This window comes from Phaseolus vulgaris, chromosome 3, assembly GCF_000499845.2.
Source record: "Phaseolus vulgaris cultivar G19833 chromosome 3, P. vulgaris v2.0, whole genome shotgun sequence".
Taxonomy (NCBI): Eukaryota; Viridiplantae; Streptophyta; class Magnoliopsida; order Fabales; family Fabaceae; genus Phaseolus; species Phaseolus vulgaris.
This window is the reverse complement of record NC_023757.2, coordinates 43,225,538-43,296,747: the sequence shown is the minus strand read 5'-3', so window position 1 is coordinate 43,296,747 and position 71,210 is coordinate 43,225,538. Positions and strand designations below refer to the sequence as shown.

Here is a 71,210-nt window from a genome sequence, read left to right as displayed (position 1 = left end):
TATTAATTAATATTAAAATAAATAAATTATTTGATTTAGTTTAGATGAATTATTTATGAAACACGTAGACCCCATGGATTTTAATATCTTATTTTTAAGACACTTAGAATAAAATTTATTGAAAGCGATAAGATTAGAAACGAGATTTATATATTTTGTACTATTATTCCTAACATTTCTCCTGGAGCTAAATATAAAGTTAAACATATTTTAATAGTAATTTATGACAAATTTACATATACAACTTCAAACAATAATAGCGAAAAATATAGATCCACGCGGAATTACTATAAATATGATAGACATCCACTCAATGATAAGGAAATTAAGACCATAAATATGACATTGGTATTCATTTTCATACTGGTTCACATCTGAAATACACCATTATTAACATTTATTATCTTTAATTTACTTTTTAAATATATTTACTAAACATTAATAGATAACAACACAATCATCGACTAAAACAGACACATAAAGTATTACATTCATAAATGGTAATATATCATACATATGTCACTTACCTATACCTATTATAAGATTATAATACATTGTTATCACATTAATTGCATACATCATCATTTCAAACACAATATTATCTCATACATCAATCAATCATGTACAACCATACATATAAAAATTAACATATTATGAAAAATATTAACATTATTATCATCATCATCCTATTATTATTGTTTAAACAACTTTACTTCTTATTATTGAAAAAAAAATTATCTTTAAAAAGTATCATATTGTTTAAATAGGACAACTTTAAAGAATAAATATATTTTTATATTTTTTTCGCTTGAACATTCATATTATATTTGAATGCATATCGCTTGAACTTCCTCTTAGTGTTTCACTAATGTATTTGTAGTGTCATCTATTACATGTTTCAAAAATTATTATTTTTCATATATACTTAGATTCCCTCTAAAGATCCCACATAGATATGACTAAAATATAATTTACAAGTGGGACACAAACCTCACCTTACCAATAATGTTTTTGTTAGATTGAGTTAAAATTTACAATTCACTCTCATAGATGATATCAAAACTTATGAATATATATTAGTAAAATTTGTTATTAGGTTAACTGTGTCACCCATAATTAGTTTCGCTTTATTTTCACACTTAATGTTTTCGATGTGAGAGTGTTTCTTTGAGATCCTCCACTATTTATACATATAACCAAATTATAACATATAAATAAAATACAAATACCACATTACCACATTACCAAGTTGATTTCGTGAAGTTAAGTTAGATTTAAAGTCAATTTTCTAATAATTTTCAAATAACAAAGTATATCTCTATATATCTAAATTTTTAATAAAATACAATCATAGTTGACTATCCGAATATCAAACTATACACCAACAATATCTCCCATGTCTAAATACCCAAAGAAAATAATAAAAAAAAAGAAATGAAACCCCTTACAAAAAATAGCCAATTACATAATTACATGATTAAAAATATAATTAGTTAAATTTAATCATCATTGTGCTAACTCTTCAAATAACTTATAATTACAAGATTATCTTAATTATTCTTCAAACATAAAAGAGAATTTAAGGAAACTTGAGTTTTAAAAAATAATTTTTTTATCAAAATAAAAATCAACATATATGTATAATTTATTTATATTTTATTTTTTATTCATTAAAATTTATTTAAGAAAACTTGGCTGATAAATACAAAAATAATTGAAATTATTTAATAAATTATAAATAAAATGAAAATGTTTTCGAAAATGGTTTGATTCATTGTACTACTCTCCACTCACTTTTTCTTGAATACTCTTTTAACTTTTATTTTTTTATATTTTTATTCATATTTATTATTTCTATCTAGTGTATTTTTTTTATCCAACCCATTAGACACGACACTTAATTTTATCAACTCATTTATAAAAAAGGATTTTTTATTTATTTGGTATGCATGCAAGCAAGGAAAAAAATGTTATTGTTCTTGTATAGGATTAGAAATGTTTTTTTGTTTACGTCATTAATACTTTTTAGACTCTTCGATTTGTTATTTAATATGTTTCGATTTTCGACTTTTAGTTTTAATCGGGATACCTATTAAAGGTTTTTTACGCTCGAATCAGTACTTGATAGTTAAGAAAAACAAATGCTATTAAATTTTTATATTTGTTTTTTCCATAGAGTTAGATGAACTTTTATGTTAATGACTCTTAGTTAATATGAATTACCGAGTTAATTTAAGTATTAGATAAATATTGTGTAGATAATAATTATGACATTTAATTTCCTTATATGATAATCTACCTTTTCGAGACATGCTCGATTGGCTTGACCTTGCATGTCTCAACCATGCATTCTGTGACGACCATGTACAATACACACACACACACATATATATATATATATATATATATATATATATATATATATATATATATATAAAAAGTTAAATATCTGTCTTCGTATGAACTTTGAAAAGAAAAAAAGAACAGGATAAAAACTAAACAGGTGAAAAATATAAAAGGATTTTTATTCATCAAAATTTTAAACTTGATTTTAAGCTCTTAAAATCATGACAGTTTATAATATTAGATTTTACAAATGCTTTTGTCATTTTTTACATTTTTAACAATTTTATGGTTCGTTGTACAAATAAATAATTTTTAGAAAAAATATAAAATAAAAGCATGGATACAAATATATACAAAAATTAAAATATATTTAAGTATTTATCATATATTTTTAGAGGTGTATCTGTTTTTAAACAGTAAGAGAATTTAAAAAGAATCTTATTTGTTTTTCTTTCTTTCCTGTATGTTTACTTCCTTAACTAAAAGTGTTGTTTGGATTCTGTTTATCACAGTGATGAATTGATCATAATGGATGTTTTTGTTTTGGAAATATGAGCATAATAGAATAAGGTAAGAAACGAAACTTGGAAGGAGTGTGAGAGACAGATAGAGTAGAAGAAAGGTAACAAATGACAGCTTTATTTACTGGTGGGAACTGTAGGCGGTGGAAAAATAATGGCGCGTGTGAGAGAAATCAGAAACCAACGAGCCACGTCACTCTTGCCCACAAGATGTTTCCGCGTCAGCCCCTACCTAATCCCTCTCACTTTTCATCTATATATATACACACTTCACATTCATCCCCCCATCTCTGCTTCATTCTTTTCCCCAACTTCCCACATTCCTTTCTTCTCACATTCTTCTCTTCCTTTCCATGGCTCCCAAAACAACCGTATCCACCAACTACCAAACCACCCGGGTCTTACCCGAACCCGATGTCTTCATACACTGTTCCCAAGGAACACGCATTCCAGCCCACGCTGCCGTTCTGGTTTGTCTTCAATTTCTAATATTCCCCTCTTGTTGCAACTTTCTCTTCTCATTGCTCTGTTTTAATCACCTTTTTTTTTTATCCTGAACAGGCTTCGGTGTCGCCGGTTTTGGAGAACTTCATCGATCGGCCACGTAAGCATCGGAGTTCGGAGAAAATAATCCAAATCCAGGGCGTCCCTTGCGACGCCGTCATCGCCTTCGTCGGATTCCTCTACTCCTCCAGGTAACTACTATATACAAGCACAGATTAGTATCTTCTATATTGATTCGATTGGATTCTGTAAAATGACGGAGATGCCCCCCGCAGGTGCACGGAGGAGGCGATGGACAAGTACGGGATGCACCTGCTCGCATTGTCGCACGTCTACCTGGTGCCGCAGCTGAAACAGAGATGCATCAAGGGTTTGACCCAGCGCTTGACCACAGAGAACGTGGTGGACGTGCTGCAACTCGCGCGCCTCTGCGACGCACCGGATCTCCACCTCCGCTGCATGAAGCTCCTCACCTATAACTTCAAAGCGGTGGAGGCAACGGAGGGGTGGAAGTTCCTCGTCAAACACGATCCCTGGCTCGAACTCGACATTCTCAGCTTCATCGACGAACACGAAACGGTAATTGATTAATTAACAAATTCTGAAATCTCATGAATTAGTGAATTGGTTATTTATGGATTGGGAATGAAAAGTGGTGGTTGATGACAGAGGAAGAAGAAATCGAGGAGGTATAGGATGGAGCAGGGTCTGTACGGGGAACTGAGCGAGGCGATGGAGTGTCTGGAACACATATGCGCGGAGGGGTGCACGCACGTTGGACCCCATGATGCGGAGGTGAAGAAAGAGAGGAGGCCCTGTGGCAAATTCTCCACGTGTGAAGGGCTTCAGGTTCTGATCCGCCACTTTGCCACGTGCGAGAAGAAGATGGGCGGTGGCTGCGTCCGCTGCAAACGGATGTGGCAACTCTTTCGACTTCATTCCTACGTTTGTCACCAAACAGATCTCTCCTGCAAGGTTCCTTTCTGCAGGTACTTTCCAATTTGAAATTGAATTCTACACTCGTGTTTTCTTTGCGAATACAATATAGAAATTATTCAAGTCACGAGGTATATTATTTTACATATAATTAATATATATTTAATTATGGTCTTTTATGACTTTTCTTAATCATGGGATTTAAGGGAAGAAAAAGTATTGGTCCAGACTTTTCTTGTGGTCCTTTTTCTTACCAAAAGGTAGTTTTTCCCCCAAATAAATGGTTTTCTTTACTGGCGAAAAGAGACAGAAAAAGGAAGTTTATAACATTACTATTTTATAACGAAACACTTATATTTTTTGAAGACAATGTTTCCATCATGTTATATTTCTGTAAGAATTTTTTTTTTTTTTGTGTAAAAGATTTACTTTAATTTTTTTTTATATAATTTTCTATTCTCACTATCTCTAAACAAACGATGTCTTGATGAATAAGAGATTTGAACGTGGAATTGAGATAGGGTTTGAGAACCAGTTTTTATTTTTTTTCTTATTCAATTCATATTCTGATTGAGTTGTGCGCCTGCCGGTTTCACACGGTATAAATTTCTCCGCTTTTCATTTTGCTAACAATTAAAGGGGTGTTTGTTATTATCAGTAGTAGTGTTATTTATATATTTATTTATTTTTCATTTTTTTTAATATTTCTACATGTTTAAAAAATTATATTTATTAATTTCCTTACAAATCTTTTAAAACAAGACACAAATTGAAAAAAAAATGTTTGTTGAAGCAATTTTCCACTGAAGAACAGTTAGTTGGTATGGGAATTGTTTAAAATGAAATTGAAATTGTTGATGTAAGTTTTTGGATCAGGACAGAGGAAAATAATATCAATTACTTAAAATATGTATCGATTAAAAATAATAAAATATCTTTTTGGCACTTCTTATTTCACCTTCTTTTACTTAACAACTACTTTTTACAATAAATATTACATTATATTAAAATAAAATAAATAAATATTATAATAAAATTTGTATTACCCTTAAAAATAACGGGACAATAGATCCACATTATAAATTTTTAATGTATGTTAAGGAGTAATTTACTATTACTGGAGTTGTCCTAAACACTTTTGTTCCATGCACACTAAAGTAGTTTTACAGGACTAGTTTTATTATTTCATAATAGATCGGAGAATAGAGCTGAGACTAATTAGAGGAAGGTGGACTCAATCTACAAAGATTGAGAATTAGTTTTGTTGGTTTTTGAAGTTTGTGTGATGAATTCATGATTTGGGCTGCGCTGCAGAAGTTCCACATTATTATGATGATAAGTTTGAAAATTGATGTGTGGCTTGTAGGAAATAGACTGTTTAGCAAAGGGGAGCACAAATCGTTTTCGTTGAGAAATAATATAATGCGGTTGTGATTCCCTTGTCCAGTTTCTTAATTATTGGAGTTGCGATCCCATGGTGAATTGCTTTCTGTTCATCGATGATTGCTTTTGGTGTGTTTCTGGTCTGTTCTTGATGTTTTTCAGGGATATATGTATTTGGCTGGGTCGCGTCTTTATTCCATAGGTCCATCGTAGTTGTCATCTATTCATCCTTTATCAGCCTGCCAGTCTTCACCACCACCAGTTACTTCCCAGTGGTGTCCTACACACGGCTCTAATACATTTCATAAAATCAATATACCAACGTGGTGTGAAGTTATTAGATTTTCCTTCCATTTCCATACTCCCATTAAGGATCACAGGTCAAATCATCACAAACATACATCAAGGATGGGACCCCCTCCTATAAAAAATATCTGTGGTTGGTGATATGATATCGAATTATTAATTTTACACCCCCTTTCTTTATTATAAAAAAGAAAAACAGAGTACCAAGCCACTCACATTTATCATTCACTCATCCAATTAATTGTTGTTAGCTTTACAGATCAACCATCATTAATCACACCCTCAAATTGTCATGTTTATCTTATGAAATAGCATTGCTCTTATCAAGTTGAAGTTGTCTAATAAAACGGCTATTAAGTTAGTAGTGCACCCCAAGTCCATGTCATCTCCTTGAGTTTCTTCTAATCTTGTGATGATTGCATTGTCTTATCTATTATTTCTAAACAGCTCAGTGCCTTAGCGGTCTCACTCTCGGGTAACTCCTAACATTACTGTTTTGGGTGAATGTGACAGGCAATTTCAATTGAAAATGCAGCAAGAGAAAAGAAAGGACGATGCTAAATGGAAACTTCTAGCGAGGAAGGTGACCTCAGCCAAAGTCCTGTCTTCCCTGTCTCTTCCAAAGAGGAAGCGAGATGAGGAGATCGGAGGCACAATAAACAATCCCGGGATTAGAAGCTTTAAATTACTATGAATATTATAGTGATGTACTGTAGGACAGTGTTGTCCTGTTCATAGGGAAGTTTCTCTTCTGTGTAAAGCAGGGTTTTGGACTGTGTGAACTTCTTGTACCTGGCTCTTTACTAAAGGAAATGTTAGATTTAATAGTAACCTTTGTTTCTCTGAACGTTACATTTGGGATTTCTCATCAGATTTTGCTATCACGCTAAGCTAGTGTTGGATTTCAAACTATTTGAAAAGATGAATGGGCTACTTATTAATTTATAAATTGTTTTGATCACCATAAAAAATATTTAGTAACTATTTTAAAGTAATTTATTTTGAAAATTTTGAGCTTAGAAACTATAAATTATTTAATTTTTGATTGAACCCAAACGTAAAAAGTTGAAATAAGAAAGGACGTGACAAAGTTTAAACAACAAAAAATAAAATATTAAAAAACCTAAAAGGAAATAATTTTTATATTTTAAACTTTCTTCGCAATAGATTTATAAGAATCTTTGATACATAATATAATTAAGCATATTGCACATATTAATAAAAAACATATTACATATTATGCTTAAAACATAATTAATTATGCGTCAACTTTGAAAAAATAATTCTACTACATTACAATAGTCATTTGTTGATTTGTTAATTAAATAATCTCTATGATTATTAATAATTAAATATTTATTTTTAATTTTATTAATAATATTATTTTTATATACTTTTTCTTATTATAATTTATACTATTATTTATTATTATTATATAATATATTTTTTTTATTATAAACAGTTATATTTATTTTTATTAATATTATTAAGTATATTTATTATAGAAATATATTTAATATTTAATATTATTATTTTAATTTATTTTTAACATTATTTATATTATATTATAAATTAACTGATTATATGTTATGTATAGTCGATTATACTTAAGATATAATTAATTATAATTTCTTTCTTTTGCAGTCTTTTTTATCCACTAATTACCATTTCATAGTTTTGATGAACACTATAGTTAGTCATGAATGTGAAAATCAAAACACATTGAAAGCTATGTACACTCGGATTATTTTGGTCTTATTTTTTTCGCTCATGTAAGCGAAAATGTGAAAATCATAATTTCTCTCTTTTATATATTTTCATCTCCACGCACACAACCTATGTCTCCCACAAGTCCATTTATCTATAACCGTGGAAACAAATACAACTTAATAGATAAATTTCATCACATTATATATAACTAAATCTAATTAATATTTCAAATCTCGTTATAAAATTAAATATATAGCATTAATTAATTAAAGATGACATAAACTCTCAAAATTCACAAAAATTAGATTTCTTTTTTAACATTTAAAACAATAAAGAGATAAATAACTACATTTCTTTTTCACGTTTTGTTTTGTTTGCTCCTTTTCTTTCTTTTTTTTTATGAATTTTACTTTTGAATATGAAAGGGAGGCTAAAGATTAACATGATTGATTATTGGAAGGGTTGGAGGAAGTTAAACATATGTTGGGACAGCATGATTGGTGCAGAAGAAGAAACAGTAGGTAGAATAAAAGAGAGAGAACAGAAAAGTGTTAATGATGATTAGAGTCCTCAAAATGTGGAAGTAAAGAAAGACATTGGTAGCATGAAATAGGCACGTGTAAAGCAAAAGGAAGCTATTGAGGCGTTAGTGATGTCTTTCAGGAACCCATTGACCAAGCAACACTACATTTGCTTTAATCTGTGACCATTGTCCCAGACAAAGTTAAGTGCAGAAGTTCCAATGGAGAGGCATCGCCGAAAGAACAGTATTCACTACTTGGGTACTATGTTGGTGGCGATTTGGGTTTATGGAAAAAGAAGGGTAAGGTACACAGAGGGTCGTAAGATGTGGGGTAGTGGTGTACGTGATGAGAGTTAAAGTGAAAGCAGGGCTACAAAGGTGTCAATTTCAACCCAAGCAAACTATCATAAAATAACAATATGATTTGTGTTATACAAAAATTAATTTAATATTATAGTATATGAATAAAAAACAAATTTAATCATTATAATTTCAGTATTTAGCATGAGCATATATACTTTAAATTCAAATAGTTCAAACTCATGTGAGTATTTATTAAAATATAATTCATAAATAACTTATCAAAATTAAAATATTATTAAAATAATCTGTTATATAATAAAAAATTTATTAAAAATTTCAACACACTAAATTTATAATTGTGGAACAAAACAAAATAACAAAACATAAAAAATAATTGATGTTGCTGTCAATGGTCAAGATAATAACAAAATCAACAACATAGTAGGAAAATGGGACAAAGCGTCTTGAGGTGAGTTGATGTTTCATGTGCCTCAAACCTCAAATATTTATGCAGAATTATCCTAATTTATTTAGTACAGTTGAAACTATCCATCCAATTTAAAATGTATGATTTATTTTATTACTTTTTTTTATCTATTTTAAAACTATCTATTGTTTTTTCAACTAAATACATATACATTTTAATTTATATTATTTTATCTATTTTACTGTACTTATTTGAATTTTACCTATATTTATCTTCTTAATCAAACACATATATTCTTGCTTTTTCAAGTTCATTGACTCACTTTGAGTGACTATTTTAGATGTTCTCTAGCAGCTTTCTAAAGTAATTACTGAAATAACTTTTTATCAATTTTTTAAAATTGTGAGATATAGTATATTAACATAAAAATTGTTACTATATAAGATATATAATATGGTTAAATGAAACAATAATATAGTAAATACTAAAAGGATATCAATCACATTTAGTATTTTCAGACATTAGATTAAGTACGCATTAGAGTAATAATCGCACTATTAAACACTAATCAATTTAAGATTGATTACACATATAATTAAAACTTATATAAGTAAAAAATATTTATTATAAATAAGGGAAGATATACATTACTAATTAATTACATATTCATTGTATCACTTGAATATCAACTAATTTTACTTCATACAACAAAAGAAGAAATATTGTACTCAGAAGGACACGTTCCGGTTTTGTTAAGTTCGTCGATATTGTAATACGGAAAGAAAAAAAGATAAGAGAAGAAAAAACAAATAATACTATTAAGTTTAATTTGATTGAAAGGAAAAAGTTTATAAAAATAATAAAATTTATAGATTCTTTCATTTATTTATTCCCAGTTTAAATTAAATATATTTTTTTTTATCTTATTTTCTTTTGTTTCTGTCAAATTTAGAATGTATGTAGTCAATTTCGTTTTCTCCAATCGAGTTAATATATTCAAAATATAGCAAATAGTAAAGAAAGAAAAAGTCATATTTGACACTATTATTTAATAGATATATCTATTTTATAATTAATTTTTTTAATAAAATATTATATTATAATAAAATAATGGATGATGATATTTTGACACTCTTCTCCACATTACATTAAAAAAAATATTAATATTTGTAATAAAAAAATTATATAACATATTAAAATAATTTTTAAAATTTAAAAAATTATAAATAATTAAAATATTAATATGTATTGAGTTGTAGGTGTGAAAGAAATTATTTCGTTTCTCCTTATATCAAGGCATGCGGCACCTTTTGACTAAGAAAAATGTTTCTTCCATACTCTTTCAAAAAAATTATATTCCTTTAACAATTCCCTTTAATAATATAACAATATATATTAAAATTTTAAATTAAAAAATTAAAATAAATATTATTAAAGTATTATTCTTCAAGATGTCAAGTGTATCTTGGGTGAATATTAAAGTATTGTCACCCTTGACATAATATGATCAAAAGAATAATTTGAGGGATGCTAACAAGTAACACGTGTGGTATGAAGTTGGATAAGAAATTAAAAAAAAAACATGTTTTAATAGAAAAAAGGTATTAGTATAATTTTTTTGTGTATTTTGTATTTTCTTATAAATGTAACTTTTGTTAAAAAATATTGGTATTCTTTTATAACAGAATTCTGGTTGGAAGACTATAATTATCACACCATTAAACATTTAGGATGATTTTGATATCACAAAAGGTTTCAGTTTCTTAGGAATTTGAACGTGTATTAAGAAGAAGTTAATTTTAAGGTTAATTTAATTTTATACAATCAACTTATAAAATTAGGTTTGAATCTATTTATATAATGTAAGGTTTTATTTCGCAATCTGCATCTACATATTTTTAAATTTTCAAAAATAATAAATAATATATTATGGAAAAGCATATTCAGAAAACATTACTGTGTTTCATAAATAAAAATAATAAAATTTAAAAATAAAATTTCATTTTTTTGAATGTTCTAACGCATTGTATGTTTGGAGTTGGGTTTGACAAATTTTTCTAACTTCTCATTTCTCTAATAAGGATGATCTACTTTCTTTTATTAAGAGTGATGGTAGTCCTTTGGTTAAATTGATTAAGCTTGCGGTGATAACCTTTTCTATATGGATGATATGATGTATGAGGAATTATGCTAGATTTCAGGATAAGATTGAGGTTTCTAAGGCTATTTCGATAATTAAAGATTTAACTTGTCTAGTGTGAAATTCGTTTAAAGCTTCAATGAAGAATGATATGTTGGACTTCAACGTGATTAAGTTTTTCGGTATTAAGACTCGTAGTGGTAAAGTTGTTCGTCCTCTTCCTATTATATGGGAATTTCCTTCACCAGGTTGGGTTAAAATTAATACTAATGGGGCTGCTAGGGGGTATCCTGGTCTTGCTACTTGTGAAGGTATTTTTCGTGGGAGTATGGGAGAATTTATTGGTGCTTTTTTAGCGTTTCTTGAAGTTCAGTTTGCTTTGGTTGCTGAGTTTTATGGAGTTATAGATGCTATGGAGGAAGCTCAAAAAAATGGGACTTACTAATGTCTGACTTGAATGTGATTCTGTCTTAGTTTGTGTTGCGTTTACTGTTATGACTAATGTTCCGTGGATGCTTCAGAATCGATGGAATACTTGTCTTAATTTTTGTGGGACAATCAGGTTTAGGGTAACTCATATTTTTCGTGAAGGGAATGCGTGTGCTGATAAGTTGACTAATTTAGAATTTATTCATAGAGAAATATTTCATTGGTATAATAGACTCCCAACTAGTCTGTTCTTAGAATTATTTATGAATAGGTATAATCTACCTATGTATAGTTTTTGTTAACATATGGGTTTTGATCTAGTCCCCCATATTTTTGTATTTTCTTTCCTTTTTCTTTTTTTTAATATTTTTTTTCAAAAAAATAAAAAATAAAAATCCCATTTCGAAAAAGTAATTCTAGAACACAAAATATAAAGTTTTGAAAACATATTCCACAAAAGGGGATCCAATATGTATTTTTATCCGTATCCCATTTTATTTAAAGGCATTTTTGTCATTTTACTATGAAAGAGGGTGCTGGTTCAAATTTAATATGGTGCAATAACTAATTGTCTACTATGACTTATTATTAGTGGTACGATAGATAGCGAGTGACCTGATAAGCTTAACAAACTTTTCTTGCTATGATATACTCTAAATGACTTTGATACCATATTAAGGAATGAACTTTAAACCTAACTCAATCTTATAAAATTGACTTACAAATAAATTATGCACCCACTTATATACTATAAAATAATATTGTTGAAAAATGATTTTTTAGTAAAATATTTTAATCTTGGATATGAGAGTCTAAATTTTAAATCCAAATAATTTTTTTTTAATGAAAAACACCATGTTATTATTATTAAATCATTTTGCATGACCGTGACATAAAGATTTTAGAAAATTAACTTTATATTTTGATTTAAGAAAAGTTGTATAAATATGTTTAATAATAATAATAATACAGAGGTAAGAGGTTTGTTAATAATACTTATATAATAAAATAAATTTACTATGATAAAAAAATCTATAATAAATTTCTACACTAATATTGCTTTTAGTATGTAATTGGGTTAAATCAAATTCAGGGATTTTAAAATTTATGTAGTAGATACTCTTAGTAAATTTAGTTGGTTAAACCAAATTCAACCCAATAGCTTTTAGTTTTAAAGGGGCTTTTAATCTTACCAAATAACATATAGCTTCTGCTAATTTTTGTTCTTTAAATTGAAATCTTCTTTTAAATTAATCCCGCTTCAATTATATTGTTAATTTTATTGATAGAGTTTGATATTAATATGCTACCAATTAAAGTGTATTGGATTGTATTCAAGATTTATCTTAAACATATATTATGTGATCACCATTTTTATCATAGATGAAATGCAACAAATATTCCTTGTTTAAATATTAAAGTCAATATTCTGAAAATCAACATTATCATTGACACAATGAATACATTCGGTCAATAGTTAAATGTTTGGGTTAAAGTAATTTATAATAAAATAAATAAAAATTAAATTATATGTATCTCACATAATTATGCAAAAACAATAAGTAAACTTTAGCACAATGTAATTTGAGAGTTTAAATTTCAAAATATTATCATAATATGACTAATATTTAAAATATAAGTTTTAATAATATAAACTCTTTATATATATATATATATATATATATATATATATATATACTAGTAGGAAAAAAATACTCCGTGTCTCTATGTATATTTAAAAAAATATAAATAGTAATGGTTATATAAAAATTATTAAATAATTTCATAAAAATATGGATGATTTCTAATATTGTCACATTAAAGTAAGCGTATTTTTTTAGTATTTGAACAGTGTTTTTTTTTTAATTTTAAACTATAATTTAAAAAAATAAAAAAATAATATATATATATATATATATATATATATATATATAAAATCAAATTGGACGTCTATCGCCAGTTAAAATGTTATTTTTTTCGACCCAATTTGTATAATCCCATTGATTTAGGTTTCAGAACAATTAATAATTAAATATCATTTAATTTAGTGATTAAAACTAATTAGTTATTATATTTATTAAATTTGATATTATTTTTTAAACTAAAAATTATTTAAAATAATTTATATTATTAATAAATATTTATAAAATAATTTTAAAAATTGTATCTCATTTTGTTATAAAACAATTTTTAAATGATTAATCTCTTTGATTGCAAAAAAAAAAAAAAAAAAAATCTACCCAAGGGGAAAAACTAGTTGAAAGTGAATTTTCTTTTTCCGAACATGCTCAAAGTTGAGTACAGTGAAGAATATGTAATTAATGTTTTACATGATAGCCAATCATAACTTTAAATCTTATTATTTTTCCATATTTTATCAAGTGAATATTTATTAAGTTTTCTTAAATTAAGTGTTTAACAATTAATTATTTAATTAAATTAAATTTTAAATACCTAATAAATTTGGATATGTTAAATTAAGTTTTTATTAAAAATATTATTTGATGGAGTACTAAAAAATTTATTAAATTTCTATATTTTAATTTTCTCATTAATTGAATGACATAACTTATTTTTCTTCACTTGTTGTTTGATAAACTACAAAAATAATATAAAATAATATTGTGAATGTTAATAACAAATAATTTTTATTATTTTAATTTAATTAAAAATGTGTTGATAACAAATACTACTCTTATAACTTTCATGTCATTATTTATAATGACCAATTACTAATTCTATTATTAAGGTAGATAAGGTGAGAGTAACATTAAAAAATATGAAGTAAAAATCAATTTTAGAAATGAAAAATAATTAGTTGTTATAGAAATCATTTTAGATATAATTTTTTATTTATTTTTAAATTAGTTTTTATTATTTTTAAATGGTTGGTATCTAATTAGCAATCAAGATTTTTGCCAGCAAATTTAGAATATAAATAATTGATAGTTAAAACCTTAATTTTTAATTAGATATCAAGTTAGAAACTATTTAATAATAATAGAAACTGCTTTAGAAAAAAAAAATTTAATCTATAAAATAATTTATAATTTAGTTAATATAAAAATTAAATATTTTTTTTAAAATTAATTTTTATTTCATGATTTAATTATAATAGTGTAAGTTGTTATCTAACATATTCTTAATTAAAGCAATCCCACTTTATTTTCGAGATTGCAAATTGGAAAGTAATTAATATGAGAAAAGCTTACCACTTTTCAGCTACACTGTTACGCTTACGCGTTTCTTTTGGGTTTTTAAAACTTTTGAATTAGGGTATTTCTTCCTGCACCTCTACATTTTTCTTCCTGCACTCCTACATTCTTCAAAAATATCAAAATTATCTTTTACAGTTTTAGATAATAGTAATTCCATAAACAAAGAATATTTCTGGAATAGAAATTTGAGAAGACAAAAAATCATTTAGGAATATTTTTTCCAGAACACTTTTATTTTGATTCTGGATTTATAAATCCGAAATTCATAAAATATGATCCAGAAAAGACGTGAAATATTTTGAAAAGAACAATCCGAAAGTCATTTTTTAAAGGGAACAAAACAGTCTTTTCGGAAAGTTATAGGGTGCCGGAAGAAATTTGTAGAGGTGCAGGAAGAAGTTGCCTTTGAATTATTGAGAAAAACTTGAGAATACGAAAAGAGAAAAAAGACTATCTATTATTTTACATCGTGATCTAATAATAAATATTACTAATAATTTATATATTTCTATGTCACACAAACAACTTGGATGGATAATTAGGAATAGAAATATTACAAGTGTAGGAATAGAAACAACCTCACTTATATATGTATTAGCATTATCTTGATTCATTAAATTATTTTATTTTATTCTCCCTTAATAAAATTAAACAACAATCATGAAGAAATGATTTAAAGCTCGTCCTTAAGAAATGAAGATTCTTCCATTGATTTGGAGGACTTTTTGATTGGATAGGAAGCCTCCATTGCTATGCCACAGAGACCTTTGTGGTCAAATACGCTCCTTTGCATTCTAATGTAACCTTTTTCTCCCCATTCAGATCCCCATGAGTTCTTCACTGTCCAATATTTGGTTCCATCTTGAGTTGTTCCATACCCCACAATTGCTACACCATGATTCAGACCAGTGCCACACAAACCCGTAAATACTCCCTGTAGATAATTATGAAACCTTAAAAGTGAAGTTGTTTAAAAGAGAAACCTTAAAAAAATGATCAGACAGGTTTTTTGATAAACTGGTGATTAACAAAAAAATAAGTAAAAATGTTTTTAGAATTTAGAGTTCACCTCTGAGTAGAACTGGAAGCCAAATCCGCCAGCATCAATGGCTACTGATACAGGTTGATGGGCAACAGCTTTGAGCAATGCAGCTTCATTGTTCACGGGGACAGTATCATATCCATCAATTGACACTGCAGGTTTCTTCACCTGTAGTGTGATTTTTTTTCATCTTAAAATTCCTTATCAATAAAGTAAATCAGATTATAATAAGCACAAAAAATATGACTGTGCACCTTTGATGCATCACAAGTTCCATCTCTTGCTTCATAAGGGTAATTGGTTTCTGTAGTAATGCCATGTTGTTTGATAAAATCGAATGCACTTTCCATTAACCCACCTTGGCAACCTTCATTCTCTTTAGTGTCACAATCTACCAGTTCTTGCTCAGACAATGACACTAGCTTATGTGTCTTGATCTGGTTAAGACCTTCAACAGCTACAACAGTTGAAAAGGCCCAACAACTACCTATAACAAGACATTAAAAAACAACAGGACATTATTACAACTTGCTCAAAACAAAGAAAGTGTTTGGTGTACCTCAGGCAAAACAATTTTTATTCATTTGAACCTAATCTTAGCTAGCAAGAGATTTATGATAAAAGAAAGAAAAATTATGTATTGAACCTAAATTGGTTTATATCAGTACCCTAAAACAAACAAAGATAATGTCAACCTTCTATTTGTCACCTTAAAGAAACATGCAGAAAGTTAAGAAGATTTTGGCAAATAAAAGTGACCCTTCTAATCGTTGGTTTCTCATTTTAGTGAAGCTAAATAGAATCGAAGTGACTTTACCACATTTGCCTTGATCCTTTACATCAGTAACAGCACCTTTCTTCCTCCAATCCACCGAAGGAGGAACCCTGTCAACGTTCTCATACATGAAAGAACCATTCCCACGTGGCATGCCTCGAAACATTCTGTGGTGACTCACCTTGGAGTTAGCATAGATGCTCCTGAATTCATGGTTGGTCATGTCAGCAAACCTGTTCAACTTCAGCTTGTAAGGCTTATCCATTTTATTCGTATTGTGGATATTCATCACATTGGCTCTGAACACGTTGAAGCGCTTCTGCTTCTCATCGAAGCTTCGTGAAACCGTGTGGTGGCTCCTCCATCTCTCGTACAAATCCCACAACCCTTCCTCGGATTCTAGCTCCTTCTCGTTGAAATCAAAGCTCTCAACCATTCCAAGAACAAAAGCAAACAATAAAACACCCCAAAATATATTTTTCATTTCCATATTGCTTTGCTCAATGTTATCAATGCAAATGGAAGATGTGAAAAAGAGAGACCAAGGAGATGCTTTATATAGAGAAAGTAAAACCAATCAGGCAGAAAAAAAAGAGGTTACTTAAGGGCATCAACTATCAATAATGACGAACATGCAAGGCTGTTATAGTGACATTAATTTAATTATTATTTTTGTATATTTCTTAGATTTTATGTAATGGAAGCAAACTCAAGAGATATTTATCTTATTGGGGCAAAAATAATTTGGGAGATTAGTTCTAAATTTAAAGCTTTTTGTAAAACTGCTATATATTGTGTGTTTGAAGGATCATATTTCGGTTGCATACAGATCACGGTATTACCTTAATAATAGAGAATGATGGTGGAAAATGAGAGCATGGGTTGCTTCTGGTTTTGAGACACTGTCCTTGTAGCATCAAGGGGAGTGGAACGTAAGTAGCTTACGCGATCGCTTGTGAAAGTAGTGCAGTTCCACATGTACAAACTCAAACAAATTTGAAGTGCAATCAGTTATACTTTCCAACAGCATGATTCTTTGCATTGCATGTGGAGTAACATGGTAAAACTCCATACGTTAGGGAAGGATTTTGGTAACTTTTGAAACTAAAATCGGTATATATATAGTACTTAACCATTTTATTGATGACATGTATGATATTTAAATTGGAATGTTTCAAGAATTATAATTATTGTGTGTCATCATCATCAAAAAATTCGGTGTTGTTATTTGTTAAGTACCATTTGTAAAAAAATTAAATATAATTGTTGTTAAATATGTCGTTAGTTAGTAGAGGATAGCTAATTAGAAGAACTTTGATGTCCCATTCCCATGACGGTATGTGAGATTTTTTGTGATATTCAGTGATTATCATTTGACTACAATTGTACGCGCTTGCTAATTGCTTGATGCAAAGAAATACATTAGCGTAATTCTTTGGTCTCTAACAAATCACTTGAAAAATCACATAAAAAGAGAATGATATCCTGAAGATGCATTTTATTGTAGGCCATGTTCACCGAGCATGGTCAATTGGGTGATCATCGATTTTATGAAATGGCCAGAGACGAGTAGCGTGCGTGCCTTAGTTTATGATGTATTTAGTGAACAAAATTCAATGTTGTCTTTAGTTAACATCTGCAGACCCTGGATAATTGAAGGCCACTGTTAATAAATACAAAATCTTAGAACTAGTCGTGTTATAAAAATTGCATATACATTCCTCCTGAAACATAATTATATAAAATTGTGGCTTGTGTAGTGTGGTAAACATTACTGAGGAAAACAGTATTTTCTAAATAGGTAAATATCACCAAATAAATGTTACTTGTATATTGTAATCACATTTTATTGTAGGAACAAATTTGAATGGGTGTATAAACTTGGCTAACTATATATTATATATCCAATCAAGCTTATCTTTTACTAGATAAGTTTAGATGGATGAAACTCAACATTATGAGAATCACACCCACAAAAAACACACGCATGCACAATATGTTTGATATTTGAAGTTCATACGATCAGATTCTGTTTCCACAACATGTAAAGCTAATCTGTTTAGCACGTTACCAAACCATCATTTTGTTAGTATATGTTTTGTATTATAATAAAATGCAAAAATTTAAATAGGACACATGATAAATTCAATTTTTAACTAAAAAGTTATAATTACTTAAAGTTCTTGTTTGAAGATGTTTTATTCTCATTCTCTTCTTTCGTTTTGTAGCACAAATTTTACTATATAAGAGACCAAATAAATACTTAAAAATTTAAAAGAAAATATGAAAAGTATAAAAAATGTTAAATTATATCATGTATCTAAATAAATTAAATCGACTCCAAGAAGTAAATTAAAAACATTGATATTTTAAAAAATTGTGTTTACTTAAGTACAGAGACTATAGAGCAATCAAGCACCTTATAAAACTCAATGGAAGAAGGTGATTTTAGAAACTGAAGGTCTACTTCTACAATACCAGAGCATACATGTAAGCCTGTAGGTAACGTTATAAGTTATAAATGACAACTTGCAATCACCGGATATAGGACCAATTATCTATACATTAATGGTAGATGGATGGTAACTTCTGAACAAATTTTGCCAACTCAACATTTGTATCCAGCAGAAGGGCTTCATTCCTTCGTCACAAATTAGTCCACACAACCACTTGAGACCGAGAACCTTTTTGGACAAAATTCTTCATAACTACTTCTCAAATAAAAAAAATAAAGAAAAATGAAATTCACTTCTTGACAAACTAAATTTACTTATACACAAAGTTTCTACAAATTAACTTACGTATATAAGCTAATTTTAGCCAATAGAAAAATAAATTCTAAAGTTTATTTCTTATTTTTCTCTCCTAAAAGTTACTGTGGAGAAGTTCATCCAAATAATCCTTGAGACCAGTTTAAATGAAAGTTTGTTAAAAATAGTATATACATGGTTGATAAAATACCTTGTATGAACACAAAACAGTAACGAAGAATTGAGGCAGCCAATTGAGCAATGCCACAGCTCCTTCCTTGCATATATATATGGAAGCCTTTTTAATTTTAGTGGGGTCAAACCTGGGAGTATTCGAAGAAATGAAAGGCCATTATGTCCAGACACAAACTATCCCATTCTTGTCAGCTGAGGCCAGCGGTTTTCCAACCCCGCTCCACGTACAACCCAGAACAGAAGAAGTGTGTTCCTTGAGTGTACCGACTATATCACCTTTAGAAATTGACCAAATATAGACAGATCCATCGGCATACCCAGCAGCAACGTGATTGTCATCTGGACTAATACAGGAGCGGCTCCAGTTAGAAGCAACTCTGTTTCCCGTCGCTTTTAGTGTGCCACAAACTTCAAGAGATCGCACGTCAAACAAATTGTGCAAGTTGTCCCTTCCACTGGTCAGTACAATATTTCCATTTCGAGAAAGGGATATTGATGTGACCGCAAGTGAATGTGCAGCAACCTCGCTGAGTAGCTTTCCGCTTTGAATGTCCCATAACCGAAGATTACCATCAACATGTCCTGAAAATATGGTCTGACCATCCATGCTGAAGGAGAGAGCATTGCAGTTGCTGGGAAAAATGATTGTGTTAGTGCAGTAACCTTTCACTAGGTCCCAAACTTTTATGGTACGATCATAAGCAGCACTGACAACATGACGACTTGAAATCTTGCTCACATCAACAGCACAAACTTTATCTGTGTGGCCAGTAAGGGTATGACGGACACGGCCGGAGTTGACATCCCATACATACAAGTTGTTTGAGCTGCTTGCAGCAATGACAGATCGATTATCATGGGTGATCGTGAGATCTAATACTGAGCCAAGGCAGCCATGAAGAGTAGAAGATAAGGATCCTGTATTTGTATCCCACATTTTAACTAACCGATCCTGTCCCCCAGTGATCAGTTTACTGGAATTGTACTCAAACAACATGGAAGCACAACCACCTTCATGTGCACGAAGCCTGTATTTACATGTGGAAGGGATGCTTGACTCTAAAAAAAATTCAGCACCTTCTTCACTTTGGCGAACTATACCATCCACCTGCTGCCTTGCAAGTTGCTCTAAGCCACTGGCCTTTAGTTTCTCGACCATGTCTTCATACAGTGCGTTGGCCTAAAGTGGTAGGAACTAAATTATTAATTAAATAAGTAGCATATGCAACAGAAGTTAGCAAGTATAATCAAGGTTTTCTGAGGATTCAACCCACAAGAAACATAAACTACTAATGTAACTATCATAGTAATTCAACTCTATCATACACTGACATTTAAATAGAGAAAACACTAACAGACGAGGTTCAGATTTCAACTACCAAAAAGTTAGTTCAGAAGAACATGCAATATTGGCGTAACAACAATTAATCCGGCAATCAAACCAGCATCAGAAGAAGTTAAGGATAGGGAGAACTTGGTTCCCATAATCCAGAGAATTGTACCAATTCTATATATCTAATTCCAAAAGTTCAAACGGAAAATAAAGAAGATATTGTGTACCTCATTCAGGCGTTCAGCATCCTTCATCTTTTCCAACATCCAGCGGTCGATCAACATCTTATTTTCAGCTTCAGCTTTATTGGCTTTAGTAGTCATCTGCTGCAGTTGGGCTTTAAGTTCAGAATTCTCACTGACAATCATTTCTAGAGATTTAATCTTTTCTTCCAAGTCTTCCTTTAACTGAGAACACTCATCCCTGCAACGTTAACTTAAGTCATAATCATTTGCCACCAACTAAAAAGAAAAGAAAGAAAGGCCGTTAGAACGCATAAGAAACAAACCTCAATTCAGTCAATTCCTTTTGCAAATCAGCAACTGCATTTTCTTTCTCTTGAGCCAACGCTTTTGAAGTTCTGGACTCAGCTACTTCCACAACAAGCTGCTCAGACAGCCTAGATTGTGCTTTGTAGCATTGCTGAAGTTCCACTTGAAGATTCTCTGCTTTCTCTTTCCACTCAGAGCCCTTCAAGGACAACCATAGATACAACACTAACCTCAATAGAAGCATTCCAATTGCTAAACTGCTAGACACATACCATGATCCGGGCAACAATATAATACCAAGAGATGTAAAGGGAAGGGGGAACATTGTCAATTATCAAGACAGGTAAAATTGTACACATGAACTACTCTATTGGAACCGTTGATTGAACAAAGTTCTAAAACATGATTAGGGGAAATTGGAAACCTAAGCACCACCCCCAAATCAGGTAATTCCTAAGAAGCATGAATATTGTCAAAGCAATGATAGAGAGGGGACCTGAGAAGCGATGGGTCTAGAAAGAGCTAGAACAGCGGGACCATGAGCGGCTTCTTCAAGCAAATGGCGCTTCCGTAGTGCCTTCAAAGCATGTTTAATAGCTTCACACGCAATTTCTTCTTGCGACTTGCATGTTTTCGCCATTACTAGCACAAAAACAAAATTCAAGCACAAAACTTTTGTGTTCCTGGAAAGTTACAATGTAGAGAAAATATAAGCAGAGATTACAATTTAGGATCCGCCAAGAAAGTCCATGATTGAATGGAATAGGGACTTCGAAAAAAGTAACAATAAAATCTTTGAGGTGAATAGGAGAGACCTGGAAATAGGGTCCCACGACAAGGGGTATTTCCCCAAATCCCTACAATCAAAATTTTGGGTTGCACATGAACAGGGCCTGCCTTTTTACACACCCCTTTTTACTTATTCACTCTCCATCTTTTTTTCTATCTTTCCAAACTACCCTCCTAAACACACCCCATGAAATGTATAACTACATAATTTACAGTGACGAAGAGGATTACTATACATATGGGAGACAGACATTTGGCAAAGCACACAAACATCATTCAGCAAAAATATCCAAAATTGAGAAATCAATAACACTTGAAACCGTCTCATCAATTCAAACTCCGAACAAGGCAAAATCAAGAAATCAATCAACCGAAGATTAAGATTATCAATTAACCAAAACCGAAAACGAAATCTTAAAATTAGCATCAAAACGTAATAAAGTTGGGCCGCACCTCGTAAATTGCGTTTAGGAAATCCCCTCTTTCCTTTGAAGCAACCGACGAGTTCCTCCCTCCCCGTTCGCGGATTGAAGAGTAGGAATATGAAAAATGAAAAAGGGAGAGAATGGGCAAAGAAAAGGCATGGATTTTGGAAGAGAAGAAATAACACGCCGCAGTAGCCTCTCTCCCGGTGTGGAGGATTAGGTAGAAAGAAAAAATTCAATGAAAATTATTAGAAATTGTATTTTAAAACATAGTTTAATTATATTCCTAATTTTATTAAAATTTAATTATTTTTATATATTTTTTTAAATTATCCCTGGAAGGTTAAACGTTAGAGAACAGAAAATAAAGGGAATTAGTACAATGAAAATTATTAGAAAGTATATTTTAAAACAGAATTTGTTTATATTTTTAATTTTATAAAAAATTATTCATTTTTTATATATTCTTTAATTAATCCCCTAAAAGGTTAAATATGTGAGAAGGACCCACCTAATCTAATACTAAGTTTAAGTTTATAAAATTCATCATCTTAGTTGGGATTTATTCCTTAATTTTAATATAATGATTTAAGTTTAGGATGATAATAAGGATTGGTGATGATAGACAACTATGTTAGAAAAAAGAAAAGGTAAGATGAACTGAATATTTTAATTTATAATGTTCTTTAGGCTTAAGAATATGATGCCTTATTTAATATGAGATTATACTCAATCTTTTATGTTAAGATATTTGACATCTAATTAAAATAAATATTAAGTATTATATTTAATATCTGATAGGCAAATATATTGGGTTAAGATGTTAAGTGATGATTGAAGATCTTATCTAAAATTGTTTCAATATTATCGTTGTCTATCATAAAACAGAATTTACTTAACAAAATAAGAAAAACAAATTGTTTGAAATTTGGAAAACATCTTTAATTTTGGATAACTAAGTACCAATCTCTTAAAAATTTGTGGGTTGAGTGTGAAAAAACTGAGTCTTAGAAAGACACCCCTTCACTATAGGGTTTGCCCTCATAACCACATTAAGTGCGTGACCATCAGACTTGGAATGTTCAGTGGTAGGTTCTTTTGGAACTCTGTCTAAAAGGGAAATAACACACCTTTTGCCCTCAATATGTTTTCTTTTGAGAGGGACTTCAGAAGGAGTCCTCTCGGAACTGATTACTAGGTCGACTATGATTTTTGGAGTGTTGGTTCTAACTACAACGATCTTATTCTCCTTCATCTCTTTCACGAGTTGTGTTATTTCTTTTTTTGAAAGTGTCATTTTTTAACTTGCATAAAGATTAATGTCAAGGTACATAAATATTCACAATCTTTACTATAAATACTAATCTCTACATATGTATACTTTTATATCAACTCCTTGGTATTCAAGTGTTTTATAGTGTCTAGCCTCATCTTCATCCAAGTTAGTTAATGATCTCGAGTATTAGACTGTGGGTTTGGATGTCCAATACAAGGAAAATCCTTATAATAAAGATGGTAATGGGAGGAAAGGATGCACTTTAAATAAACGCCTTCTAATAAAAGCTTAAGAGTTCCTTAGTTTACCAAAGACTTTTGCTTACTTATATCCAGTGGTTTTGAAATATCAAGTCATATTTGACCCACAAATATAAGGATTGATAATCCATGCTTTATTAACCAAGGTAAATCCTTATAATAAAGATGGTAGCGCGAGGGAATGACACACTTTAAACAAACACCTTTTGAACTCCTTATAAGAAGAGAGAAACATAAATAATTAACCCTTATCCCAAGAGTCTTTTAACCGAGTCTAAGGAGGCCTTTTTAGACGGTCAAAACTAATAAAAGTAAAAGAACATGTTGGTAGTAGGATTAATATTTTGTACCAAGCGTAAAATTTGAAAATCCCGTACGAAGACCTAAATGTTGGGGTGTAATTTTGTGGAGATACATTTAGAATCAACAAGACTTCCTTTTCAAAAGAACTCAAGGGCAGATGGATAAAATAGACATAAAATAACCCCTAATTTATGATTTTATACCTTTTACATATTTTATGATTTTTATTTGAATAAGAACGATTTATTCCCAAATATGTCTTAATTTTAGGATTCTAGAGAAAAATGGAGATGATTGGGCAAAATGATAATATACAAAGCTAAAAATGAAAAATTAGAACGCACCAACACTCACCAAAGTTCGTTCAAACTCATAACTTGCATAGTCCTAATACAAAGAAGGCACATTGTATGTACATATTGCATTATCATGAAATGTTTATGCTCTATGTGTAAACAAACCCTTAAAATATAAGATTTTTTCTTTTCTCATTCTTCATTTCACAAAGTCCACATCACGATGATGCAAACAAGTGACAATGACCAAAATGAGCATGAAAATGATGTGTCGATGAAAAACATTAACAATATAAAGGTGGAACAAGACAACAGTTAGACGATAATAACATATATCTCAATTGAAACTTAGAAAGAAAACATTTATCCTTTTAGTTAGAAATATGACTTTTTTATGGTATGTTGAAGATCTCACATCGATTAGAGATTAGAACATTTCATAATTATAAGTGGGTGCAAACCTCATCTTATAAGTCTGTTTTATGGGGTTGAGTTAGACTTAAAATTCACTTCTAAATATGTATTAGAGTCCTTTCGAATTTATCATAGTGAGAGTTTGTTGGACTTATCATGCCACCCGCTAATCAGATAGTTATCAGACCACCCATAATATATAATCTCACACAAGTTAGTAGCCGTCCACTTCTTAATATGATAATTGAGTATTATATTAGTTTTTATTAATTGAGTATCTTTTTATTATATTAGTTTTATTATAAATTTATTCATTCTTATTATTCAAATATATACGTATGGATCATAAAGAAAATTATAATTATAAAAAAAACAAATAAAGTTATTAAAGTAAGAATACTTTATTTTCTAATTTCCTTATAAAAAATTTAAATTTAATATAATTATTTAGAATAAATGTTAATTTTATATTATTAAGAAGTGAACTTTATGTTTAACTCAACCTTTATAAAATCGGCTTATAAGGTAAGATTTACACTCACTTGTATACAATAAAAAAAAATTTATCTCTAGATGACGTGAGATCTCCAACACACTCCCCTCACGCCAAGATCCTCCAACTCGTGCGTGTGAATATATATTATAGATAGTCTGATAGATAATGGGTAGTTTGATAAGTCCAACAAACACTGATTAAGATATATCATGAATGACTCTAATATAATTTTTGAAGTGAGATCTCTATATATTTTTGTTGAATTTAATTTAATTTTATTATCAATATTATTTTTTATAGAAAAAAATGAAATATTATAACATCATTATTGCAACATTGTTCCGCAGTAAATCTGCATATGAACCAAGCTAGCAAAAGTAGGTCACACTTATTTTGCTAACTTGGCACCGGCTTAAGCTTGTTTTTTGGGATTAGATGAAGTTTGGTGAGGCAGTGTTGTCATCATTATTTAGATGAAACAAGTAAACCTAAACGTAACATTTAAAGTTAATAACAAACCTTCTTTATTCCTACAACTTAATAGCTCTACAAAAGTTACTTACCTATACAACCTCAACTCACCATTTCTGGTAAGCTCTCCAATGGTATAGTTAAAAAAAAATATTGTATAGCCTATAAGAAATAGTTGCAGAACCCTTAAGAGAATAATTTGAAGCCAGTTTAAATAAAGTAACTACATGCTATAATTATACCACTCATAGAAATTTCCATAGAAAATATATAATATTTTGTGTTAAAAAAACTCGAATAATATTTATAATGATAAAAACATTAATCATGAATATAATTCATATAATTTTATTAGAGATTCAAACTCCTTGACAAAGAAACTTCAATACTACTGCATAGTCTAAGATGTGGAGAATTTAGGTGGTTTATTGATAATTTCGTGACAATTATTTTAATATGAAAAGATTGTAAATAACGGTTTTGGAAAGAGAAATTCATAAATGGAAAACCACTAATAAGAGAAAATTAGAGAAAACTTGCAAAACAAACATCCTAATATAAACGAAGTTTTTTTTTATAAGAAAAAACGAATAAATTAAAGACATGAATGTCTTTAAAAAAAAAAAAATTAATATTATCTACGGATTTTTACCCACAAATCTGAGTCTGTAGGTAAATTCAACATTACCTACGAACAACATTACCTACGGACATTAATCACAGATTCTGAATCTGTAAGTAAATTCAACATTACTTACCAACTATTACCCACAGATCTTATTACCTACGGATCTATATTACCTACCAACTATTACCACGAATCTCTATTACCTACGAACTATCACCCACAAATATCTACTACCTACCAACTATTATCATAATAATTATATACATAATATTAAAAATATTAATATAATATGAAGAATTATAAAATCATAATTAATATTCATAAATAATAATAACCACAACTAATTTATACATATTATTAATATTATAAAATTAATAATATTAATATAATAATTTAAATAATATGATTACTATTATATTAATAATAATAATAATAGTATTAATGATATTAGTAATATAACAAAATTAATAATATTAGTAATAATATAAATACTATTAATAAAAATATATATAAAATTAGCATTATTTATAATATTAATAATATTAACACTATTTGTAATATTTAATAATATTAATAATATTTAATAATATTTATAATATTTAATAATATTTATAATATTAATAATATTTATAATATTAATAATATTTAATAATATTTATAATATTAATAATATTTAATAATATTTATAATATTTAATAATATTAATAACATTAATAATATTTAATAATAAAAATAATAATATTAATAATAATAATATTAATAATATTTAACAAAATTAATAATATTTAATAAAATTAATAAAATAAATATTAATAATATTTACTAATATTAATAATATTCATAGTTGCATTGAGAGTTATTTTCATTCTCAAATCTGTATTGATAGTTGCATTTTTTGTGATATTGAAAAATACAATGGAAGTTCTTTTTATAGTTACTTTTTTGGTAAGGAAAAAGATCATAGTGAAAGTGAGAATTTTAGTTTTAGTTTCATAACTAGTTTCGTTATCAATGAACACAGTATTTGTAGGTAAATTATCGATGTTTACATTATATATAAATTTTTTTTCGTGGATAACCGTAGATAATGTTGATTTACCTATCGATTTTGGTTGTTACCTACAAATTTCTTTCATACATAAATTGGATTTTTCTTATAGTGTTATGTAGAGATCTCTAATATAAAACACATGAATAATGTCTTTATGTAATAATTTAAAATAAAAAATATAATAAAGAAAAGCCAAGCAGAAGGAGTAAAAGAGCCAAGAGCTTTTGGACCCGATATGGATATGAAAAATTAATCTCCCTTCATCTACACTAAAAAAAATCTTAAGAACAAACACACACAAAAATAGTTTAAAAAGGAACCAGTATGAAAACCCCTAATATTAATAAAAATAAAAAAAAACTCAAGAAAAAAATATATAGTATGTTTCAATGTGGAAGAGTTGGACATGTAAAAAATAATTGCAAGGTAAATGAATTTTTTTTTAATAATCTAACTACGAATGAAGAACTTAAATACCAATTAATTGAATTTATCCACAATAGAAATCCGTAGATTTTTTTTTTTGGTAGGAAACAACAATTGAGTCATTTAATTATATTAAAAAACTCTTCAGGATTCTTCTTCATCGTTCTTTATTAGTTCATTGTCTTAATTCTCTGTCCTTTTTTCTTTCCTCATATGATTTTGTTTGATAAATGTTGCACTCCACTGTCTAAGTATAGAGGTGAATGAAAACCAGCATAGATCTGCAATATCTCACTTGTAAATTTTACGGGGAAGAGGACGAGAAATCATTATATACTTCAAAATTATTATATAGTTTAACGGATTAATTTATGTGATGTGCGATAAGTGTTATTATTAAACTATATATGGTAATTAAGCACTATGTAATTATTTCCAATGGTGGAGAGGACGTACTTTCTAGTTTTTTTAATAATTTAAAAAAACAAAATGCAGAGAAAATAAAGCTTTATAAACAGGCACATGCATAAGAAGGAACAGTACATTTATATGTTTGTCACATTCTAATTGAGCAACAAGATAATGGAGACACAAAAAGCTGCCCTATTTTGCCTTACTCAAACTTAGCCTGCTCTAGCAATGCACATATAAAACATCAATTACACCAACATAAAAAAAAAAAAAATCTTGACACTTTTTTTTTCACCCAACCATAACATAAAAAAAAATGTTTTTTAATTAATATGAAAAAAAACTATTTTTTCTATTAAATTATAATTACCTTTTAAAGAAAATACCAATTTAGATAAGTCATATCAACATGATAAAGAAATTGTATAATATAAATGATATAATTTTAATTATCTGAAAGTGAAAAAAAAAAATTACAATCTTCAACAAAATCATGTTTTAATGACTTATTTAGATTCGTAATTTTTTAAAAAGTAACCCCAAATTAGTAAAAAGGAGAAAAATTAACCCAAAATAGTAAAAAAAGCGGCAAGATTTTCTATTTTGTTGAATCTTGTTCTAACTGGTGTTTTATATGTGCATATATGATTGCTAGAGCAGGCTAAGTTCGAGTAAGGCAAAATAGTGCAGCTTTTTGTGTCTCCACTATCTTGTTGCTCAATTAGAATGTGCCAAACATATAATGTGCACTGTTCCTTCTTATGCATGTGCCTGTGTACAAAGCTTTATTTTCTCTGCATTTTTTAAGAAGAAAAATATTTTAAAAAAACCATAGAGTACGACCTCCTTCGTCTCCACCATTAGAAATAATTACATAGTGTTTAAAAATAACCTAAGTGTTTGTAGAGATGTGGTCAGCACTTAAGTCAGCGCACTAATTTATCTCAATGACCTTTTGGAAGGATCGTATCACCCCATGTCCCTCCTTTGGAATCAACTACATACATGCGTTTTGCTCCATCGAATTATTAAAATCAACCTAAGTGGTCTTTTACAAATATGCACATGATCATGGATGAAGAAAACTTAAGTTTGATCCCATTATAAAAGATACAGAAGCTTGGGCTACATTCCATGAACCCAAAAGAATATATAATTTTGAGTGCAACACCATTGGAGCGAAGTAATGTTCAGAATGAGAGATGGAATGACACGTTTCATAGCTAGCGCGCTAGACCGAACCTTATGGCAATGATATGATTCTGTGCAGGCACGTAAGCACAAATAGTTTTTAAATGGAACCCTACGATACACTGTTCACCTTTGTTTAATGCTTTTCTGATTGCCATTTACATGTTTTGTAATAATATTCGAGGGCCACAAAACATATTTTAATCTCTTCGGTGGGATTCTACATATTGCATCAAACTCATGTTTCTTGCACTGGTATCTTAATGATGTCTCCCAAAGAACAGAAAATTATTGATATATAGTTTGGTGAGTAATGCAAGTAATATACGCATATTTTATTAAGCGAACTTTCGTAGAGGAAGAAACAGATGCAATCAATAAAAGAGGGTTCAGAGTTCATATCAAGAGAGAGATCACAAGATAAAAATAAATAATAATAATAATAAAGTTTGCATTATAGTGAATGAATAACAAAAGTGACTATGTTGATTTTTTAAATGAGTTTTGATACTTTAACACCCATTAAATAAATAAATAAAAAACAAAAAATATTCACTTTGACATCTTTGGATAATATACATCATATACAATATAATCGTTGTTTTTTGTAATAGTTAACTCATACCAAACATGACTTTTATGTAGTTAACCATGTGAAAATACCCACTACGCCAATAATTATCAAAATTAAATTGTTAAAAAAAGTGAAAGAAATAAAGTAACTGTCGATGTCTAGGAATTTCTTTAAGGTAATACAAGAATATATCGGGACACTTTTAATAGTGAAAAAGACTAAAAAATTCTTAAATATGGAACTTTTAACATAATTAAGAGATTTCAGTGAAAACGAAGGTTGATAAAAGAAATATGCGAATGAAAAAGGTTGACAAGCGAGGAGAAAATGAGCAGAATTAGGTGAGAAAGACAAAGATGTGAAAATAATAAAGAATGAAAAAGGTGAAATTAAAGGTGATGAATAGGAAGGTTAGAATTGCATAGAAATTTTTAACGTAAAATAGTATATAGAAAGAAAACTAATAATAATTTTTTAAAAAAAGAATAGAATTTAGCTCACTATCATGTGTGTGTCTCCATTGTTTGAAGTAATAATGGACGACCTAGCCAGCTAGATCGAATAAACATCAATAGAGCTATTATAGCTTTTTCCTATTTTTTTATTCAATTATATATGCATTCATTTATTCACTATAATTATAATCAACCACCAAAGCTTTATAACTATTACTAACAGCTAATTAGTCTAACTTTAATAAGTTTTCAGTAAAAATGGTTTCTTAATATTGATATTTACAAACAAAAAAATACTCCTAACTTTATATATACACTATCCATTATTAAATTCTAAGTCGTATATATGCTATTCATTATTAAATTCTTAGTCGTTGAACATATTCTTCAAAAGTTAATTCCTAAAGTGTATCTTAATATAGAGTTTATAGTGATTTGCAACTATTGGTCAATGTAAGATCAAAGCAACAATTAGAATTCTAAACAAATAATGTTGATTGAAATAATAATTCATTATAGTGTTACGGTGAGAAGTCATTTATTTATTATTTTGGAAACTTATAATTTTATAAGCGGAAAACATTAGTTCTATTTTTTTTTTAAATCTATTGTTTAGATTTCTAATTTTAATTTTAAAGAAAATTTAACATTTTTTTTTCATTTTTTTCTTATCGAACTAATCAACTTTTTAATTATTTTATACATTTATCATAAAATTAAGAGAGATGAAGAATAATAAATAACTGAGAAAATTGTCAATAAAATAAAAAAGTGATATAATAGGAAATTAGATAACATATTTAATAAATATGAGAACATTCATTATGTTTTAAAATATTATATCAAAATAATTATTATACAGTACTATCTATGATATTTTAATATTTTTTTTATAATAATATATAAATTAATAATAAACATTATTTTTGTATTTATTCCATTGTTTTTATCTCATTTATTTGTTATATAAAGAAGAAAGATCAGATTACACTGTTATAATATTTTTACATAATAAATAAACTTATACAAAAGTGAATTTTAATGATTTAAATGTTAAACTATAATTTTGTATTATTATTATTATTATTATTATTATTATTATTTGTATTAAATTTTGTTAAAATTTAACAACAACAATTAGATGATTAAATAATTCCTATATTTTTTAAAACATACAATATATCAATATATATATATATATATATCTCAGTGAGTTTTGAAAGAAAAGATAACTCAATTAAAATATATTCATTAATTAATAAAATTTATACGATAATTAGTATATATAAGATGTATGGATGAAAAATCAAATTACAAGTAAAATTCTTCGATTAAACTGTAAATTATAATTTTATATCATCATAGTTGTTTATGTAAAATTTATTAAAATATAATAAAAAAAATAATCGAATTACTCATTTAATATATTTTGAAAATTATATTATGTTGATTTTGGTTTATAAAATTTATACACCAAAGAATTTTATATTAATATAAAATTTTGTTAGTATGATTTATATGATATTTTTTTTCCAATTTAAGTGTAAAACTAAAAGATATAACATCATCCTCCCTTTGTGTATATATATATACTAACTATGCAATGTGATTTCTTTGAAAAAAAAATTAAGATTGTTTTCTTTACGGTTATGACCAGACAGAATTTGAGTTTTGCATAATATACTTTGTTAGGTTTTAAATATAAGAAAAATATTCTATATATATATTGAGTCATTTTTAATTATTTTTTTCAATTAAAGTTTTGTTTTTATCTTTTACTTCTACTTTTCATATGAAATTAATGTTACTAACTCTGTTCGATTAGTTTTTTTTGTTTTTTTATTTATCGGCACTCTGTTGAATTAGTGGATTTAGTTGTTTATACTCAAAGAGAGTTTTGAAAGAATCTACATTGTTTTTGAAAAAGAAGGAAGAGTCTTGAAGGAATCTATATTTTATTAACAATAAATGTAATAAACATTCACATTGAAATGTTGTTTTATTTTATAAGAGAGTGGTTTGAATTAGTGTAGTACATAAGAAAACAGAAACACTGTTGCATTGCATAAAAAATGATAAAATTGATGCATTCTTTGGTTGTTAACATTAGGCAGAAGCAACAGGTTGACTAATGTGATTCGTTGGGTCCAACAAATCTTGGGTGGAGCCCACCACTTGGTTTATTACCCCACCAAGGTACACCCCGGAGCATTCAGCATCTGCCAAGTGTCCAGCATCGCACATATGCCACGTGCCATTCCAACACCCAATCCTAACTACTACTTATGTTCCCCCTTCAGCTACTCCTCTTCATAAACTTCACCCTCCACCTTTCACTTCCAAAATGAACCATTCTGCAACGCTCCAACAACGGTGCGTGGCTTCCCTCAAAACCCTAACACCCCACATTACCTGTCTCGCGGTCCACCGGAACCTCCTCTACGCCGCATCCCTAAACCTCATCAACGTCTTCGACCTCTTCCATTACTCCCACATCGACGCCTTCAACCAAAGGCCTGCCTCAGGCTTTGTCAAGTCCATCGCCTTCACCAACTCAAGGGTCTTCACCGCTCACCAGGACCGCAAGATTCGCGTCTGGCTCATCACTCCCTCCAAACGACATCGTCTCCTCTCCTCCCTCCCCACCGTCACCGACTGTCTCCGCCGCTGCATCGTTCCCCGAAACTACGTCAGCGTGCGTCGCCACAAGTCTAGGCTCTGGATCCAGCATTGCGACACCGTATCTGGTTTAGCCGTCAACCAGAGCCTCATGTATTCGGTTTCGTGGGATAAGAGCTTTAAGGTCTGGGACTTGTTCAGTTTCCGGTGTTTGGAGACCGTTAAAGCGCATGAGGATGCCATCAATGCTGTGGTTGTTAACGGTGATGGCACCGTATACACTGCGTCCGCGGATGGTAGCATCAAGGTTTGGAGAAGGGACTGCAAGGCGAAACGGCACGCGTTGGTGAGCACCATTGCGAGGCAAAAGTCGGCGGTGAATGCGCTTGCTTTGGACGGTGATGGCGCGGGGTTGTTTTCCGGCAGTTGCGACGGCGCGATATTCCGATGGGATTGGGGGTGTGAGGAAAACGGCGCGGTGAAGATGGAGACGTTGAGGGGTCACAGTGGGGCCATACTGTGTCTGATCCACGTGGCGGGTTTGTTGGTGAGTGCGTCCGCGGATCTAACGGTTAGGATCTGGAAACGAGAGAGAAGGAGGAGTGGGTATAGTTGCAGCGCGGTGTTAGAAGGGCACGAGAAACCGGTGAAGTCGTTGGTAGCCGTTCCGGGAGATGACGATGACTCAAACGGCGTCTTTAGGCTATTCAGTGGAAGCCTAGACGGGGAAATTAAGGTGTGGGAGGTGTTTAGTTCAGTTTGATTCTGGGTACCTAATTCATCGCTTGAGCACGCTCTTAGTTGGCTAGGTTAAAACTCTGAAACTAATTGTGTGTGAGCAATACATATATAGTTAAATCCAGAACTTAACCACATTCCCAAAGTCCATTTCGTTCTACTTAAGGATCGCCACTGATATAATTTCCCTTTCAAAACCCGTCTACCTAAATTACATCAAAATAATTAGGAAAAATTGTGATTAGCTCGTCTGACATGATATGATGTTATGCATACTAATATATTTCTTTCTAATTTCCGAATAGATGTCGATCTTCTTGTAAAAGTTATATTGAGAGATTGACGTTAACATTAATCTATAAATATTGAGATGAATGAACGGATTGGTTGCAGGAATCTAAAAGATAAAACAAAAATTGAAGAAAATGATTTTGAAAAAAATGCAGCATAAAAAACATGCATGCAACAAACGTGATGTGGTGGCGGTTGTGGTTTTATAAACAATATGTACATTACTATTTAAAACCATGGTAACATATAAACAATTAAGATTGCCCAAAAAATATATATCCACCAAACAGAAGGAACATGATGAGAGTTGAACCATCATAATCCATGATCAGAGGGAAAAGCAGCATAACATCACCATAACTTGCCACCAACAAACCTCCGACCCACGGTGACTACGGTCTGAAAATTAAGCTACACAGTTTGAAATTCTAAAATGCTCTGTTATCCAGAAAAGATATTTGCCATGACGAAATATAAATAGCCTTTAAGCAATTGAAACTTGGAGCATGGGCTAAGAAAGCAGGTCCATTGAAGAAATTGTCTGATTTCTGAGAACGAAAGGGGCACTCCATATTACGAAATCATCGAAAGAACAAATCGAAATTCATGCTTCCATAGTAATCCTCACACTATACAGAGAGGGCCTCCCACTTCCTTGGGAATCAAAAGCTTTTGCTTTCTTTACCCTGTTGCGCCACTCCCACTGAATTCGGAACACCATTTTTCCAAATATTCTTCCAAAAATGGTAGAATGTTTTTGGATTTGAATTTGAATGGCAAAAAGTTCTTTTTTTAAGCTTAATGAGATTTTTTTTTTATCAGCTGATGAATGAGAAAGTTACTTTGAATAGTTCGCGACTCTGATTTGATATTCGAAAGCAATCCTTTAGGCTAGGTGAGAGTAGAATAGAGCTGAGAAAGAAGAAAAATATCTGTAACTTTCTATGTTTTTTTCTTTCATAAAATAAAAATATTATTATTTATGTCTTTCTTTCCTCGCCTATCGTGTTTGGTAAAGATTGGTTATGTAGTGAATTGTTTGATGCACAGAAGCAGTTATAAACAAATTTTTTCCTATGGTTTGACTAGATAAATAGGAAATAATAATAAATAAAATGAAAATAGGAAAAAAATAAAAACATGAAAAAAATGCTTTAATTTAAGATAAGTAAGTTCATAAAATAACTAATAGTATACACTTTCTCTTCCCTCATTTCTCTTTTATAGAATACATTCACATTTTTATTTTTTCTTTTACGCTCTGTCTCTCCTTGGACAGGGGGGAAAATAATGAGTATATATAAAATAAGTTTTGTTGTAAGTATGACGAAACATTATTAACTTGCTTTAAATTACTTTTTTTATTCATGGATTTTAAATTCGATTTAATTTTACAATACTATACAAAAATATTATTATTTAATAAATTTATATTTTATTAGATAATTACATTATAAAAATTAATTTTGTATTTCATTATATCAATATTATTTTATGCATGTATTATTTAATTTGACTATATAATCAATTTATTTAAATTTATACATACGGTTTTATGGTTTTAAATAATTAAAAAATATTTTTACTCGTATCTTTTAAACTGTACTATTGATATACTAGAGGATTGTTTATCTAACGATTGTCTTCATTTCTCCCCAAAGAAGAGAATAAAAGGATTAGTTTTGTGGTTCTCACTGAAACTTTCCATTCAAAATGACACTAATTCAAGTGATGCAAACATGAAGAATTAGTGCACATCCACGTGTTGGCATTGTGGAGAACAGTAAAACATTTGATGCAACGTGATGGTAAAAAAAGTAGTAGTGTAGTGTCACCTCCATAACAGCATATAGTAGTGGCAGCATGTGCCACCTTCAAAGCAACATAACAGTAGTAGCAGGTATAAGAGCAACATGGCTCCGAATAATGTGCAGAGAACAACTTCAAACTGTTTGAAACCAGATCACTGATTTTGACCCATTTAACATTGGGTTGACCATGTCACTAAAAAGGCATATATGATTTGATTACACCATAACCACACCAGCTACAAATTTGTTTCTGTCTAGCCGATGAGATCGGCTCGTTCCATCCGACTCAAACCCTAATTAAATTATTATTTCTTACTGACATGGGTGAACATGATGAACATTGACACGATTTTAAACAGTTTTTAAGCAAGAGTTGCAGATTTCATTGTCTAAAACTTGGAAAATATAACTATACATATTCGTGATGAAGTTAGAGGACAGATTCTAAATATTACTATACCCATGGTTGAAGTTTGGGATGATGCCATTTGAGAATTAAGGTGTATTTAGATTGGAGTGGATTTTGAAGGTGTGAAGAAGAAGAAAAAAAGAAGAAAAAAAGAAGAAAAAAAACGATAACTGTTTAGATTGAGGTTGTGAGGAGAAGATAAAGAAAGGAGGGGAAACTACATTGTATCGATTAAGAAAAAAAATAGATGGATTTGAATGGAAAATTTGTAGTAGATAGGATTGATTTTGATTTTTTTTATTTGTAATAATATTATAGAAAATATTAAATTTATTTATTTTATTTTATTAATAATTTTAATACTTTTATTTTAAATATTTATTTTATTTTATTATAATATAATAAAATATATTAATATATGTAACTACAATTTTTTTTAGATGGTATACTACTGGAAATCATAATCATAGTCCTTAAAAAAACTTGATATTTCATATCTCATGTTTAACTTTATGATCAAACAGATATTTCAGGATTTATTAGTCATTAAACACTTAAAACTGAGTTCCATATAAAGAATGTATTCATATCTTCAAAACAAAAATAACAATTATCACTCATTAGTAATGAGATAATTTATCTCATAATTTTTTAGTTGTCTTGAAGTATATGTCATTAGTTTATTTTCTTGCATCAAAACATAACTTAATCCTTAATATCACAATAAACCTAAACAAAAATTTCTTGTATTAGAAATCACCAACACTGAAGTATTGATAAATTTGTTTTTAGCTCTATAAAATTCTTCTCACGTTATTTGTTGAATTATTGGAATTCTTAAGTTGTTACTACTGTTATGTTTATTATTATTCATATTATTTAAAAAATTTGGAACCAGAAAATATTAAGTTTCATAATCAATTGCATTCTCATCTGTATATAAAAAATATAATTTTATGAATTGTTAATCTAAAATAGTTCTGTATAAAGGTTATGTCTCTTTGAATAAAGGAATTTAAAATTATTAAATCTTTTGTTGTTTATTGCATGCCTAAAAAGGATGTTAGGGTTACAAGAAAATTGAGTAGCTTCATATCTAGATAAAGAGCAACCCTTGAATAGCTTCATATCTAGATAAAGAGAAACACTTTGAGTTGGTTTTGTTTTTAAAAGGTACGGTCACAAAAGTTAGTGCTGATAGTGACCTTACCTTCATCGGTAGGTATTTGTGGTTACACCTTACCATATTTCGATGATTAAAGTTCTCTACGATAATTCTATAATATTGATGATTAAACTGTAAAAGTTAAAAAAAAAATAGAATATCTCATACTGCGAAAAGTAATAAATATTTTGGTTGGTTAGGTCCTTGATATTGTGTTTCTTTTATTTTCTAGTTATTTTAACTAATGTACTAATTTAATAAGATTGTAATTAGTATAATTATATTCTAGTATTCTTATTTTTTTTTTCATTAAAAAATCATTCCAACTTACTTAATGATTTGGGTTATATGAAGTTTACAAATTATTCACATCAAATAAACACTCATATTTTTTATACTATAATTAATAAAAAATAATATAAATATGATGTTAAAGTAATTAGCATGCAAAATGTTAATAAGCTTATTATATATAACAGCTTGTATTTGAATATAACACGGTAAAATACTATTAAGCCGTAAAGATAAATTTGTTTGAACTTGTAATCATAATTCTCAAACTTTCTTCATAAAAAAACTCAAAATTATATCCTTAAAATAACTAATATTAACGCTATAAAAATCATGTAAAAGGTATGGTGAAATTGTTGGTTATTAATTCAGATTTTATTATTATTAATTCAAATTTTATTATCCTTAAACTATTTTAGCGTTATATTGCATTAATGGTTAATTTATAGGCCGATTAGTATTCCTAGTTTATAGCTTTCAGTAGTTGTAATTATTATATATATGATTGAGTGAATCAAAATGAATAAGATCAGTTTTACAATTTTGTGCAATTACGTTCAATCAGTTGCTATAACATTTTGTCTTTTCTTATTTCCTTCAATTAGTTCCTACAGCTGGTATCAAGAGCTAGTCTGTTATCATGAACTCTACCCAATTATCAGTCTCTATCCTTAATGGAAAAAAATTACCATCGGTGGTGTGTGCAAATGAGAGTTTTGTTTGATTATCATGAGTTATGGGATGTCGTTGAAAGTGGAGTGTTTGCATTAGTTGCTAATGCAACTGAGGCGCAACGAGTAGCGCATCATGACCAGAAGAAGGACAATAAGGCTTTGTATCTCATTCATCAAGGGATGAATGACAGACGTTTGAGCATATAGAAGGAGCAACAACTACTGCTAATGAGGCTTGGACAATTTTGTCAACCAATTATAAAGGTGATGATAAGATCAAGAGGGTGCGTCTTCAAACCCTAAGACGCCAATATGAACTGCTGCAAATGGAAACCATAGATACTATTGATATCTATATAAATAAAGTTATTGCCTTGACAAATCAGATTAAGACCAATGGTGAAAAGATTTTGAGGTCTATAACTCCCAGATTTGAACATGTTGTTGCTGCAATTGAAGAGGCCAACGACATTTAAAAAATGACAGTAAGAGTATTGTCTGGTTCTCTACGAGCGCATGAGCAGCGAATGAATGACAATAAAATTGAAAAACCAATTGAACAGACTTTACAAGCACAAGCCTCAATTGGTAGCTCCTATCATAACATGGTAGCTATTTCAGCAAAGGTCGTGGTGGCCAGAATCATGGAGGCGCTTGGCACGGGGAACGTGGTCGCGGAGGACGAGAAGACATTTATAATAAATCAAATGTTGAGTGTTATAATTGCCATAAACGTGGCCATTATGCAAATGAGTGCAGATCAAAAGGTGATAATCATGCTGTCAATTGTGCTCAAGAGACAGTAATCACGTACAAGATGAAGAGGATCATATCGTACTAATGACAGCCACATCAAATGAAACTCCAAACAATCAGACTTGGTATTTAGATACAGGTTGCACAAATCATATGGGTGGTCAGAAGGAGTTGTTTGCAGATTTGGATTACTCATTTCACACAAAAGTGAAATTCGGTGATGGCAGGTTCGTTCCGGTGACTGAAAAAGGGCAAATTCTTATCACATTGAAGAATGGTGATCACAGGTACATCTATGATGTTTTCTATGTACCTGATATGAAAAGTAATTTGTTGAGTATGAGACAACTGGCTGAGAACGGTTATGAGATGCACATAGTTGAAAATAAATTATCAATTTTTGATAAAAAAAAGTAATTTGATTCTTAAAACCTTTTTTATCAAAAAACTGCATGTTTCCAGTAGATATTCAAATGCGTGATTTTAAGTGCTTGAATGCAATAATGAATAATGAATCGTGGTTATGACATTTACGCTTTAGACACTTAAATTTTCAGAGTTTGGAAAATCTTTCCAAAAGAAATTTAGTGAATGGTTTACCCCATATTCATCACTCAGGTCAATTGTGTGAGGCTTGCATTTTTGGAAAGAATAACAACACACCATTTGTTAAGGAGCCTTGGCGTGCAAAATTTGCTTTGGAGCTTGTTCATACAGATGTTTGTGGCCCGATGAACATATCATCATTTGGAGGTAATAAGTATTTTCAAGGAAAACCTGGATTTATGTATTGAAAAGCAAGGATGAGGTATTCCACTGCTTTAAAATATTTAAAGCATTTGTTGAAAGAGAGAGTGACAGACAAATTAAGATGGTGTGTAGTGATGGAGGAGGTGAGTACAAGTCTAATGAATTCAAGAGGCACTGTGAAGAACTTGGGTTGCAACATAACATAACTTGCCCCTACACACCTCAACACAACGGAGTTGCTGAGAGAAAGAATAGAACAATCATGGACATGGCGAGAAGCATGCTTAAAGCGAAAGGTATGCCAAATTATTTTTGGGCTGAAGCCGTAACACGTGCGGTATACTTGATAAACAGATCACCCACTCTGAGTGTTCCTAACACAACTTCGATTGAGGCATGGAGTGGATTCAAACTCAATGTGCAACACTTGAAGGTATTTGGGTCAATTACTTATGCTCATGTTCCCAATGTAACAAGATCAAAGTTGGATGATAAGGCAGTGAAGACCATTTTCATTGGATATAAGCATGGGGGATACAAATTGTACAATCCAATGACAAAGAAGGTGATTGTTAATCGTGATGTTACATTTGCCGAAGATGAGGAATGGCAATGGAATGCAACAGCTGAAATGGATTCGAAAAAACGATATATTTACATTTTGAACGATGATGTGGAAGATATAGTCACTCTTGAAGCACCTGCAGTTCAACCTGAAGTTGTAATTCAACCTGAAGTTGCACCTCCAATTGCAACTATGATGGAGCGACCAAGAAGGCAACAACGACAACTTGTACATCTTCAAGATTGCGAAGTAAATCTTGATGATGAAGTTGATGACAACCTGTGAGACTTGCCGATGCCATTCAACACCCCAAATGGCAAAAGGCTATGAATGAAGAATTGATGGCGATTGAGAAAAACAATATCATGACTCAAATTGGGAAGGTTGTTCCAAATCAGAATTAAGGGAGGATGTTGATTATTAATTCAGATTTTATTATTATTAATTCAGATTTTATTACCCTTAAACTATTTTACCGTTATATTGCATTAATGGTCAATTTACAGGCCTGTTAGTATTCCTGGTTTATAACTTTCAGTAGTTGTAATTATTATATATATGATTGAGTGAATCAAAATGAATAAGATCAGTTTTGCAATTTTGTGCAATTACGTTCAATCAGTTGCTATAACATTTTGTCTTTTCTTATTTCCTCCAATTAGTTCCTACAGAAATTAGCAATAACACGATGGCATGTAAAGAAAAAAAAATTGCAAAAAAATACGAACAAGAAGGATTTACATCTTAGTTCAATCATGTTGAAATATGCTCCTACCCTTCACCTATCATTTTGCATCATTGTCATCTTAATCATCTTTTGTTTAGTTAAATTTAGAAAATAAAAATTGTTTTTATTTAGTTGTTGTAATTAACTTGTACTATCATGTTGTTATGACTCATTGACTTGAATATTTTTTATTATATAACTATTTTTTTTTATATTGAGTGTATTTCTATCATCAAGTGAATTTAAGTGTCGTATTTCCAACATGTATGTTGAAAACAATATAAAAAAATTGCAAATATACTATAATTATATTATTTTAAACTTTTAAGAATACACATTTGGCTTTTAATAGGTAATAGATTAATAACATTGTTTTCACATTTCAGAACCTAAAATTTAATTTAATCATAAAAAAATCACATCATTTTTATGGATTTTGATAGTCAGACTGATGATCGAGGATGTCAGAATCTTAGAAAAAAGGAAAAAAGAAAAATTTTAGACTGAGGGTGATTCTTTTAAAATGTAACATGAATAATTGAATTTTTTATTTATAAATTCTTTTTATTTTAATAACAAAATATTTATGTGTCATTTAAAATATATCACTTTTACTCTAAGGTTATTTTCTAAATCCTTACATTATTTTATATAAATTTTAATCTAATTAATAAAAGTATATTTTGAAGTATTTATAATTTTAGTTTTTGATTACTTTTACTTTCTTATTTTTATTTACACGTCAATAAATTTAATTATATTTTTAACTTTCAATTATTATATTTATCATATTATCTATCCCATTATTCATCTTAGAATATATTTAAAATATTTCTTGTGAATTTTAAAATAAAATCATTAAAAATATTATAAGTACTATAACAATTAAAATAAATACACCACAAAAATGTTATAAAATTAATTTGTATATATCATTATCAATATCTTAGATAACAAAAAGGTAAAAGTAAGACAAATTTCTCTTATAACTTTTGAAGTAAAACTTTATTATAGGAATGGAAGAAAAGAAACAAAATATACACAAAAACAAAATCTTTGGTGGCGGCAGCGAAACGCCTCCGCATCTTAGGGTTTTCGGTGCAAGGCGGCAGCATTGTGCGTGACGGCAGCGGAATAACTGGAGGTGCGGCGCGGCAGTGCTACAAGACGACATCTGGAACACAGAGCACGGGAGAGACCTAATTAGGGTTTGTTGTGCGTGCGTGACGGCAGCGGAACGCCTCCGCATCTTAGGGTTTCCAGTGCAAGACGGCAGCGGAATAGCTGGTGCGGCACGGCGGTGCTACAGGACGACGACGCGGTGCGGTGCGGCGGCGTGCGGTTTCCGTTTGTGCGACGACGCCTGGGCGACGGAGCGCGGTGGTTGTTGGGCTGGTGCGCGGCGTCTGCTGAAAGGGGTGGCTCTTGTGGCGACGGAGTGGTTGGCTCGCGCGGTGTTCCGTGTTCTTGTGGAAGTTCTTGGCAGCAACTTATTAGCCTTCTAATATGACAGAGGGTTCTGCGGGTTTTCTCATACCATGGGCTTGCTTGATGGATCGGGAAGTATGTCCTGATAAAAAAATATATTCTATATCCGGTCAAAGGAAGACTTTTGCTCAGGCTTTGGAAAATACATGTGACATTCCTTTGTCCCAGCTACCTACTTCTTGTATTAAGGGTGACATAATTGCTGTCCGGATTGATGAGGCAGATTACTTGGCTGGTCTTGAGGATTGCAAAACTCATCTCCATGGTCGGATTATTCTATCTAAGGGGGATAAACCTCTTACACACCTGGATTTAACTAAAATTTTGCAGCCGGTGAGGAAAGCTCTTGGACCATGGAAAGCAATTCCTCTTGGAAAAGGTTTCTATGAGTTTGAGTTCGCTTCTATAGAAGACATGCAATGGGTCCTCGGGATGGGTTCGCTGAAGTTATCTCCTGGTTTATTGAGATTGTTTGCCTGGACAAAAGAATTTGTCCCAACTACCATGAAGAGTACCAAAGCTCAGACATGGGTTAGAATCTACCATTTTCCTTTGGAGTATTGGAAACCAAGGACAATATATTCCATCGTTAGAGGCCTTGGTACTCCTTTGTCTTTGGATGAGCATACTATGAGGAAGAATAGGGGTATGTTTGCTAGAGTGTTGGTGGATATTGATCTACTGTCCCCTCTCTCCGATCAACTTTTGGTTGAACGTCCAGACTTTGCTTTTGTAGCTGGTGTGGAATATGAATGGCTCCCTCCATTTTGCTCTCATTGTAAGATGATTGGGCACGAGCTTGCTCAGTGTTGGACGATCCATGACCAGGGTCGTGTTCTTGGGCCTCAACATAAACCTTCTCAGAAGGCATCTTCTGATGAACGGGACCAAGGGAGGACCGTGATTCCTAAACAACGTAAAGAATATAGAAAAATTAATCCGGAGACAAAACTCGTGGAAGGCCTCATTGATAAGTTGAAAGTTGATGAAACAGGTGGAGGAGGGGATGATTTTGCAGATATGCCTCCTCTTGAGGATGCTTCAGATCATGATAGGTCCTCACCCAAGCAGGGGTTGTCCACTCCCACTTTGGATTCACTTGCTGTTCTGCAAGCTAAGGACTCAGAGTCAAATTCAACAACTTTTATTGATGATCATCATGTGGAGGTATCTGTTCCTGTGATTGTACCATCTCCGTTGTGCTCTCCTCGGAGGGTTAAATCACACGCAGATACTAATGCACCAGTTCCTAATGTGGAGGTCTCTGCTATTGTGATTGTACCATCTCAGTCGCCTCATACCTCCCCTCGGAAGGCTAAATATCTTGGGGATGTTAAAGCAATATCGTTGGTCTTTCAAAATCACTTTTCTTCTCTTGATGGTTTGGAAACTACAGATGTGGGAGGTGATTCTCATATTGGAGCGTCAACTATTCCGCCTACCATTGTTGGAATTAATTCTGATCATATTTAAAATCATGTTGTTTCAAAATTTTGGGCTGACTCTAATGACATGGAGGAGGATGGCAGTGATAATGGGGAGGAAACAGTTCGCACTAAAAGAAAACCAGGGAGACCACCTAAGGGGACTGGTAAATCCAGAAAAACTGCTAAGGCAGTTCTCTCTACAACGTCGCAATGAAGGTCTCTTCATTTTTTTGGAATGTCAGAGGATTGGGAAACCACAAAATTGTGGAGATGTTGCTTAGTTTACTTAACCTACATAAACCTCTCATGGTTTTTCTTGTTGAACCCATGATGCCGTACACTAATGCTTTCGACGTCCTTTTCAAATCTGTTAATATGCATTTGGTGGCTACGTCTCCTATTGTTAATAAAGTTGCTCAGCTTTGGTGTTTGTCGGTTCCTAATCTTGTCCAAAATTTCTTGGTTAATGATCAATTTATCTCTGTAACTTGTCGTCTGCAAGAGAAAAGTTTTAGCTTTGCAGGTGTTTATGGTGCTAACACATACTTGTCTAGACGATTTTTATGGAGGGATCTTAGTCTCTTCACAGGACCTTGGTGTATTCTGGGAGATTTTAATGTTGTGCTCTCGGCGGATGACTGTAAAGGGGGGGTGGCTCCTAATCAGGTTTCTTGTAATGAATTCCTGGACTGGATTAATACTAATGATCTTTCTTGTATGCCTTTTACTGGATCTTGTTATACTTGGTATAATGGAAGGAGAGGGTTGCATAGAATTCACAGAAGACTGGATAGGGCTTTATGTAATGGAGTGTGTCTGGATGAATGGGAATCTTGTACTTATCAGGTTCTTGTTAAAAATTGTTCTGATCATTCCCCTATTCTTGCTAGTCTTGCTAGTAATTCTTTGCAGAAGGTTAGCAATTTTCGTTTCTTTTCGATGTGGCTTCAAGACACTTCGTGTCTAAAGCTTATTCATGATTCTTAGGCTAATAAGGTTGTTGGTTGTCCTATGTTTATCTTGCAACATAAGTTAAAAAGGTTGAAACTTGAGCTCCGAGACTGGAATAAAAATTCTTTTGGTAATGTTCATAATGGAGTTCTTCTTAAGCAGGGCATCCTTCTTGGTATTCAAAAAAGCTTAGAGACTGCTAGTTTGTCTGATAGTGATGGACTTCTCTATCAAGAAAAGAAAGGGCTAAGGAGGAGCTTGATCATGCTCTTCACTGTCAATATTTGTTTTGGAAAGAAAGGGCTAGGATGTTATGGTTCAAGGATGGAGATCAAAATACTGCTTTTTTCCATGCGGTGGTCAAAAGGAGAAATAATTCTAGTGGGATTCATCGTCTACGGATTGATAATGAGGTTACGGAGGATCCTAAAATCATTGAGGATCATATTTTGGACTTTTATAAAAATCTTTATGCTGAGTCTATTTCTAATGTTCTGGATACTGATAATATGGAAGATTTTATTGGTACTTATATTCCTGCGATGGTTTCCTCTGAGGAGAATATGATGTTGATTAAATGTCCAGATTTTTCTGAAATTAAAAATGTTGTTTTTAATCTTAACGGTAATAGTGCTCCTGGTCCTGATGGTTTTGGTGGTGTTTTCTATCATTCTTGCTGGGAAATTATTGGGACAGATGTTTGCAATGTTGTTCAACAGTTTTTTAAACAAAACTAGGTTCTCCCTGGAATGAACAGTAATGTGGTATCTCTTATTTCAAAGGTTCAGGGTGCTGATTCCATTAAAGATTATAGGCCAATTGTTGTTGCTAATTTCAAATTTAAGATTATTTCCAAGATACTGGCAGATAGGCTTGCACTTGTGGCTGCTAGAATCATTTCTCCTAATCAATATGGATTTATGCAGGGTAGACAGATTCAAGATTGCATTGGTATTGCTTCTGAAGCTATTAACATGCTTTCTAAAAAGGTTAGAGGAGGTAATGTGGCTTACAAAGTTGATATTCATAAAGCTTTTGACACTCTGAGTTGGAAGTTCTTATTATTAGTTTTAAAACGCTTTGGTTTTCACCCCTCTTTTATCGGTTGGATTAGTACAACTCTCCGTTCAGCTATGCTTTCTATAAGAATAAGTGGTAGTTTGGTGGGTTTTTTTCCTTGCAGTCGAGGGGTAAGACAAGGTGATCCATTGTCTCCTTTACTTTTCTGTCTTGCAGAGGAAGTTCTTAGTAGAGGTCTCTCTAAGCTTGTGAATGATAAGAAGATTTTAAATATGGCCAGTCCGCAAGGTTATCTCACTCCCTCTCATATTTTGTATGCTGATGACATATTTATTTTTTGTAGGGGGATATTAAGTCTCTTAGAAATTTGAGTTCTTTTCTTAAAACATATGGTGATTTTTCTGGTCAATATATTAATAACTCTAAAAGTAGTTTCTTCACCATGGATAATTCTCCAAGATTTATCACCAAAATTCAAAATATTATTTCCTGTAGTCATGGTTGTTTGCCTTTCAATTATTTAGGAGTGCCTATCTTTGTTGGTGCTCCAAAGTGTCGGTTTCTTCAACCTTTGGCTGATAAAGTTAAATTGAAGCTAGCATCTTGGAAAGGTAAATCTCTTAGCATGATGGGTCAAATTCAGCTGGTCAATACAGTGATTACTGGATCTCTAGCTTATAGTTTTAATATGTATAAGTGGCCTGTTTCACTTATTAAGCAAGTTGAGCAGTGGTGTCGGAATTTTATTTGGACTGGTGATATTCTGAAAAAAGGTATTGTTACCGTTAATTGGGGGAAAATTTGTTCACCTCTTGAGGATGGAAGCTTGAATATTATTAATCTTCATCATGAAAATAATGCATATCTTCTTAAGCTTGCTTGGAACTTTGCTTATAGCGACAAACCTTGGTCTTTACTCTTGAAAGCCAGGGTTCTTAAATCAAAATATGAATTTAGAACGGTTTATAGATCTTCCTCTCTCTGGCCTGGAATTAAGCATTTTTATTCTACCATACTTGATTATACTTCTTGGACTGTTGGTACATGTTCTTTTATTAATTTCTGGAATGATAAATGATGCTCTACTACTTCTTTAGCGAATATTGCAGGGTTATCTGATGGTGTTAGCATTCCGGATACAGTCTCTCAATTTTGGACAGGTTGTGATTGGAATATTCCCTTATCTTTACAGCAGATGCCTCATTTTTTTAATCATATCATGATTAGAGAGGAACAGGATATTCCTAATTGGATTCTAAATGAGTCTGGTCGTTTCACTCTTAAATCGGCTAGGACTTTTTTCTTGGAACCAGGAGTTCCAGGTGGTTGGGGTAAATTCATTTGGTCTTCATCTATTCCGCCTTCCAAAACTCTAGTACTCTGGAAAATTTTTCATGGGCGACTTCCTACAGATCAACATATTCAGAATAAGGGTTTGTATATATGTTCTATGTGTTCGCTTTGTGAAAAGCAAGAGGAATCTATTCAACATCTATTTTTTGAATGTTCTAACGCATTGCATATTTGGAGTTGGGTTCGACAAATTTTTCTTACTTCTCATTTCTCTAATAAGGATGATCTACTTTCTTTTATTAAGAGTGATGGTAGTCCTTTGGTTAAATTGATTAAGCTTGCAGTGATAACCTTTTCTATATGGATGATATGGCGTATGAGGAATTATGCTAGATTTCATGATAAGATTGGGGTTTCTAAGGCTATTTCGATAATTAAAGATTTAACTTGTCTAGTGGGAAATTCGTCTAAAGCTTCAATGAAGAATGATATGTTGAACTTCAACGTGATTAAGTTTTTCGGTATTAAGACTCGTAGTGGTAAAGTTCTTCGTCCTCTTCCTATTAGATGAGAATTTCCTTCACCAGGCTGGGTCAAAATTAATACTGATGGGGCTGCTAGGGGTATCCTGGTCTTGCTACTTGTGGAGGTATTTTTCGTGAAAGTATGGGAGAATTTATTGGCGCTTTTTCAGCGTTTCTTGAAGTTCGAACTGCTTTGGTTGCTGAGTTTTATGGAGTTATACATGCTATGGAGGAAGCTCAAAAAATGGGGCTTACTAATGTCTGGCTTGAATGTGATTCTGCCTTGGTTTGTGCTGCGTTTACTGCTAGGACTAATGTTCCGTGGATGCTTCAGAATCGATGGAATACTTGTCTTAATTTTTGTGGGACAATCAGGTTTAGGGTAACTCATATTTTTCGTGAAGGGAATGCGTGTGCTGATAAGTTGGCTAATTTAGGATTTATTCATAGAGAATCATTTCATTGGTATAATAGACTCTCAGCTAGTCTGTTCTTAGAATTCTTTATGAATAGGTATAATCTACCTATGTATCGTTTGTGTTAACATATGGGTTTTGGTCTAGTCCCCACATATTTTTGTATTTTCTTTCTTTTTTCTTTTTTTCAATAATATTTTTTTTTCATGTGATGGCAGATGATTGTTGTTACTTGAAGTGTCAGCTCATCTGAGATGTCAAGTTGCATAGTGATGCCTAACACGAAAACTTTATAAAAAAAAATTATTTATACTATAGAAATACAGTATCGCATTTTGAAGTGATTTTATATGATGTAGTTTTAAAATTTAAAAGATAAAAGAATAAAGAAAAAATTTAAAAAAAAAATAGATACGTGAGAATCCTCTATAAATAAATATAAATATAAATAAAAGAGAAATTTAATAAATAATTTAAGAATAAAAATAAGATAAGTATAAAAGAAGTAGAAGTGTTTTTTTTTTAAAGTTACTTAATAGCATCGCTCTAAAGAACCCTCCTAATCCAAAGGTGTGTTGGGTGAAGGCTGTGGCGGTGATCGGCATAGCAAAGAAAGTATAGCTTTACGATGGAAGAAGTCACCTTGGATACTGTACAGCCCTAAAACCCTTTCTTCTTCTCTCTTTACACCGCAATTCATCTATGGTTTTCTATATCCCTCACTTCTTCCTTCAAATTGGGTAACAGGATCTCATTCATTCCATTTTGAAGCGCTTTTGGACACTGCGAGCCCTTGGTTCCACACTTCTTCTCTCTTACCCTCCTTTGCTTCCCGTTTATCCCATTCACTAACTTCTTTTTCTTCTGTTCCCATTTTCAGAGCCGGAAAATTTTGAAGTTAAGGACGCTCCGGATTCCGAGGTTCTTCAATTTCTATTTTTTCCTATTCCTCCTAACTCTTTTGTTTGTGTTTGTTTATTCACAGCGATATAATTTCTGAATTCCCCATGTTATTACCTCTGGGACTTTTAAATTTTCGGATCGTTTTTGCGTGGTTCTTTCCAACCACTACTTCACTAGCCTACCTGATCTGCTCATTTATTAGGATTCTGTTATGTTTACTGCATTCGATTTTAATTTTGATACCACGTTTCTATAGCTTTTTAGAAACCTTGCCAATCACATTTATGTCCGTATTAGTGTGAAGTGACGTAACTCGTAAGGTCATTTTTTAGTTATTAGTTTAGGTTATTCCCATGGTCCATTCTATTGCCCTTATTAACAAATATATGGTACAGTTCTATCATTTGTTTTTCCTTTAGTATCAATGCAAACTCACCATTGGTTTATTTCCTTCTATCTTATCCTATGCTTTGTTCATTTGTTGTTTTGAAGTCTTGTTTGTGAGGTCTTTCAATTTCAACCGCTTTATTAGCTCCAACATGCTTACACATCATACTTCAGTCAACAGAGATGATTTGGTACATGCTTGTCACAAAATCTTATTCAATCGTTACTTTTGGTCCCATCCTTGAAGAGAATTCTACTTGAAACTGTGATCATATAACCCTGAATGACAATGAACCCAAAAGTTAAATTTAGATAATGTGCTATCTGGTTAACAAATTTTGGCGGTTTATAAGCGGCTGGAGTTAGTTGCGAAGCTATTTCATATATGCAAGGGAGCTTTTTGTTGGATTTTGTAATACATGAGAGATCTGTGTAGCAAGCATGAAATACCAGGAGTGCGTAATTTTTTCAACATATCACATTGTATATATATTAATCCTTCCCCAAATTTTTGGTAAGGGAAATTGCCCTGATTGTTTCACTATCAATTTCTTGCATTCAGTTTGCTACATTTGTCTTCAGTTTAAGATGTCTATATATCTATTTCAACCAATATCTTGTTTTTCAAAGTATATTTTGTAATCTATATCTGACTGGGTGCCGTCAACAGCAACAATATCCTAAGTAGAATCTGCATTCTCTAATATTTTAGTTATTCTCTTCAACTACGTGATATCCCTTGCTTCACGGTTGCATTGGGGTTTACTGCTACAGGTAGGAGTTGGAACATCCAAGAAGAATCGGACAACTTCTGGTATTTATGTCATGTCTCCATTTTTCATTAAATTGATGGATTTATTCTCTGGTGGGGGTTATGTGATCAAGTCACGCCATGGTTGTGTTGTTATTGCAAATTGAACGTTTGCATGTTTTACTCATTTCTCCATCTTTTCTGATCCAGCTAATGGCAATGCTCTGAAGCTTACTTGTGAACTTCTCCGGATTTTTATCACAGGTGTATACATCTTAAAGAGAAACGCGTTTGTGCCTCCTTGGTCTTGACTATAAGTTTGCTCATAATCTTTATCACCTTGACATAAACCGTTCTCTTGATGCAGAGGCTGTTCAACGTGCTGCTGCTATTGCAGAAGCGGAGGGTGCTAGTCAAATAGAACCAACTCATTTTGAGATTATTCTTCCTCAGTTACTTTTAGATTTCTAAAGCATTTAAAATACTATGTGTAACTTCTACTTCCCCGCATCATAAATTTAGTAGAAAGGACATTAAGAGTTGTTGGTCCGAAGGTATGTCTGATACAACTAATTCTTTCCAGGGACATTGAAAGGGATAAAAGCTGATCATTGAAGTTGTTCCTTCACTCGTTTCATCTAACTATTTTTGAAGTTGAAGCATACAAGTTGATTTTATTTCATTAAGAAGTGCAATTTTTTTTTGTTATGCAGAAGAAAAAAGCGTAAGAAAATTAGTAAAAAATGATTGAAATAGTAAACAAGACAATAAAATGATTAAAATTCAATTGAGATAAAAGTTTTCGTCCAAGACATAATCTTAGCTTTACTTCTTTGGGTGTATCATTGATTTAAGGATATGTATTTCCCCTTGAAAGAAATTGGTTCTAGTTATTAACAAGCTTAATAATCAACCTCTTCATTTAGATTAAATTATATTATATTTCTACAATTATCACTAATGATAAAGACTAATAGAGAATTATAATTCTATCATTCTAATTGATTTTATATTAGATTGGGAAAATGGTCCTTTTTGCACAACCAATGAAATTGTATTATGATAATAACTATAGTAGAAGTGCAAATGTTAAAAAAAAAAATAAGAAAACAATTACACCTCGGCCCTTTTTATAAGGGTCTTAAAAAGAAGGGTTGAAATACTATAAAAACTTAAAATATTTTCAAGTGATATCCAAACTTAATAAAACCTGTAATTATTTCTTAGAGTTTCAGAAGTGTTGCCTATTTCAAAAGATGTAGAGATTTCTTGCTTTTTATTTCCTGCATCTAATTTGAATGGGCCCTCATTTTACTTAAAGATTGAGATTTCTCCTTCCTACATAAAATAACCCAAGAGTACTAGTATGAATTAGAAAAAAAAGTAAATTGCAAAAAACATATATATATATATATATATATATAAGTGAACTATGAGTAGATAAAAAATGAAAAATTATGACTAAAGGGAGATGTATGAAAATCGAGAGTAACGAACACAGGGTGTTTCTTCTTGCACCTCAACAAATTTCTGTCTGCACCCCATTATTTTAGAAAAAGACTGTTTAACCTCTTTTAAAATTGACTTCTGAATTCTCTTTTCGAAAACATACCCAGAACATATTTTATGAATTCTGGATTTACTGTTTCAGAAGCAAAAAAATGTGCTTTGAAAATGGTTTTTTGGTCTTTCAAATTTTCTATTCTGGAAACATATTTTGTTTATAGAATATCCCCTACCCTGAAATCATCTAAAATTATCAAGAATAATTTGGGTATTTTAAAGAATGTAGGAGTGCAAAAAGAAAAATGTAGGCGTGCAGGAAGAAATACCCCAACACATTTCATCGTCAAACAACAGAAAGGTCAACGCAAATTATTTAAAGCCCAATAAAAAAAAGCCCACAGACCCTAATGAGTGAAGAGGGAAGCGTGTGAAGGAAAGTGGCAAAAGAAAGATGCCATTATGCCAACTACAAGGAATGCAGCACTACAACTGAACAAGACACCGAAAAACACCAACGTTGTTTAAACACTAAACAATAATCTCAACCTGTTCCATTTACAGCATCAGTATCGCTCTGTAACAAGTAAATCCTTACTGATCCCCGAACCCTAATTTTGCTCCGGGGAACGCTATTTTCTATACGATGGAGGTAACCCCTTTCTCTTTCTTCGTCGTTTATCACTGCGATCGATCGTCAAACATAGTTTTTCACCGACGAAAACACCTCCCTATCTTTTCTTCTCTCATTTACGTCGAATCCTTGTATTGCTCTCAACTTTGATTAAAAGTTAGCAACTAAATACATAAATTATGAATTTGTTTCCACCGTTCAACTACATTACTAGAGGAGAGGCTCTTTGAATTTTATTCTGTTTGAATTTTGAACATGCTCATAAATGGAATTTTATGGTAATTCTCACTTTAGGAGTTTGAACATCGTCTTCCATATCTATAACTTACAGTGGCTATTGTTCTTCCTTTTAGTGTTGACCAATGTTATGCATGTCCAATTACGTTTTATTTGTATGAACCGTTTCTCTCATTTAGAGGCCGAATCACTCCACCTTCAGAATTGATGATTCTGGATTCCTTCTGTTTTATACCATAAATTTAGCCTTCGATTCTCTCTGCTTGCTCACCATATGGGTGCAGTTCAGATAAAAGGAATAACGGGACGCTGCTTGCTTGTGTTTTCTTACTTTGTCCTCTTATTTTCCGTAATATTTAAAACAAAAAGTAATCTAAAGTAAATATAATTTTGCAAAAAAAATACAGCAATACTGGTCTGGGAGTGCCCTCAACGAGAACAAAGGAATGGTAGATAATTTGCAGCGTTGTGGAGTTATTACTTCCAGAAAGGTAGGTGAAGTAATGGAAACCATCGATAGAGCTTTGTTTGTACCTGGTGGACTTCAACCTTATGTTGACAGTCCTATGCCGATAGGCTACAATGCTACTATCTCTGCGCCACATATGCATGCAACGTGCCTTCAGTTGCTGGAGAAGAATTTGCAACCTGGGATGCGTGTTCTGGACGTTGGCTCTGGTATAGTCTATGAACTATTTTCTTGCGAGCTATCTATAATTATATTTTTTCTAATTTATTAAAGAGAAATGAAAAAAAATCCTACTTATTAGGAATCAATTTATTCCACCACTATTGGCGTATTGGATTTGTTGTTTACAAGTCATGGATAGACTACATAAAATGTTTGTGGCGGCTGTACTAACAAGGGTGTGCAGAAAATAGTGGATGCTTTATTTCCTTCCCTTACTGTGAAGTTATAGAAGGATGATGTGGAGACTTTATAATGTAACCTTGACTGTTTTTATTGATAACACCAATACTCTCAGATTTGCGTAATCCCAATTTAATGTGGAAATGTTGTTCGTTCCTTATGTGCAATACAGAATTAAAGGATGTTCTATATAACAGGAACGAATTTCCAATGCTTTCTTTCTGTTTATTCTCTGCATTTGATGCAAATTATTCATACTTTGGCCCCTTTGCAGGTACGGGATACCTCACTGGATGCTTTGCCTTGATGGTAGGACCCCAAGGCCGTGCTGTTGGCGTGGAACATATTCCTGAATTGGTTTCTTTTTCAATTGAGAATATTAAAAAAAGTGCTGCATCTCAATCATTGAAAGATGGTTCCCTTTCTGTGCATGGTGGTGGTACGGTTTCTATATCTCCATTGATACCAAACATTGAAACTCTTTTCCACAACAAAAATACTATTGACTATGAGAGTTTAGTATAGTCCTTTTGTTAGATACGGGTGGTGTCGAAGGCTTAATGTGAGGTAAAGAATTGAATAACTTTGACGAGTCCTTCAGTTAAACAGAAATTCATAACCTGATGATCTGGATTTGGGATTTGTTTGAAATGATTGAGTCAACTCAAGTAATCTGATGGTCAGGATTGGGATTTGTTTAATGTGATTGAGTAAATTTCATCTGAAAGTAGAGTTTATTCATAACCACTTGTGTCATGACACTCCTAGATATTGTGGATTTTGAATGTCCATAGTCACTTTCTTTAACTCTTCCCCTCTGTTCTGTGGTGGTAACTGCATGGTTATTGATGTTTTTTTTTTAGAAGTTAAATAATTTGGTATGTGAAGTTGGCGGATCAATAATTTCAAATATGTAAGTGATTGTTGTGTTGATTGACAGATGGTAGGCAAGGTTGGCCTGATTTTGGTCCTTATGATGCCATTCATGTTGGAGCAGCGGCACCAGAAATTCCCCAACCACTTATTGAGCAGTTGAAGCCGGGTGGTAGAATGGTCATTCCTGTTGGAAACATATTTCAAGATTTAAAGGTCGTGGATAAGAACTCTGATGGTTCTATCAGTATTCGAACTGAGACTTCTGTTCGGTATGTGCCTCTCACTAGCAGAGAAGCTCAGTTGCGTGGTTAGTGAAATGAAAATCTGGAAGGCTTTGGTTGTCTGTACCACGTGCTGTAAGAATTTGTATATTTGAAGCTGCTGTTCTTTTCTTGCCCTAAAACAAATGATTCATGTCGATCATTCAGAAAAGTAGTTATACTAATACCATAAACATTCTCGTTCTTTGTCTGAAATCTGAATCTATTTTATGGCTTTATTTAATATTATATAAAACATTATTTTCTACGTAAGTGGTTGAGTCGAAAACTTGAACAATTGTCTTGTATTTTGCACTTTTTGAGTAAAAAACATTTGACAGTATACAAAGTTTTTATAATGTCTTCCAATCACAAACTGTTGTACATGGTAAGTTTGTTGTAATCTTAAAACTTATTACCACTATTTCTGATGGCTACTTTTGCTGCAACATCAATTGAGTAGATGTTAAATGTTTCTTAGTAGAAAAGATTAAGAAGCTTTTTGTGATTGTTAAAATTGGTAGGGTGTGGGTGTTTAATTTTTATGTCGTGTCGTGTGGCTGTATTGTAATGACACACCTTGTGTTATTTTTTACGCAATAATAGTATTCAGTTTGCGTAAAAAAATCTACACTTTAATTATGAAGTAATATATTAATTAGTTACAAATTATACATATCTTACTAGTTAATTTAATTATTGAAGATAGCAATTATTAATCACTTTAGTCGTTGATGTGAGTGTTAACTAATTTGATCATTAATTCTAGTCATTATAATTTGAACCTAAATTGATCAAGAATCTATTTTAACAATTTTCTTCATAAATACTTCAAGAAAAGAAAGAAAAAAAGTGCTTCTTTCTATTATCCACAAATTAAAAAGAAACATTTAGTAAATATTAATTTTAATTTATAAAAAAAAAATTCATTTTTCTTCTTCGTGTTTTTCTTGTCTAGAAATATTAGTAAATAAGTTTGTTCAAACTATTCAAACTTAAAACTAATTTAATTCAAGGTTTGAAAATGATATAGTAGAACTGATATTTGTGAGCTTATTGACTAGAGAAACAAATTTAAAGGACTATAGTTTGGAGTTTTCTTTTTTAATTTTAAAGTGAAGCAAATTAGTTGACATGTTTTGATTTTTTACACTGTGCTTGTAGTTGAATGAATACTGTTTACCCATATATAAAAGCAAGGTTGGCATGTGTTTTCACAGTAAAAAAGGTGAAAATAATTTTGTATTTTTATCAGCCACTTGTCTTTCTATTTCTTTTCTTTTTTTTACTAAGGCCGTAGGCTCTGATTTTATAAAATCTTTTATTTTTACGTTTCTTTTTTTTTAAAAAAAAAAAGCATGCACAGACATGGCAATGTTGTCAAACTCCTAAGGCCCTATCGGTCAACCATACTTATCTTTTAAGTTTAAAGATTAAATCATTGTTACGTGACTTGACTTTCGAGAAAAATCACACGTATCTAGAATTTTTCAGCCAAATTTTGTACTATCGATTCCCTTTCATGAAAACTAATTGTAGGTGTCGATTAACTCTAAATAATTTTTATTCCTTTCTAGAGCAGTGGTACTTACAGATTAGACTAACCTTAGGATTATTGACAAATAGATTTAAGCACGTATTTGATCAGATTCTCTCCAAACAATTTTAGCCAAATTCTTCCTTGGATGCAGATAAAAACTATACTTTTGGTAACCCTTTTCTAGAAGACATTTCTGGATTTAGATTTAGATTTTCAGATGACGTTTCAGGATTTAAATTTTCAGAAGACATTTCTGAATTTCAGAAATTCTTTTCCTAAATATATTTCCAGATTGTTTGTGTTCTAGATTTTCTTTTCCAAAATGTATTTTTTATATTTCAGATCTATTTTTTGCAGAATGATATTTTAAATTCCAGATTTTTATATCCAATTTTGGAAATTTTGAAAGGTGAGAGGGTGCGGGTTCAAATTGGTATGGTGCAAGAAGAATTTGCCCCAATTTCATTGAGTACAGTCAACATTCAGCTAAATTTGTACCATTGGTTAGTTATTAAGCTGCAAAAGCAGGAGAAGAATCTGGTCCTTCAAATATGAGAATTCCCTCTGCAAAGGAAATGAGAAGCCGATTTATCTGTGCTTGTAATTTCTTTTACACTAAAAAGTGTAACCATTCGAATAAGAAATCTAACAGATGACATGACAAAAGATCACAGCTTTGGCATCTATATAGCATGAAGTCAGTCTTAAATATCCTCGCGTCAATTCTATTTACCAGAAGATTTAAACTAAGGGACATTAACTATATTTTTTTTCTGATAAAAGAAAACTATTTGTATTTTCGAGCATCGATTGCAAACAAAATGGTTGAGAAAAAAAAATGAAGAGTTTTTCCAAAATCCCTAGAGTTGGAATTGTAACTTTTAATCATTTTCATCTGGACAAGGAATTAATAACATTAAGATGCAAATTCAATCTGAAACCAGCTGCCAAAGAAGGTAAAAATTGACACTGTATACTAAACCATTGAAAGGGAACTCAATCCGTGGACATGGAAGATTACTCTCAAGTTACCACTCAAAAGGAGCTGCGTCTAGGCTTTTCCTCTGCAATATTCACTCTGATTGTTCTCCCATCCAACTCCTGCAATAATATCAGAACCACCATATCAGAATTTTACTCCTAAGAATGAAACACAGAAGTAGTCCTTCTAATGTTACAACCAATGATCAAGTAATAAAGTACTTGTGTGTTACCTGACCATCAAGAGCAGCAATTGCATCATTCACATCAGCCTCACTGAACATTGTGACAAAGCCAAAACCACGTGATCGACCACTGTCTCTGTCATAGACCACCCGAGCCTCCTCAACCTTACCATGTTCACTAAAAATTTGCTCCAGCCGAGCTTTGTCAGCATCCCATGGCAAGTTCCCAACGTAGATTGTAGTAGATTTAAAGGTTCGAGGTGGTGGGCGGGATGAGCGGTCAGGCTGTGCCCCTTTTGGAGCGGCCTTATTAACAGTCAACACTCTTCCATTTAGTTCCTGTCACATAAAAGATGGATAAGATTCAAAACAACTCAAGAAACCACAATAAAAATAATTAGAGAAGAGAATCAATAGGCATTCTTGTTCCAGAAAAGGACATGTCACCCAAAAGACATTTCAACTTGGGAAAACTGCTAAGTCGAAACACCTTTGTATGTGCAGAAAAGTGTGAATACTCATACAAAATCTAATGAGAACAAAATTAAAGTATAAAATTCCGTTTTATTTCATTCAGTAAAAGTAACAGTCTATGACTACAGACAATAGTATTTCCAATATAATTGCATGGAGATCCCAATTTTACGATATACGTAGACACTTAGGTAAGAAGATATTCAGATGACGAAGTAAAATCTTTCGATTACAAGTTCAGGTCCAAACATTTGTACCAATTCCTTACAATTTAAATCTCGAACACATTTATTATAATGAGAGCAAAGCATCATTAGAACAAGACCAAACCTCATAGTGTCTTAGGTTAACTACTGTGAAGATTATCAAAGAGAAGCAACAATATTAATAATACTTTCCCCTTCTTGTCTACACAAGTCTATCATCATAGTTTCTCACATTCAACCCAAATTTCATTTCAGTTGGGGAAAATAAAGGGAGAAGGAGGGAGATATTAATGTACAACTAGCATACAATTCAGGATCCATAATTTGCCAACCCTGGACACATTTATTTACACTTTTACACTGGGATCTTAACATTGAGAATTAGAATTGTATCAACATGTCACATTTGAATGGAGTGACTTGATTCTAGCCTCCTGGGCTCCATTGTTTGGATTGTTTAAAATTAGATGGAACGAAGTATAACACGATGACACATCCCATTCTATCCAATACCACTCTTTCTTCCCCTTCAATTTATTTTTTGTGAACCTAGATTATTTTCTGGCCAAGAGTCAGAAACTAATTCTTCAAAGCATCGAGACTAACATCTCTCAAATGATGTTATTTCATGGACATGGACTTCTGATTACATAATTGGGCGTGACAATCTGAGAATATACCACACCACGCTGATGCGCAATCTTTTTACTGTTCCATCACAAAATTATCCAAACTACAGAATAATTACTTTGTTTCATTCTATAATTATTCACACGACATCCAAATCCTAACACAGTTTTCCACTTGAACATTGGACCATAATCACAACCCATATAACTCAAAAACAAAATATAAACCAACACAACAACTTACATAACCACTGAACTTCTCGACAGCCTTCTCAACCTCTTCAAGCGTACTCATGGTGACAAATCCAAAGCCACGACTCCGGTCAGTAACCCTATTATAAATGACCTGAAACCACCGCCACCCACATTGAAATCAAACGTTTGAAACCTCAAATCAAACAAAACACCAACATAAACAAAGAATCACTCACCTCAGCAACCTCAACGGTGCCAGCCGGCTTAAAAAGCGAAGCCAATTGCTCGCTATCAACATCATAAGGCAAGTTCCCAACAAAGATCTTAACTTCCTCAGGTGGTTGAGCAAAACCCCCTCCCGTAATTTCTTCCACGCCGTCATCGCCTCCTTCTTCAGTTCCCCACGCTTTGTCGTCTTCGTTCTCCCATACGGCGTTTTCTCCCTCTTCTTTGGCCCAATCCGATGTCTGGGCGACGAATGTGAGGAGAGAGGGGAAGCGGGTGGTGTTGGTGGTGAGGGGAAAGAGGGAAGAATTGGAAGATGGAAGCTGGAGGTTGAGGCGCTTAGAGGGAATTGAGAGAGAAAGGGTTTTGGTATTGGCGCGGAAGAGAGAAGGGAGAGAGAGAATGCAGGATTCCGCCATTGTGAGAGTGTTGAAGGAAGGCGTGGTTGTGAGAGAAAAAGGCATAGACATGGATAGAGTTTATGACATCAGAGAAGGACACAGGTGCAACACAGAGAGAGAGATTGAGGAAAAGAAAGGATAAGGGGTATAATTGAACATAAGAAGTGAAGGGTTTTGGTGGCACGTAGGCAGTAGAACCAAAAATAACCCAGATTTTTTGGAATATTTTCTTAAGTAAATATCAAAATTGTTCCTTTAAATATTATTTTCCTGGTTAATAAGTTGCTGAATTTCATGCAAATAGATCTTGAATGTTATAAGTACACATTAGTCTTTTAATTAAGGAGACAATGTTGATTTATTCATTTGTTTTTTAGTTATTTTATAACATAAATTGATTGAACAATTTGAAATAAAGAGAAAAACTTATTGTGATGGAGAGAATCATTATAGAAGAACAAATTTTATTGAAGATATTTGTTTACTAGAAGTAAAGAATGGGAGGTTGAAATTGTCTCCATACTGTTACACTCTCTTTGTTTACGCGAATAGAAAGAGTCTCTCACACTTATTTAGATATTGTTATTAGCATAAAAATGGGAGTAAAGAAAGGAGGAGACATTGACTAAAGACTTTTTCACATATGTGTGAAGAAACAAGTAGAAAGTCACCTTAGTAGCTTGATTTTACCATCATTTAAGAGTGTTACAAAAATGTAAGAAGTCATGAAAATCCAAGAACGAGTATGAATAGTCGTTTCTTCAAAAACACCATAATTGATTATGTTTGATTTTTTAGTTGATAAATGATGTTCCAAAACTCCAAAGTCGATTATGACTAGTTATTTTACGCATTCCTTTTATTTAGTTCCAAGATTGGTTATGGCCCTTTTTTTTGAAGTGATAATCAATTATGGCTTAGCTATGGGGTGAGGTTAGTTGTTTTTGTAGGAGTTTGTAGTGTGGTTAGTTGTTAATGGAGATGTGATTAGTAGCTGATGCTGGTGTGATTAGTTGCTGCTGGTGTGATTAGTATAAATAACAATAATAAAATTATATTTATAATATGAAGAATAAATATAATTATTTATAATAAAAATAAAGTTATATAATAATAATATTAATTTAAAAAATAAATATAAAAATAATATTATTTAATTATTTCTTGATTAAAAATTTTATAATTATAAATATTTTATAATTTTTTATATATGAATAATGTATTTTTTCAAAAAAAAAATTTATTTACAAAATTTTAATTAACTCAAATCTACACAAAAAAATACCCCATTTCATTATTCAAATATTTTTTATATACAAGGGTAAATTTGTAAACTTATATTTTACACATTATTAAAAAATTAAAAAAATTCTCACAACCATCACATTACTCATAAACTTACTAATTTTCCTCACCAATTCACCTTAACATAGTACAATCCAAACAACATCACTTTCTTCACACTTTCCTCTTAAATCCTCATACATCAAATCCTCGCACATCCCCTTCTTAATCCAAACATAACATTAATGAAATTCACCCATTTGTAAGTTGGTGAAACTTGTACTTATCTTTGTTTTGTGCATATATTTATTTAGTATATTTGGTTTGTTGTATGTTGTTATTGATAATTGTTGTTAAGTAACATTATTTATAAATTGTTCCTTTATTTTGATCTTATTCATTTATATAATGTATGGTTTGTGAGTCTGATTAGAAGAATGTATTTAGGTTAATAAAGGGGTAGTCTAATTTGTGTTGTATACATAATGATTTTATTTTTTTTGAACCATAAGGTTCGTCCAGAATAATATTGACACTACAATTAGGGTAGTTTTGTGTGTTGAAAAATTTAGGTGAGGATTACGTCAATACTTTATTACTAATTACTAAAGGACTTGATTGGTTGTTGTAAAAATTACAATGAGGGTGGATGCGTGTACAACAAAGAATGTAAATGATGAGTTGTACTGTACTGTGGATAATATTGATATTATTGTCTTCTTGAATAATATCTAGCCAATCCAAGAAGAGATATCAATAATTATTTTAATCATAAACACGATTCAATGTCAATATTTTATGATGGACTTGTTGATGTTGAGCCTCATTTACCAACTATATTGAAAGTAGATGGTAGAAAGAACATGGTGCAAAACCTGCTCCAAAATAACTAGTCAACAAGAAGAAATTAATGTAAAATAACCTATTGAAAAACATGTAGTAAAACATACTAAGGAGAATGATAGATATGACCAACAAGAAGAAAATTTGCATAGCCTAATTAAGCACATGTTCTAGAATATATTGAAAGTACATATTGTAGGACTCAATTGATGAAGGAGTGGATGGTGATAGGGGAACACATCGATGACAAATACTTTAGTTCTTATGAGTATGTTGTAAATAGTTTGTAGAAGTCACTGCCTATTGGTTATGGCAAGGACATACTAATTATGAGGTTGTTAGTGACTCTGATTCAGAGACAAAAAAAAGTATGGTTTTGAATCTAATCCAATCAAATCTTTACAATTTCAAGTTTGAGGGCTTATATACCTACCTGTTTTCGAGATATGTGGAAATAAACACAATAATATAAAATTTAATTAAATCAAGTATAATCTAGTAAAATTGAACATAATCCAACAAATCATATACAACCATATAACTAGGATATTTATATAATAATAATTGATTGAATGACATATATATTTCATAATCAAATGTATCCTTACATATCTTTTGAGCATCTTAGTACAAATTCAAAAAAAGTCTATAAATACGTATCAATTTCATAAGAAAAACTGACTTAATTCTAAAATTCATTTATGTATTTAGAGCTCTCAACGTTTTTACTGGTTCGAACATTAAGAATCTTCTCATTGTTATCTTTGACAAATTGGACAATTTTTTAAAAATCAAAACTCAACTCACAAAACAAACTACATTCATCTCAAGATCTCAAGATATTAGTGTTATTTTCTAAAAAGAATATTGAGTAATTTGCAAACTAAATTTGTTGATTTCACATTATACCAATACTTTATGAATTTTAAGGAAAAACTATGTAGGCTATCTCTTTCTCAATTTTTAAATATGAAAGATGAATTCAACATTCATTATTTTTAAAAAAAGTTTGTAACATTTTAATACTAAAGAAATACAGAATTTTCTTGTTTCAATTAAGAGTATTATTTTTTTTCTTTATGTTCGAATTGTATATTCGTTATGTATCCATCTTTAAAATACTTAGAGCTATAAGTAATATGGTAATAGGCAAATGGACAATTTATATTACTTTTCACTATAAAAATTAAGGAATATTTATTTGTAGAAAGTAAAAGTAAGTTATAAATTAACAATGATAAATGATAAGAAATAAAAAAAAGGCCACTATTTCTTTTTAAGAAACATCGTATTATTATTGTCTCTTTGGAACAAACTAGAAAAATAATAACTGAAATATAGTAGAATGTCAACTTTTTTTTCTCTCCCTTTCCTATACTTGTCTTCAGGTCCACAATAACATCACTCTTATGGAAAAAAAAATATTAAAAATATGAATGGTCAAAAAGAATTATTATACGACTGCATGTTTATGTTATATGTATGGACAGATATAAAAGAATTAAGGAATGCATGCATAATAAGGATATTTATATTTTAGTGGAGTAATTAAGTTTAGTCATAATATTGATTTGTTAATTGTACCTGGTCGTTTAAGTGTGCAAAGGTTTTCCTATAAAAATGTGCCAAGATTACGTCATAACAAGCTAGCTAAGAATAATGACGGTTTTAAAGGAGGTTTGATTTACATAAAAAAAAGTGTGTTTTTCAAGAGGTGTTTATCGAGACATCTTACCTTTATGGTCATGCTAAGATTAAAAATTTACAAAATATATATTGAAGAAATTTCAACTATTTACCACATTTATTTACATTCCTTGACTAATTCATTTGAAACTAGTTTCTAGAATGAACTTAATTTTAAAATAAATTACTAATACACTAAAAAAATGGTAATTGAATCTGTGTTTAAAGAAGTAAATTCAGTCATTAATCAATTGATTTAATAATAAATTTGTATTCATCATTATAATAATAACTTTTTTATAAAGCTCTTGTTAAACACGTACCATGAAAAAATAACATAAAATTAAAAAATATATATAAAAAATTAGACAAAAAAACATGATAGTCTTAGTTATTGATATGGTCTATTTGATATATATTTATTAAACACATATTTTTTTCTTCTTATCAAATCATATATTCTATAAGTCTATAATTTTTTTTTATTTCATTTTAGGTATATATGGAGTGTTGATGAATATTTTGAAAACACATATATCATTTTTCTATTAATATATAGTGATTGACTCGGTTATAGATTCTAATAACCAATCACTTTAGTATCAATTTTAATGACCAATTTAATAAACAATTTTATTGATCAATTTTAATTTTCTTTTACTTTCCTATCTTGTTTGAATTAGAATACATGTGATCTACTATGTCCCTTCATGATTAGCTCTTAAAAACTCAATTTTATTACTTAAAATTATTGTTTTAAACATGGAATGAGAAAGTTTAATTACAAAAAATATTCACAAAATAAAAAATAAGTCGTATTTGTTTACTTGTACCTTTTTCTTAGTATTTTATCCTTATATTAATTTTAATATCGATATTAAAAAAATTGACAAGAAGAGATTAATTCCATTGGATATAATTACAACAACAACATCACAAATGATATATTAAAGAAAAAAGATTAACACTTTTTCTATAACACAGTATTATTTAAATCATAAATTATAAAACAAAAATTGGGAATCAGATGCCCACTCAACTTGGTCAACTCTTAAAAGAATAAAATCACTTTGTGTTTGGCTAAAATCACTATTAGTTGTATTTATTGGAAATAAAACAAAAGCTATGTAAAAAATATGTTTTAAATAAAATATTACATTTTATTAAAAATAAAATCACTTTGTCTTTAACTCAATCTTACAAAATTAAAATTAATTAATAAGATTGGTACTTATTTATATATTATCAAATATTTTTATTTAAAATCAATATGTCGAACTCCTCTAACTTGTATTATGTGATACTATATATTTGTTTGATAGTTTAATAATGATTTGATAGGGAGTGTTTCCAGTAAATTCTCATCATGACAGTTTAAAAAAAATTATACTATAATACAAATTTAACTAGCTTAATTCAATCTTACAAAATTAATTTATAAGATTATATTTTCATTTATTTATTTATTTATTATAAAATGTATTAATGTAGAATTTCTGAAATTGTTAGGACTAAAATCAAACTTTTGTGGATATCAAAATTAAATTTTAAAATTTTATGATAAATAAAATCAAACTTTACGGAAAAAACAAAACAAAAAATGGTCACAGGAAAAAAAAGAGAATAAAGAAAAAAATGTCAGAGTGACGAAAAATCTGGTTTTCCGGAAAATATGTTTAGTAAGTGAATCTATAGAAGGAGGTTGAGTGGGTCTATAGTATAAAATAAAATATTCTGACTAGATTAGAAGTTTTAAATAATAATTCACATTTGTTTAGGTAACGTCTATCCAAAGGAACTAGTTAATTAGAATATAATTGACATGTGTATATGCAATAATTGTGTCATCGCGTTTTAGTTTATTTTTATCAACAATTGTGCCATTGCGTAATCTTTCAAACTGTTTCTACGCCATCTTCTAGATTCTCAACACTGGCTTGGTCATAGCTATTTAGTTCTATAATTTAGTCTCCATAAAACAACTCTCATCCATTTAGCTGTAGATAGTCAAAGCTGAAGTCACCTCACACTATTATCATCTTCATCATATTCATTCCACAAATTCATTTAGTCATATATATCACTTTTATTACTAGAAACAACATCAAGAATTCATGTATATCTTATAACCAATATGTTGACTCTAAGTCGATAATGGACGAAAAAAATATGATTATAAAGATATTAAATATAATTAATCTAGCGTTTATGTGAAAAAAATAATTATTAATAAAACTAAAAGATACTCCACTAGTATTTGTTGTATCAATGATTAAAAAAAGGGCTTCCTTGTTTACGAACGGAGTCTCCCTTACCATTCATAAAAATATTCTTGCTAATAGTATAATAGAATGATCATATTTATAAAATGATTTCATTCCTCTTCTATAAACTTTATTACCAAGTTGTAATCTTTTAAGGAGCAAAATCTTGGTTTCTTTACAGAGATCTAGAATTCGCCATGGATGTAGAAGGAAGAGCGACCCAGAAGATTGAAGAAGGTGAAGAAAAGGGTAGCCAAAACGATGATTCTGGCCTCGCTACTGCTCATACTATTGACCGCGGTAATTCACTGTATAACTAGTGAATTGACTTTCTGGGGTGTTTAAGTTTCTGAAACTATATCTAGTGCCTACATGTGCATCATTCATTCACTCTTCTTGTACCCTCTGGAATTGAGATTTGTGTTTTCTTTTTTTTTTTCACGATGAAATTGGTTACGAGATGCAGATTCGTGGAAACAAGTGGGGTCGATGCTGGTGACAAGCTTCAACTGTGGGTGGATATTGAGTTTTTCCAATCTGATCATGTGGCCACTGGGTTGGACTTGGGGTATCATATGCCTTCTTGTTGTGGGTCTCTACACTGCCTATGCAAACTGGCTCTTGGCAGCATTTCATTTCGTTGATAATCGCAGATTCATTAGATACAGAGACCTTATGGGATATGTTTATGGTAAAATTTTCATATTTCTTTGCATCATATAATATTACACATTTTAACTCATCTATATATTCTTACTTTGTGAAGGCAATAGTATGTACCACATCACCTGGGTTTTCCAGTTTTTGACCCTTCTTCTTGGAAATATGGGTTTCATCCTCCTTGGAGGCAAGGCACTTAAGGTAAACTTATATATATTATGAACACGTTTATTTATGACAGACAAAAAATGTACAAACAATGTCTTTTTTAGTTTTAAGTTTTGTTATTTTATTCGGTTTCTATTAAAAGCTGTCCTTCTACTAGATATTTTTAGTCATTGTCAAATATTTTTCAGAAAGTAGTTGAAAATATTAATTTTTTTTTAAAAAGGACATTGTTGATTCTTCTGTTCAGGAAATAAACTCGGAATTTAGCGATTCTCCCTTGAGGCTCCAGTACTACATAGTGATAACAGGAGTAGCTTACTTCTTTTATTCCTTCTCCATCCCAACAATATCGGCCATGAAAAATTGGTTGGGAGTTTCTGCCATGCTCACCTTCACATATATAATATTTCTTCTCTTTGTTTTAGTCAAAGATGGTATGGTAACTAAGCACCAGAGTTTCGCATTTAAAATGTATTGTTCTCCTCAAAAACCATAATGTTAAATTGTTCTCGCCCCACCAATGTTTTTGGTTGGTAGGGAAATCAAATTCCAACAGGGATTTCGATATCAGTGGCAGTGAAGTGAGCAAGGTGTTTAATTCCTTTGGTGCCATTTCTGCTATCATTGTCTCCAACACCAGTGGCTTGCTCCCAGAGATACAGGTCATATTTCTAGAAATTCAACCTAATCATTTATTACCATTTCAACCCAAAAATATTATTCCCTATTTTTTAAGATGTATTTGAGAATTATATTAAGTTTTCTTTGCTCTAAGTAGTTCTGCACTTTATTCCTTTACTCTTTTACTAAGTTACTAGATTAGAAGATATGTAAATATCTAATTAATAATCATTTATATTTTTAATGATACTATTTTTGTTAAATGCACGCCAACCCGCTAAATCCGCGGAGAACGTGGAACTGATATGAATTTAGTAAAACTAAACTTATTTAGAATGTTTTACGGCGAGTCTTACGGGCAAACTTATATCACCTATATCTCTCTCTGGCACACACATATATTATAGTACTAGTTTTGACTAATAAGCTAATAAGATTTAGATTTCGTCATATTAGATTTAATAATAAAACAATTTCATACATTCATTCAATCATTGTTTAAAAAGCAACAAAACTTTTGATATATCATCTAAAATATGAGTGATTATTTAAAAGTAATACTATTTAAAGTACCATAAATACTTTTGTCTTTATTGTCTAATGTGCAAGTAATAGAAAAATAGGGTTTGGTATATGTATGTGTACATGTTATAAATGAATAGTTTGATTAGAATATTTTTTTTTGCAACAATGTGTATGCAGTCGACTCTTCGTAAGCCAGCGGTGAAGAACATGAAGAAGGCCCTGTGTTTACAATATACAGTGGGAGTTCTGTTCTATTATGGTGTTATCGTAATGGGATACTGGGCTTATGGATCAGCGGTGTCGGCATACCTTCCTGAAAACCTTAGTGGTCCCAAATGGATTAATGTTCTCATCAATGCCATCGTCTTTCTGCAGTCCATAGTCTCCCAACATGTGCGTAACATATATTTTACCATAGGTGGTTTTTTCTGAGTTTGAGTACGTTAAGAAAAATAAAATACGTGAGAAATTGAAGTGTGTCTTCCTTTGATGTTTTAAAAAAATGCAGATGTTTGTGGTACCAATTTTGGAGGCGTTGGACACAAAGTTCCTAGAAATCGACAAGGCCATGCATTCAGGGGAGAACTTAAAGCGGTTATTTCTCCTGCGTGCGTCTTTCTTTACTGGGAACACCTTCGTTGCTGCAGCATTTCCTTTTATGGGTGACTTTGTAAACTTTCTGGGCTCATTTTCACTCGTTCCTCTCACCTTCATGTTCCCCAGCATGCTCTTCATCAAGGTTATTTTATAGTTTACACGTACAACGCACAAAACAAAGCTTTAGCTAACGAATTAGTGAAACTTGGACATTATATGGGGCTTAATTTTGCTTCAATTTTAGGTGAAGGGACGAACAGCTAGCATAGAGAAGAAGGCGTGGCACTGGTTCAACATTATTTTTTCTTTTGTGCTCACAATAGCAACCACCATTTCAGCAGTTCGGTTGATAGTTGACAACATCCAAAAGTACCATTTCTTTGCAGATGCATGATGGCTGCTCTCTGTCTGACGTATGCCTTCATTTCAGTTTAAATTAAGTCTGCAAAAAAATATATATAAATAATCAGTCAGCTTCGATAGTTAAAAAATAAAATAAAATATATATATATATATATATATATATGAATTAAATAATTATATTATTTTCCGACCAAGCCCCAGTTTTGTCACTTGTAGGAAGTGTTATATATATACTCAATGATTCAAGCACCGTTGCATCTCGGTAGCTTTTTGTGATTTTTTTTAAATTTCGAAATGGATGATCCGAAAAAAATTTAAATTATAAAATTCGAAACGTATTCTCACCGGATCCTTTCAGAATTATATATTTATTATATTTCGAATTATAAAATCTAAAAATATTTTCGAATTATAAAATTTAAAAGATACTTTTAAATCTTATAATTTCTAATGTATTTTTGTTTAAAAAAATAATATTTTAGATTGTAGAATTTAGAAATTGGTGAATGGTGACAGTAGTAATATATGGAAATTTGGGTAAGGAAATTGGTGGGAATTAGTGAAACTTATTGTGAAAAAAGAAGATCATGAAAATTAAAGGTGAAAGGTTTAAAGTCCTAAGAGACAAGGAATAAAAAATAATCATCTTTCTAAAGGTTGATCATTACGACATAATGCTAATTCATATGATTTAGAATTTTTTAGGTCCATCAGTTAGTTAAGGTAGCTCAAAAAGCCCATAATACAATTGTTGAAAAATAGGACTGTTTGGATTTCTCAACAAAATTTGCAAACTAACAACAACATATAAGTCATGCACTGTTGTTCCTTACTATATGGTATATTTTAGTAAATCATCATCGATTGATATATTTTTCTTTAGTACACAACTTGTTTGATGTTTTATTCTTATAATAGTTCATAGAAAACATAGGTACAACTTTATTTCTTCATATTTATTGATTTATATTTTTCTTTCTTTGGGGCAGAGGTGTGGTGTTTTTTTTTTTTTGGTTAGCAGAGAGATGTGGTGTTGCTAATGCTGTAAGTGATTGTGAGACGGTGAGACCCTGAGGCATTTTTATCTAATTTTGATCTATTATTACACCTTTGTTTGTAATATTATTATTAACTATTCATGTTTTTGACATTTGGGATCCTGTATTTAACTTTTTTTGCTTTTACTTTTGATTTTTGTTTGTGACAAAGTATGATTCAAAAATACTACTCCTATTACTTTTAAATTTGATTGTTAGTCTGTGTTATATGTTTTATAGGAGAAAACGAGAGACTGATGAAAAAGAAATTAAGATTTATTTATTTAGTTATGTCTAGTTTTTATCCGGATTTTTAAAGGCAATGACTCTAGTCAAAGGAGGCAGTTGAGTTTGATTTTGAAGAGTACAGCTAATAATAATTGTGATTCCTAACAATGTTCGATTAATAGTAACTGTGCAACTTCTTCCTGCACCATGTAAATTTTAATCTGCACCTAATATCTTTTAAAGTTTTCAAAATTATTCTTTATTTTAGATTTGAAAATGCAAAATTTAATAAATATAATTTAAAAAATGCATTTTAGAAGAAAAAAAAAACAGAACACAAAATCTAAAAATGCATTCTGGATAAGAATTTTTAGAATTTAAAAATGTGTTCCAAAAATCTAAATCCATAATATTTTCAAAAAAAGAATTTTAGAAGTAATTTTTTATCTACACCCTCTTTCCATTTAAAGTTGTTTTCATTATTTTCAATGATAGATTGGGTGTAAATTGAAATATAATTTAAAAATTAAAAAAAAAAATACATTTTAGAAGAAAAAATTTCATAACACAAAATCTAAAAAAGCATTCTTGATAAAAATTTATAGAATTTAAAAATGTGTTACAAAAATCTAAATCTATAATATTTTCAGAAAAAGGATTTTGGAAGTAATTTTTTATCCACACTCTCTTTTCATTTATGTTTTGTTTGGATTAGGGAGTGGAAATGAGAAAGTGAATTTGAGATGATTTGAAGGAAAAATGTAAAGAAAGTGTACTTGGATTAAGGTAAATAAAGTGAAAAATGTAGTAGATAAAGTTTATGAAACTTTGTGAGTGTAGATAAAGTTTATGAAATTTTGTGAGTGATGTGATGGGTATGATTGAAATTATATATTTTTTAATTCATAAACATGTAAATTTACAAATTTATCCTTCTATTTAAAAATTATTAAAAATTTAATT

The 71,210-nt window shown here is 30.8% G+C and overlaps 8 protein-coding genes across 12 annotated transcripts; 5 read left to right on the top strand and 3 right to left on the bottom strand.

Moving 5' to 3' along the window:
- Window positions 1–3,151: 3,151 nt before the first annotated feature.
- Window positions 3,152–6,827, top strand: LOC137807937 (BTB/POZ and TAZ domain-containing protein 1-like). The gene is made up of 5 exons (XM_068608798.1): window positions 3,152–3,337; window positions 3,429–3,562; window positions 3,647–3,950; window positions 4,041–4,360; window positions 6,510–6,827. The coding sequence occupies exons 1-5, from the start codon at window positions 3,221–3,223 to the stop codon at window positions 6,688–6,690; spliced, it is 1,056 nt and encodes a 351-aa protein (XP_068464899.1). The 5' UTR covers window positions 3,152–3,220; the 3' UTR covers window positions 6,691–6,827.
- An 8,300-nt stretch (window positions 6,828–15,127) lies between these two features.
- Window positions 15,128–17,099, bottom strand: LOC137807936 (vignain-like). Its single transcript, XM_068608797.1, has 4 exons — window positions 16,606–17,099; window positions 16,043–16,275; window positions 15,816–15,956; window positions 15,128–15,680 (listed from the first exon to the last, which is right to left on the bottom strand). The coding sequence occupies exons 1-4, from the start codon at window positions 17,051–17,053 to the stop codon at window positions 15,420–15,422; spliced, it is 1,083 nt and encodes a 360-aa protein (XP_068464898.1). The 5' UTR covers window positions 17,054–17,099; the 3' UTR covers window positions 15,128–15,419.
- Window positions 17,100–18,906: 1,807 nt separating this feature from the next.
- LOC137807934 (autophagy-related protein 16) lies at window positions 18,907–22,791 on the bottom strand. 4 transcript variants are annotated; one of them, XR_011080615.1, is made up of 6 exons: window positions 22,575–22,783; window positions 21,829–22,015; window positions 21,350–21,531; window positions 21,069–21,264; window positions 19,525–20,688; window positions 18,907–19,274 (listed from the first exon to the last, which is right to left on the bottom strand). XR_011080615.1 is itself a non-coding variant. In XM_068608794.1 (5 exons), the coding sequence occupies exons 2-5, from the start codon at window positions 21,970–21,972 to the stop codon at window positions 19,666–19,668; spliced, it is 1,545 nt and encodes a 514-aa protein (XP_068464895.1). In that variant the 5' UTR covers window positions 21,973–22,015; window positions 22,575–22,791; the 3' UTR covers window positions 19,390–19,665. The 4 variants fall into 4 exon arrangements, 3 of the variants coding, with proteins under 3 accessions (XP_068464895.1, XP_068464896.1, XP_068464897.1); XM_068608794.1 differs by lacking the exon at window positions 18,907–19,274 and having other exon boundaries at window positions 19,390–20,688; window positions 22,575–22,791; XM_068608795.1 differs by lacking the exon at window positions 18,907–19,274 and having other exon boundaries at window positions 19,390–20,688; window positions 21,829–21,974; window positions 22,575–22,780.
- Window positions 22,792–32,966: 10,175 nt separating this feature from the next.
- On the top strand, window positions 32,967–34,459 carry LOC137805939 (protein JINGUBANG-like). The gene has a single exon (XM_068605816.1). It carries the CDS (start codon window positions 33,143–33,145, stop codon window positions 34,178–34,180), a length of 1,038 nt encoding a protein of 345 aa, XP_068461917.1. The 5' UTR covers window positions 32,967–33,142; the 3' UTR covers window positions 34,181–34,459.
- A 14,762-nt stretch (window positions 34,460–49,221) lies between these two features.
- Window positions 49,222–51,382, top strand: LOC137807933 (protein MHF2 homolog). The gene is made up of 6 exons (XM_068608793.1): window positions 49,222–49,365; window positions 49,461–49,509; window positions 49,594–49,634; window positions 50,778–50,817; window positions 50,965–51,018; window positions 51,122–51,382. Exons 1-6 carry the CDS (start codon window positions 49,342–49,344, stop codon window positions 51,223–51,225), a joined length of 312 nt encoding a protein of 103 aa, XP_068464894.1. The 5' UTR covers window positions 49,222–49,341; the 3' UTR covers window positions 51,226–51,382.
- A 1,316-nt stretch (window positions 51,383–52,698) lies between these two features.
- On the top strand, window positions 52,699–55,351 carry LOC137807932 (protein-L-isoaspartate O-methyltransferase 1-like). Its single transcript, XM_068608792.1, has 4 exons — window positions 52,699–52,909; window positions 53,536–53,806; window positions 54,274–54,438; window positions 54,940–55,351. Exons 1-4 carry the CDS (start codon window positions 52,904–52,906, stop codon window positions 55,185–55,187), a joined length of 690 nt encoding a protein of 229 aa, XP_068464893.1. The 5' UTR covers window positions 52,699–52,903; the 3' UTR covers window positions 55,188–55,351.
- Window positions 55,352–57,521: 2,170 nt separating this feature from the next.
- On the bottom strand, window positions 57,522–60,147 carry LOC137807931 (28 kDa ribonucleoprotein, chloroplastic-like). Its single transcript, XM_068608791.1, has 4 exons — window positions 59,582–60,147; window positions 59,395–59,496; window positions 57,890–58,180; window positions 57,522–57,776 (listed from the first exon to the last, which is right to left on the bottom strand). Exons 1-4 carry the CDS (start codon window positions 60,038–60,040, stop codon window positions 57,711–57,713), a joined length of 918 nt encoding a protein of 305 aa, XP_068464892.1. The 5' UTR covers window positions 60,041–60,147; the 3' UTR covers window positions 57,522–57,710.
- Window positions 60,148–66,075: 5,928 nt separating this feature from the next.
- On the top strand, window positions 66,076–70,226 carry LOC137807930 (proline transporter 2-like). 2 transcript variants are annotated; one of them, XM_068608790.1, is made up of 9 exons: window positions 66,076–66,348; window positions 66,515–66,739; window positions 66,815–66,909; window positions 67,124–67,310; window positions 67,414–67,538; window positions 68,200–68,415; window positions 68,531–68,761; window positions 68,864–69,032; window positions 69,972–70,226. In XM_068608790.1, the coding sequence occupies exons 1-8, from the start codon at window positions 66,246–66,248 to the stop codon at window positions 69,011–69,013; spliced, it is 1,332 nt and encodes a 443-aa protein (XP_068464891.1). In that variant the 5' UTR covers window positions 66,076–66,245; the 3' UTR covers window positions 69,014–69,032; window positions 69,972–70,226. The 2 variants fall into 2 exon arrangements, with proteins under 2 accessions (XP_068464891.1, XP_068464890.1); XM_068608789.1 differs by lacking the exon at window positions 69,972–70,226 and having other exon boundaries at window positions 68,864–69,156.
- Window positions 70,227–71,210: the final 984 nt, after the last annotated feature.

Bases quoted from the DNA above. Each gene is read 5' to 3' on its own strand.
- LOC137807937 (XM_068608798.1), top strand. From the start codon at position 3,221: ATGGCTCCCAAAACAACCGTATCCACCAACTACCAAACCACCCGGGTC. The intron at 3,563-3,646 runs GTAACTACTATA...TGCCCCCCGCAG, and splicing joins GGATTCCTCTACTCCTCCAG to GTGCACGGAGGAGGCGATGG. The intron at 4,361-6,509 runs GTACTTTCCAAT...TGAATGTGACAG, and splicing joins TGCAAGGTTCCTTTCTGCAG to GCAATTTCAATTGAAAATGC.
- LOC137807936 (XM_068608797.1), bottom strand. From the start codon at position 17,053: ATGGAAATGAAAAATATATTTTGGGGTGTTTTATTGTTTGCTTTTGTT. The intron at 16,276-16,605 runs GTAAAGTCACTT...GTCTTGTTATAG, and splicing joins AAAGGATCAAGGCAAATGTG to GTAGTTGTTGGGCCTTTTCA. The intron at 15,957-16,042 runs GTGCACAGTCAT...ATCACACTACAG, and splicing joins GAACTTGTGATGCATCAAAG to GTGAAGAAACCTGCAGTGTC.
- LOC137807934 (XM_068608794.1), bottom strand. From the start codon at position 21,972: ATGGCGAAAACATGCAAGTCGCAAGAAGAAATTGCGTGTGAAGCTATT. The intron at 21,532-21,828 runs GTCCCCTCTCTA...TTGTCCTTGAAG, and splicing joins CTAGACCCATCGCTTCTCAG to GGCTCTGAGTGGAAAGAGAA. The intron at 20,689-21,068 runs GTACACAATATC...CTACCACTTTAG, and splicing joins ATGCTGAACGCCTGAATGAG to GCCAACGCACTGTATGAAGA.
- LOC137805939 (XM_068605816.1), top strand. From the start codon at position 33,143: ATGAACCATTCTGCAACGCTCCAACAACGGTGCGTGGCTTCCCTCAAA.
- LOC137807933 (XM_068608793.1), top strand. From the start codon at position 49,342: ATGGAAGAAGTCACCTTGGATACT. The intron at 49,366-49,460 runs GTACAGCCCTAA...ATTGGGTAACAG, and splicing joins AAGAAGTCACCTTGGATACT to GATCTCATTCATTCCATTTT. The intron at 49,510-49,593 runs GTTCCACACTTC...TCCCATTTTCAG, and splicing joins TTGGACACTGCGAGCCCTTG to AGCCGGAAAATTTTGAAGTT.
- LOC137807932 (XM_068608792.1), top strand. The intron at 53,807-54,273 runs GTATAGTCTATG...GCCCCTTTGCAG, and splicing joins TGTTCTGGACGTTGGCTCTG to GTACGGGATACCTCACTGGA. The intron at 54,439-54,939 runs GTACGGTTTCTA...GTTGATTGACAG, and splicing joins CCTTTCTGTGCATGGTGGTG to ATGGTAGGCAAGGTTGGCCT.
- LOC137807931 (XM_068608791.1), bottom strand. From the start codon at position 60,040: ATGTCTATGCCTTTTTCTCTCACAACCACGCCTTCCTTCAACACTCTC. The intron at 58,181-59,394 runs GTAAGTTGTTGT...TTTATGTGACAG, and splicing joins TCGAGAAGTTCAGTGGTTAT to GAACTAAATGGAAGAGTGTT. The intron at 57,777-57,889 runs GTAACACACAAG...ATATTATTGCAG, and splicing joins TTGCTGCTCTTGATGGTCAG to GAGTTGGATGGGAGAACAAT.
- LOC137807930 (XM_068608790.1), top strand. From the start codon at position 66,246: ATGGATGTAGAAGGAAGAGCGACCCAGAAGATTGAAGAAGGTGAAGAA. The intron at 67,311-67,413 runs GTATGGTAACTA...TTTGGTTGGTAG, and splicing joins CTTTGTTTTAGTCAAAGATG to GGAAATCAAATTCCAACAGG. The intron at 68,416-68,530 runs GTGCGTAACATA...AAAAAAATGCAG, and splicing joins AGTCCATAGTCTCCCAACAT to ATGTTTGTGGTACCAATTTT.